At 61.4% G+C, this 67,401-nt stretch overlaps 3 protein-coding genes across 13 annotated transcripts; 2 read left to right on the plus strand and 1 right to left on the minus strand.

The window, feature by feature from the left end:
- The first annotated feature begins 14,368 nt into the window (after positions 1-14,368).
- CACNA1H (calcium voltage-gated channel subunit alpha1 H) lies at positions 14,369-39,987 on the plus strand. Of its 10 annotated transcripts, XM_057749231.1 has the most exons (34): positions 14,369-14,462; positions 14,572-14,705; positions 15,197-15,294; positions 17,438-17,597; positions 17,942-18,260; positions 18,363-18,455; positions 19,470-20,247; positions 21,466-21,908; positions 23,325-23,476; positions 24,210-24,395; positions 25,144-25,261; positions 25,554-25,709; positions 25,899-25,989; positions 26,144-26,352; positions 27,615-28,025; positions 28,508-28,608; positions 28,770-28,893; positions 28,971-29,039; positions 29,149-29,333; positions 29,595-29,721; positions 29,920-30,045; positions 30,259-30,348; positions 30,579-30,771; positions 31,392-31,409; positions 32,627-32,778; positions 33,583-33,692; positions 33,892-34,025; positions 34,283-34,353; positions 35,035-35,121; positions 35,823-35,901; positions 36,637-36,758; positions 36,861-37,284; positions 37,448-37,602; positions 38,178-39,987. In XM_057749231.1, the coding sequence occupies exons 1-34, from the start codon at positions 14,370-14,372 to the stop codon at positions 39,180-39,182; spliced, it is 6,813 nt and encodes a 2,270-aa protein (XP_057605214.1). In that variant the 5' UTR covers position 14,369; the 3' UTR covers positions 39,183-39,987. The 10 variants fall into 10 exon arrangements, 8 of the variants coding, with proteins under 8 accessions (XP_057605214.1, XP_057605211.1, XP_057605216.1 ...); XM_057749228.1 differs by having other exon boundaries at positions 17,942-18,455; XM_057749233.1 differs by lacking the exon at positions 35,035-35,121.
- Positions 39,988-41,264: 1,277 nt separating this feature from the next.
- Positions 41,265-43,367, minus strand: LOC130861649 (tryptase-like). Of its 2 annotated transcripts, none has more exons than XM_057750709.1 (5): positions 43,271-43,367; positions 42,951-43,122; positions 42,574-42,839; positions 42,258-42,421; positions 41,265-41,384 (listed from the first exon to the last, which is right to left on the minus strand). In XM_057750709.1, the coding sequence occupies exons 1-5, from the start codon at positions 43,329-43,331 to the stop codon at positions 41,304-41,306; spliced, it is 744 nt and encodes a 247-aa protein (XP_057606692.1). In that variant the 5' UTR covers positions 43,332-43,367; the 3' UTR covers positions 41,265-41,303. The 2 variants fall into 2 exon arrangements, with proteins under 2 accessions (XP_057606692.1, XP_057606691.1); XM_057750708.1 differs by lacking the exon at positions 41,265-41,384 and adding an exon at positions 41,777-42,184.
- Positions 43,368-57,325: 13,958 nt separating this feature from the next.
- LOC130861651 (tryptase-like) lies at positions 57,326-58,951 on the plus strand. The gene is made up of 5 exons (XM_057750710.1): positions 57,326-57,457; positions 57,606-57,777; positions 57,889-58,154; positions 58,307-58,470; positions 58,544-58,951. The coding sequence occupies exons 1-5, from the start codon at positions 57,397-57,399 to the stop codon at positions 58,706-58,708; spliced, it is 828 nt and encodes a 275-aa protein (XP_057606693.1). The 5' UTR covers positions 57,326-57,396; the 3' UTR covers positions 58,709-58,951.
- The last annotated feature ends 8,450 nt before the right edge of the window (positions 58,952-67,401 follow it).

Consider the following 67,401-nt stretch of genomic DNA (forward strand, 5'->3'; position numbering starts at 1 on the left):
TCTTGTGCCCGGCTCAACAGCTTGGTTAGGGGGTCTGCTTGGGCACAGAGGTCCCATCCCCAAGGGCTGGGAAGAGGTGCCTTGGGGAGACAAGAGACCCCAATGGCCTTGAACTTACTGCACGACCAAGAGCTTTCTTCTCCAGGGCCTCTGTTTGTAAAAGGGGAACGTCAGAATCCGCGGCCTTCAGCCCTTGACCCCCAGATGGGCCGAGTCCTTCCAGAGGCTCCTCGGCAGCCCTGTGGGCAGGTCCTGGGCTTTCCGCGCCCCAGGGGAAGGAAGAAACATGGTCAGGCCGGCAAAGCCAGCTGTTTGAGAGGTAGGATCTGCACCAGGGTGGGGACGCAGGGCAGTTCCCTGCCCCTGCCCCCAGGGCCGCTGGGGCTTCTAAGGTTCTGCCTTAGTCACTGATGCCCAGAGAGGCGAGGCCTCTCCCAGGGTGGCCTGGAGGGTCCCTGGGGAGCCTGGACCAGAACAGATGTCCAAGGAGCGGGCAGTTGGGTAGTTGCCTTTGGATCCAGGGCACAGAAGGGAGTACGAGAGGGTGGGCCTGGATTCTGTTCCCTGGGGAGAGGGCCCTGCCCCGCTTGAGTGGTTTTATTACTGTGGGAAGTCGCTGCCCTGACGGGGCTCTCGGCAGCTGCAGCCCCCAGGTCCAGCATCTGTCCTCAGTAGCCTGTCTGGGCCTGAGGCTGCTCTGCTGTGGAGGGAGGGGGTCACCTTAACTCCCGGTGCTTGGGACTCTTCTGGAAGGTCCTGGACACTGCCCATAGGGGAGGGGCCTCTGTGTTTTCCTCAGGACGCCTCCCGGGGCCCCTAGTAAGTGGCTCCCAGCCTTCAGGAGGGCCTGCCCTGTCTAGCAGGGTTGCTGCTGCATCTTGAGGCCTGGCGGCAAACGAATGCCAGAGTGGAGGCCGGGCTGTGGAGGGCGCTCAACCCCCAAGGCTGGCACTCGGCCCTCCAGCACACCACTCCCTAAATCTGCCTAGGGCGTAAAACCACGTCTGGGCCCCCAGCCCCTGTCCCCACCCTGGGAGAGGGGGCTCTATGTTTACCCAAGGCCCCGAGGGGAATTTTGACCACCAGAAAGTTTGGAAAGGTCCCCCGGGGGCTGGTGGCGAAGGTGTCTGGTCCTGTCTGGTGGGGGGCGGTGGGGGAGAGCTGGACTCTGGGGTCCCTGACCTCAGCTTTGAGGGACTGCTCTCCTGTTGACCCCACCCCAGAAGGAGGCCCTGGCTGACCCAGCTCTCGGGGCGGGGAGCCTGGGTGGGCCCACGGTGCACTGGGTGCCGTGGGAGAGCAGGCAGGCCCTGGGCGGGCCAGGCCTGGCCTTCCTCCTTACTAATAAATGCCCCGTTGCCGGGCAACACTTGTGGGGAAGCTCAGTTTGCAGGGAGCCGCCAGTGTGGGGTGAGGGCACAGGGACAGTGCCCGTGCAGAGCTGCCGGCCCATGTGCCTGTTGTCGGGGTGACCAGGTCCCGCGTGTGCCGAGATGTATGTCCACACGTGAGTGCATTCCCACCACGGTCACCGGTTGTCCCGGGTGTGAGCTGGATCTTGACACAAAGGGTCAGACTGTGGCGTCATCATCCAAAGGCAGGAGGGCCTCGGCTGCCGGGAGTTCTGCGCTTGGGGGCAGAGCGGGGGAGGCCAGGGGGAGGCGGGCTGCGGAGGCCCAGCAGGGGGGCCCCAGGTGTGCTCACCCCGGTTCTCCTGTGGGAAGGAGCTCCTGCAGCCCGCTTTCTGCAGACCCTGGGCCCCCTCTCTGGGGACAGCCTGCCGGCTGGTGGGGCGGGGGCGGGGGCGGGGCACTCCAGGCGGTGTTCCCATGGAAGGAGCGAGCAGTCCCCCGGGGTCGCTAATTCAGGCCTCGGGCAGCTGTGCAGTGGCGCTGAGGCAGTTATTTCTGGCCCGGAGAATTCCTGCCCAGAGCAGGCCCCACAAGCCTGTCCCCATGGCCGAGCGGTCGTCTTCCCGAGGGGCCCCTCCTGGCTCTGTGCCCCCTGCCCACGCCTTTCCCTTCCAAGGTCTGGGGGCTGCGCAGAGCCCACCACGGAGGGACCGAGATGGGCAGAGGTGTGGCTGGAAGGAGCCCTCACCTGGCAAGGCTGGTCCCTCCAGCCTTCGGTCCCAGGACAAAGCCAGCCTGGAGGGACAGTTCCCCAGCCCTCAGCTGCTCCCAGCAGCAACCTTGCCAGAGCCATGACCTAGAGCTCTGTCAGGAAAGCTGGAAACGAGGCAGAGAATCAGCACCGGGGGGGCTGGGGGACTTCACTTTCAGGCAGGAACGTTCCTGGGGGACGCTGGGTCCCCAGGGCACTTGTGCATGCTGCCACCAAGTGGCCGGCAGGGTCTCCACTGGCTCCATGGCCTATACAGGCGGGCTTCTTGCAGGCATGGTGATTGGAGGTGGAGACAGCATTTTCCACCCAATTATGCCTTGAAAAAAATCCCCAATCAAGCTCTTTATTAAGAGCTGAGCAGAGACATTAGCACTCTTCCTAATTAGCATGGTGTTTAGAATCGGGCGGTGAGAGGGAGCTGTGGGCCTGTGCTTGGGCTCCGCGTGTCCCGTCGTCCTGGGGGTGGGGATCTTCCTCCCTGAGAAATATGACCGCTAGGCCCTCATCTCCAGGCCGCCACCTGGAAGATGCGCACGTGTGCGAGTGTGTAAGAATGTGTACGTGTGCACGCTGGCTTGTGTGTGCACGGTTATGTGTTTGGTGTACAGATGTGTGAGCGTGTACATGCACAGTCCTGCGCAGATGCGCGCCTGGGCCGTGTACGGCATGCAGAAACAAGCAGAGCACAGATGCGCGCACGCCCGGCATATGCGTGCGGGGGGCACAGGCTCGCTCTTGCCAGGTGCTGGCTATCATGAGCTGTGCCAGCCCCTGGCCCTACCTGGCTGGAGTCGAGGGGCTGCCTGCCGTCCCGGCCCCCTCCCTCCCCGTGGGCGCAACCATCAGGGTGAGGACAGTGCTCTGCCCAGATTAGCTCAGAAATCTCACAGGCAGGGAGGGGACATCTGTGCCCAGGCTGCTCAGGACGATGTGGCAATTTAGACTCATCGTCCCAGGGCTGGGCTCCGCTGTGGCAGGAGACCCCGGTAACGTCCTGTGGACCCAAGTACCCAAGGGGCTGGGGGAGGGGTTTGGTGCAAACTGGGGTCAGAGCTGGCTTCTGGGGGAGCCTCTGGGCACAGCTCCGGAAGCCTCTCAGGGCCGCTGGCACAGGGAGACGCTCTCAGGACACACAGTTGGGTCCAGGAGGAGAAAGAATGTCCCGGCAGCCTCGGCCAGCCACGCGTGGGGAGGCGACCTCCCATCACCAGGGTGGCGGTGGGCTCCCGTGAGGAGTGGGCTTGCAGTCCCCAGCTTCCCAGGGGAGGTGCTCTTCCAGGGACAGCGCAGCCCCGAGTTCCCCGCCCCCCCCACGTGACCTCGAGCCTCGGCCGAGAACAAACAGCTCCATGTTTGGCCGGTTCTCCTCGCTCCCCACCGGGAGAGCAGAACAAGTGAGTCACGCAGGCCCAGGCCGAGGTGGGGGGATGGGGGCGGGGGGAGGCCCGCTCCCTGCAGCAGGGGTCAGAGCAGGGGGACCGTCAGGGAGAGGCCAGCGGGTGCCGCCTGGGCACAGGGGCTGGGGGAGGTTGGCTCGTCCTCGCCCACCTTGGTCCTCACGGTCTTCTGCTGACCCAGACCACGCCCCGTGTGACCACGGCAGGCTCCCCGGGACAGAGCAGGACAGGAGGGCGGTACTGCTGTGCCCCACAATGGCCGGGACAGATCCTGCTCCTGTGATGCTGAGGGAGCCACATCCAGGGAGTTACAGGACAGGCGAGCAGATCTGTGGTTTCAAGGGGCACGAGTGGCCCGTGGGGATTGTGGGGATTGGTGGTCATCTGTCCCCACAGAGTGGACGAAGGGGCCTCTTGGAGCTGCCCACGGAACATCAGGGCCCTTCTACGTGCAGAGCTGCTGTGGGGAGGGCAGGGGCCGATGGGACCCTTTTATTTCTAACTTCAAATTAACCTGCCTGCAGCTGCCCTGAGGCCACACACCCTGCTCCTCACTGGTCTCTTGGGTCCCCCTCCTGCCTGCCCCCCTTCTCAGACACTAACAGATCCTCTAGACCCCACCCCCTCCCCCAATTAAAACCCTGTGGTGGCTTCCTGTGGGGCAGGTAGGGGAGACTAGGGGTTGAGCGGAGGGAGTTCCTGGGCTGGAGGAGGCCCCTCAGCCCTAAGCTGGCCCAGGTCCACCTCACCTGTCAGCAGTTGTTATAGCAACGGTCTCAGGGGAAAGAGAAACTTCCTTCAATCAGGGTCCCTAGTGGCCCCCTCCCTCTCCCCTCAGAGGCTCCTCGGGAGACCCTTCTTGCTCTTTCCTGGCACTGGGATGGCCGTGCCCAGGCCCTCATCTGGGAGCCCCGTGGGCACCGTTAACTTCCAAACCCTGTTGGATTTCTGTCACCTCCCCCACGACACAGGTCCTGGATGGCCCAGTGGGCTTGAGTCCTGGGCAGCTGGCTTTGTCCTGAGCCCTTGGGGGCGGATGCGTGCTCCCCGCCAGGCCCCAGGGTCAAGACGCTTCCGAGTTAGGGAGGTCAGCACACCCTCAGGGGCAGGGACCCTGCTCCCATGTCCCTGTGGGTAGTGGCCTAGGCTCCCCCCAGGGAAAGAAGGCAGCTGGCCTGGCTCAGCTGTCAGCCTGCAGCTAAGGGGTGTAGCTGCAGAGATGTCTGTGTCCACTTGGGGGGGTTCATGGTGGACCTGGCACAGTGGCAGTGGGTCCCCCTCGCCACCCAGATCCCCTTGTTTCTCGGCCGTGCTGGCCTGACTCACCTGTCTGCAGTCCAGTGTGTGTGAGCATGTGCACACGTGTATACACACATGTTCAAAGTGACCCGAATGCCTGTTCTGTCCCACTGCCTGGAGGCCCCCAAACCTGCAGGAGAACATCCTGCCCCTGGCTGGGCCCCATCACCGCAGTAGGAGCCTTAATTAATGAATTACCTCACTAATTAATTAATTAGCCAAGAGTGCTTGTGGAAGAACCATCTCCAGCCTCTGGGGAAGGTACATTTGCCCTGGGGGCCTGCACTGGTGCTGCAGGTGAGGCCAGACCTCCAGGCTGGGGCACAAGCATTCAGCTTTCAGGGGTCTGTCTCTGCCTAGATTCTCTGGCCACACGTGGACACTGGCAGCAGGGAAATTGGCCGAAGCCTACCCCACAGGGTGTAGGTGGGTGTACACGGGCCTTTGTCCACATCCACCGCCCTCTCAGTGCCGAGGGGGTTCAGTCCCAGGCTCCCAGGAAGCCCACAGGCTGCCGCACTGGCAGGGTCCCTACCAGGGCCCTGAGTCCAGGGAGCAGACCCCTACCTGAGGGTCCAGCCCGAGTCCCTGGAAGTTTGGGCATCACTTGCAGAGAGAGGGATGGAGACCTGCAGAGGTGGGGACCTGCTGAGGCCTTGGAGTGCAGGCCTGGAGCCCTGGGCCCTGCCACGACCTGGGGGTACACAGGGGGCCTGGCCTGGCTCCGGGGGTACCCGTGCTGACAACCAGAGTGGATGTCAAGCGGTGTTGGCCTCAGCACCACATGTGTAGCTGCTGCCCTGCCTTTGAAGGCGGCAGAGGCCCCCCCATGTCCAGAGGCCCGGCTCTTGTTTGGTCAGGCTCAGCCCCTGCCTGGTGGGCGTCAGCTGCAGCCCCAGCCCCGTCTCATCCACACCCCTGAGCTGCTGCCCCTGGGCCAGCCCGAGCTCTGGGAAGCATCGCTAGATGCCCCGCCCAGCCCCTTCCATCCTCCCACAGGCCGCACTGCCCTTGTGCCCACCCGTGGGAGGCAGCTTTCAAACAGCATCACCCAAGGTGAAGTTCACATACTGTAAAATGAGTCATTTTGAAGCGAACTGTTCAACGGCATTGAGTACATTGACAACGTGGCTGACCACCACATCTACCTAATTCTGGAACATTTCCTCACCCCAAAGGGACCCTCATCCCCCTTCTGCCAGCCCCCGGCACCCACTGATTCACTGCTTCTGGATTTGCCAGTTCTGGGCGTTTCATACAAATGGAATCATACAAAACGTGGCCTTTGTGTCTGGCCTCTCTGTCACCACGTTTTTAAGGCAGATTGTGTTACCGCAGGTGTCGGTGCTTCACTCTTCATGGCTGAGTAACGCTCCAGCTCACAGATGGACCACACGCTGTCCATTTGCCTGTTGGACATTGGGGTCCTCCCCATCTTTTGGCTGCTGTGAATGCGTGTGTACATGTATTTATTAAGCACTGGTTTTGGGGTCTTTTGGGTGTGAACCTGGGTTGTATGGGGACTTTGCGTTGAAGTGGCTGAGAAACTTCCAGATGGTGACTCCTCATCTCCTAGTCTCACGGGTGTTCAGAGTGGGAGCTGCACTCGGACAGTGTCCATGGGTCCTGCCAGGAGCGTTCTGAGGTCCGTGTGAGCTGGCGGTCCACAGAGGGCCTGCTGGCCCGCTCAGCCATCACCATCCTGCCTGTTTCTCTGGGGAGTGCTCAGAAGAGCTTGGGTGGGGGCCATCGCAAGGCCACAGTCCTGGGACTGGGGTGTATGCCACCAGTCCTTCTGTAGGATCTCTGCCAGTGTGAGGCTGATGAAGGAGATCCCCTCCGGTTCGTGGCGTGTGTCTTGGATAAAAAACCCCGCAGCTCCCTGCCCAGATATTGGCAGGGGGAGGCTGTTGGGAGTCTGTTGCTGTGGCAACCTTGGGAGATGCAGGTCACCGGCTGGGGGTGCAGAGCAGGAGGCCTGTGGACTCCTGCTTCCCGGGCGGGCGTGGGGCTAAGTGTGTCTGCTCTGGGTGGGTGGGGAGCCCAGGAGGTGGGGACCCTTCCCTGGCTTCACGTGTGCCGACAGCCAGCGGGGACCGCGGTGCCTGGGCTTCCTGACACCCCATCTTTGTCGCATCACCAACGCATGACAGCAGTGTCCCCTGGCCCTGTCTCCCCCCACCAGCAGTGGGCCACATTCTTCCTGGAGCGATTCTTCTGGACCTCTGTGGGGCGTGGTGGGCATGTCGCAAAGCAGGCTCCTGTGCCGCGTGTTCTCCCTAACTGGTGCCCTGTTCCCCACCGAGGGCTTTTCCCGCTCTCTCACGGAGGACGTGTTTGTGCCGATAGGATAGCGCCACTGCCTCCCTCACACTGAGACATTCACCGTGTTGGTCTCAGGACTGCAGACGCTGCCGCCTGGCGTGAGGTGTGCCCCCGACACCTGGGCTGCAGACCTCAGAGTACCTGGGCCTACAGCCTCGGCGGGTCCTAGAACCACCCGGTGCTTGGTGGACGTGTGGACAGAGGGGTCCGTTCCAGGGGCTGTGCTGTGCTGAGAGGCGTCTGGTACTGGGGTCTCCCATGCCACCCGCTGAGCCCCTTTTGCAGGTGGCTCAGCCCCCGTGGGGGTGTCGGGGCCTCGGGGCTGTCATTCTGCCCCAGCCAAGCCCTCAGGGCGTGGGGCGCATTTGGGCCCCCGCCTCAGTGGCCCTGGTGGTTCTTCCGCAGGACAGGCGGGGCTTCCTCCCCCATGAATAAACATGTGCTTCTCTCCTCCAGCAAATTGGAAGAGCAAGGTTGCGTGCTCCTGGAGATGAAGGCCGCGTGGGTGTGCAGGCTGAGGGCATCGCGGGTCCCCAGGGGCGCAGAGCCGCAGGGAAGTGGTTGGTCCAGGGCAGAGAGGGTTTTGCTCACCAGGAGCCCCCACCTCAGGCTATGGGTCTGTGGGCAGGTCCGGCGCAGGTCCCGCCCGAAGCCCTGGGACCAACCTCGTGTCCACCCTTCAAGCTGGTCCTCACATCTCTCTGCCAGTCAGGGCGGCTGCCCACACCACACAGGAAGGCCCGACGCCAGATGTCACGGTGGGTTTGGAGGCCCGGCTGCCTCCGGCTCCCCACCCCCGCACGGCAGCCCCGAGGGCCTCCCATGTGGGCTGTCCAGCTTGGCCCTGCCTGTCTGCTAGGTGTCGAGGTCACCCAGAGCCGCCTTTTTTTGTCTGTGTGTCCTGGGCCGTGGCAGTAGGGGGAGGATGGGGCTTGGGGGGTTGCAGTGGGAACAGGGCAGACAGCAGGGAGGAGGGGGCTGCCACAGTGGTCCCAGCTTGAGCCAGCGTGGCCTGGCTGGGACTGTGGCTGTGGCCCCTGTGAAGAGAGCACAGATGTTGACCCGGATGTCCGGCATGGGGGGCTCTGGTCCACCCCACCCTGGGTTCCCTTTTTCCTGCTGCTGGGATCCCTCCTCCCCACCACGCACCTGGGCATGTGGACACTCATGGACTGTTGCAGGGTGGGCCTAAGGGAGCTGAACTGGCCCAGCAGATTGCTCTGGGGGGCTACCAGCTCGGGCCTTCTCATACTCCCGAGAGCTTTGCCTCTCTTAGTGATCTCACGACGGCCCCAGAGGGAGCCCGGCCTGTGGGGTCAGGGCCTTGTCCCCACACAACGCTGCGTGGGGGCCCCTGCAACTTCAGGGACCCGACTGCAGGCACACCTGGGGACCCCTGCCCCACAGCCCTCAAGCCGCCGTGTTCCCTGTTGGTTTGTGGTTCTGGGGCCTGGAGCTGTGTCTCCTGGTGAGGGACGCCCAGCTGTGCTGTCTGTCCCGTGGTGACAGCATCCCTCCCAACTTCACCATCCTCCCACAGATCCCATCCAGCATCCTCAGTGTGGGGAAAATATGACATCCCTTCCCTCTGCATGTCTGGGGCCAGCAGGGGGAGGGGCCGAGGCAGCATTCATCAGGATGAGGGACGGGATGGAGGATTTAGGGCCTACGGGATACTTTATAGAAGGGGATCTGGGTGGATCTCCACATCTGAGACGTAGCTGTGGTCACCCCCATTGTACAGGTGAAGAAACAGGCTAAGAAGGGATGAGGGGGCGGCTAGTGGTAGAATTGGAGGTCAGGTTCTCTTTCTTGGACTCACGGAGTGACAGACGGCCCACCTGTGGGCCCCAGAGACCCCAAGGCAGAAGGTCTGGATGGGCTGCGTGCAGCTGTGTAATAATGAGGATTTGGTTCCGGGGTCCAGGACCACCCTTTGGGCCACATCATGTTGCACCACGTAGGCCTTGGGGACCCCCACCCTGTTGCAGGGCCCTGGAGGCCACCGTCATTGGTGAGAGACAGTCGGGGGCTGGCAGTGGGGAGCTGGTAGCCCCTGACATGCACTGATCGGCCGCAAGCCCCTTCTGGCCTCCACGCACACTCCCCTCACCCCAGCTCCCCACCTTGCAGCGTCACAGTGCAGAGATAACCACAGCTGCCCCGCTGCTCGCCAGGGTCACCCCACTTTCGAGCTGTCTTCCAAGTGGGCCAGTGCCATCTTCTGAGCCACACTTGGTGTGCTTTTCTTAACCAGCTGGGAATCCGAGGATAAGAAAGGACGTGGAACTAGGAACTCTGGAGTGGTTTGCAGCAAAGCACGGGCCCTGGGTGAGCTGGCCCTCTGCTGCTGGGCAGGCACCCTTCCCCAGCCCTGAGTTCTCCAGGATGTGGCTGCTTCAGCACCACGGACAGCGGGCATCATCCCCCACCTTGGCCTCCTGGCCCTCAGGGCCTGGCATCTGGTTTGTTTGGGGTGCATTGCAGTCATGGTCTAGTAGACCATGGAGCCAGCACCAAGAGCCTTCAAGGCAGGACTGGGTCCCTGCTCTGCACTGGCTGGGGGAGACTGGGCCCACAGGCATGGCTGCTGGGGTGGGAAGGTGGTCCAGTCCTTCCTTACCACTCCCCCCGCCCCTCTCTCCCGCGAGGCCGCAGAGATGAGAAGGCAGGGAGGAGACGGGAAAGAGGCTGGTGCTGGGCCAGGTCGGCTGAAAGCTGGGAGAGCTTTGGGGTGGAGTGTGGGACCTAAGGGGTGAGTGTGGACTTGAGGGGTCCCTGGACAGAGCAGACCTCTGCCCTCACCGCTGATCAGGTCTCCAGCGCTGGCTCTGGGCTCCTCTCCACACCTCTCTGGGGGCCCTTTTCTTATTACAGTCCCTGGCGTGGATGTAGGACTGGCTGCGCCGGGGAGAGTCACTCCAGGCCCCACCCTGCCCAGGCTGGACACCAGGGGCCTGTTAGGCCAGGGGATGTCCTCGGGGCCTGATGGGCCAAGGCCCAGGGTGGTCTAGGAACATAGGCAGGGGGCTCACTGCCCTTCTTTCAGCCTCCGGGCCTGGAAGGAGCCTTCCTGGCTATGGGGTCCCGTGGGAGAGACCCATGCCCACAGCCTAGGCTTCAGGCAGCACCAGAGTCCCCCTTCCCTGCTGGCATGGCCACCTCTTCCCAGCCTCATGTCAGCCTGCCTTCTTTGGACCCACAGTGGAAATTGACTCTAATTTGTAGAATTTGGGTCAAACTCTAAAGGATTTTTAATTAAAACCCAGAAAATCCATGTGTGTAATTAAGCCTCCGGAAGTCAGTGGCTCGGTAATGAGAGTCCGGTTGGCACCGCCTCTGCTCAGCTGCCCACCAAGGTGTGACCAAGGGACAACTGTGACGTGTGGGGCTAATGGAGCCCTCCCCCTCCTGGTGGGTCCCTTCTCCGGGCAGGGCCAGTGGGACTGTATGTGTGGGAAGCCCCTCCCCGGGCAGAATGGTTCTAAGTGCTCCTCCTGTGTGCACTTCGCACAGACAAGATGTGCTAGGGCCCGAGGACCTCGTCCCTCCCAGGGTGTTTGGGGTGGGGGGGCGGGGGCCAGGGTGTGTCATAGGATAGTAACCCCAAAGGGGGCGTGCTCGTGAGGATAGATGGGGCCCTGCTTCCCAGGTGGGTCACCCCAGCCACATGGATGGCATCACCATCTCTCACATGAGCCTGTGCTCATCCTGCCTCATGGGGTCAATGTGGCCGTGGAGGTTGTCCTGAGCCCCTAGGACTTGCTTTCAGGGTGAGGGAGGCAGGTGGGGCTGGTGGCCTCAGAAAGAAGCTGAGGTTCTTGGGTGGTCTTTGCTTGTCAGTGGTTTGGGAAGGTATCGTGGTAGGACCCCGGCCCAGGACTTCAAGCTGGGCTGTCTTTGCAAGTTGCTGGGGGCCTGGTTTGTGGCTCCTGCTGGGGACGAGCCCCCCGATCCCCTGATCAAGCAGTGTCTCGTGGGTCCTGGCCCAAACCAACCCGGGGCTCCAGACATGCACTGCACCGTTGAGGACCAAGGTCCTCAGCTCTTCCTGACACCCGCTCCAGGGTTTGGGGTGATCTCAGAGTGAGTACGGGCACAGGCCTGGGAGAAATTGGGCAGCGGGCTGGCGACATCAGTCCAAGATGAGGGGTGTGATGATGGTGGGAGAAGGGAAGGGCTGAGGCTCAGGGGAAGGCTGGGCTGGGCTGGAAACCCTGCTGCTCCTGGAGCAGGATGTTCACCATGTGGGAGGTGGGGGCTGGCCTGGCGGAAGCACTCGGCGTCCAGGGAGAGCTCAGAGAAGTGGGATAAGGAAGGAGGGTCCCAGGACTCAGGAGCAGACAGTCCCACACCCCCACTGCCTGGATGGACAAACGGAGGGCCCAGGCTGCTCTGTGCTGCCTCCCTGCAGGGGGGTGGGGGCTGCGCACCTGCAAGACCAAGCGTCCAGCCAGGTCTGGGGAGCATCTGACCATCGCCTGCCCGGGTCCAGAGCCGCCTGCTCCCTGCTGTGTGGCGCCGTCCTCACCGGTGGAACTGGGGGTGCTTGTCCTTCAGGCAGGTCGTTCACAGCAGTAGTGTTGAGAACCCACCCCCGCCCCCAGAGATGCACATCCACACCCTGGCAGCCCCTCCTCCAGAGGTGCTGTTTGCAGCCGTGCAGGACAGAGGGGCTGCAGGCAGCGGGTCAGGAGGCTGGGAGAGCTGCAGTGCCCGAGGACTGGTTTCCGTGTGCGGCCTCAGCAACCCGTGACACAGCCTGGGGCCCCCGCCCAGCCCCTTAGGGTGAGCCGCCAGAGCCCCTAGTCTGTGCAGGGGGCCTGGACGGCGGCTGCCTCTCGGGCTGGCGTACAGTAGGTGCGCTGTGGGTGTTTGGTGCAGCGTCCAGCCTCCGCTCTCTCCTCCGCCCCCCACCCCACCCACGGGGACGCTGAAGTGCCCATAGGCCCTGACTGTGCACCGAGCCACCCTGCCAGCCCTTCTCAGCCAGCTCCTGGTGAGCACGTGTGCCTGGCCTGCCCGTCACGGGCCTGGGGGGTCGGACCCTCGGAGCTGTCTTAGCAGGATGCTGATTTCTGTTTTTCTGCAGCCAAATCACAGCAAAGGCACTTGTTACTGTTGAACCCATTAAGTGTAATTATGGTACTCTCGGCGGGAACGGGTAATTACATCGGTGGCCCGGTGCCACACTGCGCGGTGTGCTGAGGGCCAGGGGCTTCCGAGCGGCAACTGTTGGCCCTGCCCCCGCAAGGGAGGCAGGGGGAGAGGGGTCTGAGGGAGGCAGGCTGCCAGGCCCCACGAAGGAGGGACGTATACAGCCCGGCTTTCCTCCTGTCCTTGTCCCAGGGCACGTCCACCGAAATAAACGTGGAGGCCCGCAACCTCCCCAGGCCTTGTCCCTCTCTGACCCCGGTCACCGCATAGCTTCTGCCAGTTTGTCAGGTGTCCTTGGGGTCAGAGCCCCTCACAGGCGGGGCCACGTGGGCCCCCAGCGCAGCGTCCACATGTGACAGAGCACAGAACCCGCACTCAGGACCCTGGGGACTAACTTCCACCCTGGGGAGCAGGGTCCTGCTGCTTTGGTCACCTTGCTGAACCATGAAATGTGTCCTCCCCCCCATCGGGGAACACCGTGACGGGGAAGCAGCGGGGCACCAATTCTGAAGGTCACACAGCCGGCACGTGCTGCAGCTGAGGAGTCTGAGGGTGGACGCCCCTTGCCTGTCATCCTGCCTCAGCCCCCTCGGCGCCAGGCAGGGTGGAGGCTGCAGGGCGGGCTGGGCCCCAAGCAGATAGGTGCAGGGTCTCAGCACCAGACTTCTTAGGCTGGCTGCCGAGAAGCGGTGTTTTCCAAGTGCTGACTTCTCTCTCTTTAAAAGAAAGTCCCCAGTCCACCCGGCACCCGCTGCCTGGGGAAGGCCTGTGGGGGCCTCCCGCTCTCCCGTCCTCCATCTCTCCAGCCCAGGGCGGGACAGGCAGGCAGCCCCGCGGAAAGCCCGCCCTGGGGGGGTGGGGGCAGGTCCTGGTGGGAGGGGGTTCTTGATGTAGGGGTGGTGTGTGGGGTACAAGCAATGCCCCCAGGGCCCTCCCATCTGAGGGGCACCTGTCTGCACCCACGGCTTTGGGTAAGCTCCAGTTCCCCAGCCAGGGAGCGCCGCCCCCCCCCCCCCCCCAACACACCCATCTAGGCAGCCCCTAGGGCACAGGCCTGGCCTGGCCTGGGGTCTGGGCCCCTGTCTCAGATGTGACACAGCTGGCCCACCACAGAGCTCCCTGATCTCCTGATAAGCCAAGAGGGGCGAACATGGGGTGCACCCCTGCCTGGAGACAAGCCACTGAGGGGTCACAGCCAGAGCCACGCCATGGTCTCTATGGGGCCATGTCACCACCTGGTGGCCACTCCCAGAATGGCTGGGCGTTCTCCCTGAGGTCCTGGGTCACCTTTCGTCCTGAGGGCCAGTGACCCAGCAGGGTGGCTGGGTTCACACAACACGTGAGGATGCAACACTGGCTGCTGGCCCAGCGTCCTAAGGTCCTGGCTGGTTGCCCTCCTGCCAAAGGGAAGACTCTTCCTGGACAGGACCTTTCACAGGCGGGCAGCTTCCATTCCCAGGACTAACTTGGGCGGGGGTGGGGATGGAGGTGTCCTCACCCATCCTTTGTCCATGCCCCAGCCCCCTTCACCTGGGCACACGGTAGGGCTGCAGGTCCTCTGGGTCCAGGCGCTGAGCTGGGCTCAAGTCCACATCCCTTATCACCCGTCGCCATGGTCAGGGCATCCTCCATCTGCTGGGGTCACAGGGGGTTTGCGCAGGGCTGCAGGGAGGGGCCCCCAGGACCGACCTCATGAGACTCTTCAAAGTTGGTGGGCATCTGCGGTGCTTGGGGTCCTCGCTGGGCAGTGCTGGTGAGACTGCTCATTTGAGAGCCTGACCTCAGTTTAGGGCACCAGAGTTGGAGGAGCCTGGCAGAGGGGCAGTGACTGGCCTCGCACCTCCATCCAGGGTCCTGCTGTACACGAGGGGTTGGCAGTGGTGTCCAGAGGCCAGTGTAAGGGGTCTGTCCCTCACCGCCCAGCTGATGGGACAGGCGCGGGGCGGATTTTGAGGGCCTGGCCCTATGGCAGCTGTGGGGGGCGCTTGCGGCGGGTCGTGGGGCTCCCCTGCCTGCCACGTGGACCCTTAACTCTGCATCTGCCCCACGTGGTTTGAGCACGTCAGCATGCTGGTCATCATGCTCAACTGTGTGACCCTGGGCATGTTCCGGCCCTGCGAGGACGTCGAGTGCCGCTCGGAGCGCTGCAGCATCCTGGAGGTGGGCGGGGCCAGTGGGGTGGGGCGGAGCTGGCGGGCGGGACTGGCCACGGGTGACCCGGGCCGGGTATGAGGGGCGCAGGCCCGGCTCTCAGGCCCCCCTCCTGCAGGCCTTTGACGACTTCATCTTCGCCTTCTTCGCGGTGGAGATGGTCATCAAGATGATCGCCCTGGGGCTGTTTGGGCAGAAGTGCTACCTGGGCGACACATGGAACAGGCTGGACTTCTTCATCGTCATGGCAGGGTATGGCCCCACCCCCCGAGGACCAGCCCTAAGTGGCCCCTGTGCCTGGCCAGGCCTGGCTGGGAGCCCTGCCCTCCCTCAGACCCCACGGTGGCTCTTGGGTCCCCCAGGAAGAGGGGTGGGGAGGTGCACTCAGGCGGAGCTGGGGCTGGAGGGTAGCTTGGGGTGGGGTGCCAGGGGCAGAACACTTGTCCAGGGCTCCCTGTGCCAGCATCAGGGACAGCAGGACAAACCCAGTGTGCACAGGGTGGCCTGTGAGTGGTCAGGAGCCCCCAGTGTTGACCTAAGGTTGTGCTTCTCCTGCCCTGGGGCCCAGCCAGGCTGGGCACACAGTGTGGGGACCAGGCCTCTGGCATATGCTCACCTTCCCTGGGTCTTCTGGCCTCAACTGGTGGGGTGCCCTGGAGACAGCCATGTGCCCCCTGGCCTGGCTCTGACCCCAGAGCACCTGCCACCCTCCTGAGCCCCTCTTCCCTCTGCCCCGCCCCTAGCATGATGGAGTACTCTCTGGATGGACACAACGTGAGCCTCTCGGCCATCCGGACGGTGCGCGTGCTGCGGCCCCTGCGTGCCATCAACCGTGTGCCCAGTAAGTGATGCCCAACCAGGGCCTGGGACAGGCATGTCCTGCCAGCCCTGCTGAGAGCTCTTGACGACCCACTGGGGCACAGGATCAGGAGGCCACAGTGCCTCTATGGCTTCTGGGTGCTCTGGCCCCAGCCCAGACCCCAATGCTGGGGGAGGAGAGGCTGGCTTCCTGCCACTTACCACAGGCACCTGAGGGCTTGCCGCTGCTTTTCTGAGGACAGAGCAACCTTGGACCGAGTTGGGGTGTGAAGGGCAGGCAGGCCGTGGGGGGTCCTGACTTCCCAGAGTGCTGCTGAGTGACAGGGGCCATTCTGAACCTCAGACTCTTCATCTGCACAGCATCTGGGGTCATGCCCGGGAGCTGTGCAGGACTTGGTGGCTCTCTTGTCTGGCCCACCTCCAGTGATTCTCACATCTGAACTTTGCCGAGGGGTCTGGTGCCCAGGGAAGCGTGGAGAAGCTTCCAGGAGGCCGTGTGGCTGCTTGTGTGGAAAGCAGTCTGTCCTGACCCTGGTCATCTGCCCACACGGGGCTGTTTGGGAGCTTCCGTGGCTTCAAAGTCTTCAGCACTGTGACTGAACTCAGCTGTAAATTTTCTTGGGGGTGTGGGAGGGCCATGCCCATGTGACTTGACTCTAAGGTGTGTATACACACACGTGCACGTGGGTCTGCTTGTACCGTGTAGGTGCACACAGCTTTTCTGGCTGCCTGGCCTGGGTCCTGGTGGCCTAGGCACCGAGGCCTGGGTGGTTGTGCCCTGTGGCCTCTCTGAAAAGTCACATACTCCCAGGGTGGTCACTCCCCCCCCCCCCCCGGGGGGCTATTAGCTCCACCAAAGAGCAAATGGGTGAGAGTTATGCTGTGGGCCCCCTGGGCCTTCCTTCTCCTTGCCACGTGGCTCTACCCTCAGGGATCAGATAGGGCTCAGATTCTGTGTGCCCCCGGGCAAGTTACTGTGCCTCTCTGAGCCTTGGTCTAACTGAATATGGTTCCCCTCAAGGATGGCTGTGGGGTGAGGTGAGGCATCACACAGGGTTCTTGGCTCTGTGCCCAGCAGCATCAGGCGCTTGGTCCACTCACCTGGGCCCCCTTTCAGTGTGTGAAGTGACAACACAGCCCCTTTCACAACACAGATATTCATTTTTCAGACCAAATTCCTGCAGAGGCCAGAATTGCTGCCAACAGCCTGATCTCGCTCTGGGGACATGTCCTGGTCCCAGACAGAGTACCTCCCCCAGACAGGACCGTGTGCCCCTCACAATGAGCCCCCAGTGGTCATGTTCAGGGCTGCGTCTGGCTGCCTGGGGTCCACTCTGAACCCTGGGTCATCAGTGGCCTTTGAGCCAGTTGCTCTCTGGCCAGGGTGGTGCTCACTTTGTCCCTGATGAATTTTCCTCCCAGCCATTTCTGCCTTCCCAGCTGTGACCCTCTCCCGTGACCCCAAGGCCCCCTCTTCCATCCAGCAGCTCCAGGGTGTTCTCTGTGAGGCACCCCCGGCTCAGCCCCCTGGCCCAGGGCTCTACCTGCACCCTTAGCCTGGCCCTTGCTTATTTCCGGAAACAAGTCCTATCTTTGCTGAGGTCTGGGAGGGGGGCAGGCCCAGGACCAAGCGAGGGTCCGTGGGGCTCAGCTGACCACTCCCTGGATTCACCCGCATTCATACGTCCCATCACACCCAGGAGCAAGAGCTTCAAAACTGCCTCTCAAAAGCCACTTCCTGCCTGGGGTGCACACAGCCCCCACCTCCCCTCCAAGGCAGGGCTCTGCTCAACTTGTTTCACACAGAGAATGGAAAGAAACGCAGGTCCCCGAACCCAGTACCTGCGGCTCCTATGAAGGAGCCTGGGGCCGTGGGACTCCTGGGCTGGCACCCTGGGGGCCTGCCTAGATGTGGTGTGGTCCCAGCCAGCATTCACAGGGAACAGGGACCGCCCGCCCTGAGCCTCTCCAGGCCATGGCCTTGCTCCCCTCTGTGGGATCTGACCCACAGGTGTTTGTCCTTCAGGGCCTGGCTCATGTTCCCTGCAGAGGCACCGCTGTCTGTCTGTGAACGGCAGAGGCCTCTGGGCTCCCAGGAGGGGCTGGGGCCTCAGGGATGACCGGGAGGGCTCTGCTGCGCTGACCGGCTGCCCTGCTACCCGCAGGCATGCGGATCCTGGTCACGCTGCTGCTGGACACGCTGCCCATGCTCGGGAACGTTCTCCTGCTCTGCTTCTTTGTCTTCTTCATCTTCGGCATCGTGGGCGTCCAGCTTTGGGCCGGCCTGCTGCGCAACCGCTGCTTCCTGGATAGCACCTTCGCCAGGTGCACAGACCCTGCCCACCCTGCAGGCCGTGCTCCTAACCTGCTCTTCCCAGAGGCTCCTCCCCTCTAGGATCCTCCCCTGACAGGTTCTTCCCCACCCAAAGGCTCCTCCCCTGACAAGCTCCTTCCCGCCCCACCCAGAGGCTCCTCCCTCTCCGGGCTCTTCCCCTAACAGGTCCCTCCCCTCCAGGTCCTCCTCCCAGGGACACATCCTTCCTGGAGCATGGCTGGCACTAGTGGGCCTGGGTCTGTCCGTTTCTTATCATCTCTGTTGACTGTGTTTGTCTGCCTCTCTCTGTCTCTCCTCTCTGTGTCTTTCTGTCTCTCCGTCTCTGTGCCTCCAGGAACAGCAACCTCAGCTTTCTGCGGCCTTACTACCAGCCGGAGGAGAGCGAGGAAAACCCCTTCATCTGCTCGTCCCGCCGGGACAACGGCATGCAGAGGTGCTCGCACATCCCCCGCCGTCGAGAGCTGCGTGTGGAGTGCACGCTGGGCTGGGAGGCCTACGGGCAGCCACAGGCCGAGGGCGCAGGTGGCACCAGCCACCACGCCTGCATCAACTGGAACCAGTACTACAACGTGTGCCGCTCGGGTGACTCCAACCCGCACAACGGGGCCATCAGCTTCGACAACATCGGCTACGCCTGGATCGCCATCTTCCAGGTGGGCTCTGGGTCTCCCCCGCACTGGGCGCCCAGTGTGCAGGGCCTGTGGGCTGGTGCCCTCCTAGGGCCGTCCGTGTGTCCAGCCGCCTCCCCCCCTCAGGTGATCACGCTGGAGGGCTGGGTGGACATCATGTATTACGTCATGGACGCCCACTCCTTCTACAACTTCATCTACTTCATCCTGCTCATCATCGTAAGTGTGGAGGTGGGGTCCCTCCCCCAGGGTCCAGCAAGATCCTTCCTGGGGCACTTGACTGAGCTACAGGGCAGGGTGGGGCAGCAGAGACCCAGGGCTGTCCTGTCCAGGGCAGGTGGGTGGGGGCCCTTGGCAGGGGGAGTTCTGCCCAGTCCCCGGGGGAGGAGGTGGGCAGGGCTGGGAGGACAGAGGCTTGGGGGGGGAGGGGAGGGGAGAGAGGCCTCAGACAGCCCCTCAGGCCCTCCCACGGCCAGGATTTGTCAGGAGGCTGCAGGAGAGTCAGAACCACCTGTTGGAGTCCCAGTCCCTCACAGTGTACGTGGGCCCCCAGCACAGTGCTCCACAGTATAGGTGTTACCCCAGGCGTGGCCCTCCACAGGGATTGTGGCCCCCACGGGTGGCTCTCACTTGGTCCTCTCGTGGCCCCTGGTGTCTGCGGTAGGGTCTGCAAAGACCAGCAGTGACTTGAACCAAGCACCTGTCCCTCCTTATCTCAGACCATGAACACAAGCAGAGCAGAGTGTCACCTGGTGACCCTGCCACAGAGGACAGTGAAGCCATGGGGGTTGGGGAAGGCCTGACCTGGCGGGAGGGTGTGGCTGGGGACAGATCTGAAGGAGGAGGGGGCGAACCACACAGATGACAGGAAGGAGGGTCTCCCCACGTGTCCTTCAACTGTCCGCAAATAGGTAAGGAGCACTTACTGCGCGCCACCCATCCCAAATACTGAGGCTCAGCATCGAATCAGGAGGGACCCCGCCCATCACAGGGCGCCCCGCCAGCCACGCTGGGGCCATATCCCCGGCCCCTAGAACCGGCAGTGGCGCACAGTAGGGCTCAACATTTCTCTCATCAGGGGCTTGGTTGTTGTGCAGAAACCACAGCACAGCTACTGTCCTGGCCTCCGGCCCTGCCCGATCCTGATGCCCGGGGCAGTGGGCCCCATGTGCCCACTTCCCTGCCTCCCCGAGGCATGTGGCCGGTGAACTCACCACCTCCCGCCCGCCACAGGTGGGCTCCTTCTTCATGATCAACCTGTGCCTGGTGGTGATCGCCACACAGTTCTCGGAGACGAAGCAGCGGGAGAACCAGCTGATGCGGGAACAACGGGCCCGCTACCTGTCCAATGACAGCACGCTGGCCAGCTTCTCGGAGCCAGGCAGCTGCTACGAGGAACTCCTCCGGTACGTGGGTCACGTGTGCCGCAAGCTGAAGCGCCGTTGCCTCCGCCTCTACACCCGCTGGCAGAGCCGCTGGCGCAAGAAGGTGGACCCCAGTGGCGCGCCACACGGCCAGGGCCCTGGGCGGCGGCCACGACGGGCAGGTGGGCACGCCACCTCCATCCACCACCTTGTGTACCACCACCACCACCACCACCACCACCACTACCACTTCAGCCACAGCAGCCCACGCCGGCCGGGCCCCGAGCCAGGCTCCAGCGACACTAGGCTGGTGCGAGCCGGAGCGCCACCCTCACCTGGGCGTGGGCCCCCTGACGCCGAGTCAGTGCACAGCGTGTACCACGCAGACTGCCACGTGGAGGGGCCGCAGGAGAGGGCCCGGGCGGCGCACGCCACAGCCGCCGCTACTGCCAGCCTCAAGCTGGCCACCGGGTTGGGCGCCATGAACTACCCCACCATCCTGCCCTCGGCCACGGGAGGCAGCAGAAGCGGCCCCGGGCCCAAGGGGAAGCGGCCCAGCGGACCCCCAGGAGCCGGAGGGCGTAGCCCCCTGAGCCTAAGCAGCCCCGACCCCTGTGAGAAGATCCAGCACCTGGTCGGGGAGCACGGTGAGGACCTCACCCTGTGGGCAGCGGTGGGGAGTGGGGGACAGGGCTCCTGGGACGTCCCTGCCTGTGCGCGCACCCTCGGGAGCCCAGCCTCCTCCCTTGGAGGCCTGGATTGGGGGGGGGGGCCTGTGTGCCTCAGACGGGAGGCGCCTCCCCCACCGCCATCCATCCCGTAGCCCTGAGCAGCTGACGGCTGTGGGGTACAAGCATTTGTGACGTGGAAATGAGAATTCTGAAGCTGGCAAAGGAAAAAAAAAAGCAAAAAACCGGGGCTGTGTCCCAGTGGTCACACCTGCCCCTGAGAGGGACCTCCTGTCCACAGTCTGGTCATTCCTCAGAGGGTGAGGAATGGCCTCCTTTCTAGGTGGAGAGCCTGACTGGGGCCGAGGAGAGGGAAAGCTGAGGTCACAGAGCTCCCAAAGGCTGAGGAGAGAGGGGCCGGGGTACTCCCCGGTATACTCAGTCCTCCCACCTGGGGGCCCAGCCTCACCCACCTGGGACAGTCAGGACACTGCGACCCCCAGACACCATGCAGACTGAGGCCCTCTCAGGTGGCGTACACGGGCAGTAGCCCTCGGGGCAGCTGGAGCAGGCAGAGGTGTGTGTGTCCTCACACGGTGACGGGCGTGTGTCACAGAGCACGTGCCTGGAGCCCTGCACTTGTCCACTGAGGCAGCTGGGCCCCGTGGGACTCCTGGCTGTGGGGAGTCTGAGCCGCTGCGGGTGCAGAGTCACCCGGGCCCCAGAGTCTCGGCGGTGGGGAGACAGCGTGGAGCAGTGAGATGGTTCAGGCATATCAGGACCTAGAACGTTCACGGACACATCATCCATTTAAAGTGACTGCTGGAAAGTGGCTCATGTCGTATTTCTGTGGATGGCGTGGCACCCAGGCAGATGAGCCTCTCTGCCGCTTTTTATCCCTGAGGGGACAGAGAGCACCTGTGCAGGGTGTGTGTGTGCCCAGGTGTGCAGGTGTGTGCAGCTGTGCCTGTGAGAGTGCTCAGATATGTGCCTAGGTGTGTATGAATGTCCCCAGGTGTGTACGTGTACCCAGATGTGAGTGTCCAGGTATGTGCTTGTGTGCTTAGGTGTGTACGATGTGCCCAGGTGTGTACACGGCACCGTTCACCCCACGGCAGCCTGCGTGTGCACGTGGGTCCCGGGCGCCTGCTGTTGTGGCTGAACGGCCTGAGGCTGCCCGCGTCCTTCTCCCCGCAGGACTGGGCCAGGCCCCCAGCCGCCTGTCGGGCCTGAGCGTGCCCTGCCCCCTGCCCAGCCCCCAGGCGGGCACGCTGACCTGTGAGCTGAGCAGCTGCCCGTACTGCACCAGTGCCCTGGAGGACCCCGAGCTGGAGTTCAGCGACTCGGACAGCAGAGACTCGGACAGCAATGGGGTCTACGAGTTTACACAGGATGTGCGGCACGGGGACCGCCGCGACCCCATGCAGCCGCCCCCAGCAGGGGACACGCCAGGCTCGGGAGGAGCGCGGCGGAGGGCGCAGCGGCGGGCGGCGGCGGGTGAGCAGGGCGGACTGGGCCGCGTCTGGGCCTCCTTCAACAGCAAGCTGCGCCGCATCGTGGACAGCAAGTACTTCAACCGCGGCATCATGGTGGCCATCCTCACCAACACGCTGAGCATGGGTGTCGAGTACCACGAGCAGGTGGGCGGCGGAGTGCACCCTCTGGGGGTGAAGTGGTGAAGCGAGCCTGCATGGACAGCCCTCGGAGTGACTTCTGGGGAGCACGTCCCTCGTGTGTCTCCTCGAGACTTCAGTCTCTTAGGGGGCCCCACAGAGGGGTTTCTGGGGGTTGGGGAACAGGGATGGCGTTGGAGCCAAATGTTGGCTGTCACAGGAATTTTTATCAGTCACTCAGCAAACGCTCATACTTCTTGGCTGGGCCTTTGCTGAGTGAACAGAGAAACTGTGAGTCCCGCCCAGAGGTCCTCTTCTCTGGGGTGGGGGTTTGAGATCACAGGCCCAGAGGCAGCAGGAGGCCCAGAGGCAGCAGGGGGCCCAGGGCACTCACCAGGCCATCCAGTGCTCTTTGGGGCCTCGCCGGGGAGGAGCAGCAGCCGGGTCCGGCAGGGAGAGGGTGTCCAGTCTGGGGACCGAGGCCAGTTCACTTTTAATGACCAAGTTGCCATCCTCGTTTTCCACCCTCTGGCTTTTCAAGTCACTTAAGCTGTGTCCTTTCATCCTGGAGCAAGTCAGGGTAAACGCGAGCCGTGTTAGCCTCCAGCGGCCCCAGCAGGAAGTTCTCTTTGTGAGGGTGAGACTGAGGCAGGGCCAGCAGCAGGCTTGAGGGAATCCCCAGCAAGGAAGAGCCTCTGCACACACACGTGTACACGCACGCACGCACGCACAGGCACACATGCGTACACGTGCATGCACATACGCAAGGTTTTCCTCTGCAAACATGGACACATGTATAGACACGCACACGTGGGCAGCCCTGTGTGCACACAGCACATGCAGGTCTATGCAAACTCACATGTGCGCACAAGCAGGCCACACATTGGTGCACACACACCATCACTGACACTAGCACAGGTGTGCCCACACGCAGGTGCGCCAGCACATCCCCAGTAAGAGAGGGGCCTCTGGGGCCTTCTGCTGACAAGGAAGGGTATGCGAGGGCCCCAGGGATCAGGGCAGCTGTTGAGAGGCACCATCCGTGCAGCCTGCACCCTGTGCACCCACACGCCCACCCTGGAACCCTGGGGCAGATGCTCCAGGCCCTGTTCCCGTGGCCTGTGCTTGTGGGGTCTTGGAAGTCTCTGGAGCCCTGTTTCTCAGACATGCTGGTGGGAAGGTCAGGCACAGCCTGGGGATGGCCAGGGACAGTCAGGGTGGGAGGGCCAGGCAGGCTGGTGTCCAGCTGGAAGGGCCATCCCTGGGGTCCCTGTTTCTTCCTCTAGATGGCAGCCAACGGGGCTCCTTCTGAGTTGCTGCCACGGCCCCTTAGCCCCTGGATGCAGCCTTACCTGCTCCCAGTGCAGTGGAGTGGTGCCCCACTCCTGCAGAGGGGCGCTGGGAGCCGTGGGTGGGCCCTGACAACGTCTTTTCTGCCCGCAGCCTGATGAGCTGACCAACGCCCTGGAGATCAGCAACATTGTGTTCACCAGCATGTTTGCCCTGGAGATGCTGCTGAAGCTGCTGGCCTGTGGCCCGCTGGGCTACATCCGGAACCCTTACAACATCTTCGACGGCGTCATCGTGGTCATCAGGTGGGTCCCCACCTCCTGGGATCCCACAGGGGCCGGGAAGGCTCCACTGTCAGGCGACAGCCCCCCACAGACGGCAGAGCCCCAGCCAGAAAGGCCCTGCTGGCAGCATTTCGTGGCAGGCTGCGGAGATGGGATGTCTTGGGGCAGGATCCCTGCCCCTCCCCACAGTCACTGCCAGGTACACACAGGTAGGTCAGCTGCAACTCAGCTGGAAGTTTCTAGAATCTAGTGGAGCTGTTCTCTGCAGGAACACAGTGGCCCTTCGGCCTCGTGGCTGGACTCCACTTAGGGCTCAGCCTCTGCAAGGGGGTGTCTGCTGCAGCAAAGTCAATCCAGAAAGGGACAGGAGAATCTGAGGGAATTCCCTCCCCCAGGGGGAAGCAGAGCCCTAGGGGTCAAGGGATCCCCCACCCTAACAAGAACAGACAAGCCAGGCACAGCTTGAAAGGCACAGGATCGTGAAGGGCCCTCAATGGAGACGCTTCTGATCGGGCAGCTTCTGGGGGTTGGGGAGCCAGCAGGACAGCAGCTGATTAGGGGACTTCGGGGATGTCGCCACCATCCCTCAGCCCTGTCGACGACTTGATACAGCTGAACCTGCTCCCAGCATGGGGTTGAGCGGGTGGCTACCCGGCTGGTGTTCCTGCTTCTGGGAAGAGGGTGTCCCATGGTCAGGGTGGGCGCAGGGACGCGCGCCCAAAGAAGGCCCTCCTGAGCCTCGGCCCGCCCCCAGCGTGTGGGAGATCATCGGGCAGGCGGACGGCGGGCTGTCGGTGCTGCGGACCTTCCGGCTGCTGCGGGTTCTCAAGCTGGTGCGCTTCCTGCCGGCGCTGCGGCGCCAGCTGGTGGTGCTCATGAAGACCATGGACAACGTGGCCACCTTCTGCATGCTGCTCATGCTTTTCATCTTCATCTTCAGGTGGGCACGCCCGGCGGGGGTCATCCTGCCCCGTGTGGCTGCGAGGGAAAGGCCTGGGGCACTGAGCACGTGCCTGCCCCAGTGGGGAGGCCCCTCCCGTCACGCTGGCCCCGTGCTCTGGCTTTGGGGCCTGGGGTGCCAGGAGCCTCAAAGCGGTGGCAGAAACTCAGTCACTGGTTCCTTCCGACAGCACTGACTGGGCACCTTCTGTGCCAGGTGCCAGCACACTGGGCTCTGCTCCCGCGGCTCGCAGCTGAGTCGGGGGATGGGACAGGCCCCCAGATGGATGCATCTGGGATTCTGCCCCCCTACAAAAAAAGCCAGGAACGAGGTGGGGGGAGGCAGAGAAGGGGTGGGGCAGCCAGGCTGGAGTTCCTTGCTTCAGCTGCTGTTTGCTGAGCCCTTGCCATGGCCAGCCTGGCCTGGGGCCTCAGGCCTCGGGGAGGGGGCTCGGGTGGAGGGCAGCGCAGGTAGGCTGGGCGAGACAGGCGCCTCGGGTCCTGGCCACTGCCTGAAGCTGGAGTGGCCTCCGGCAGTTCCTCCCGTTCCTGGCCTTGGTCTTCCCATCTATACAATGGAAACAGCTTGGCCGTGGGCACTGGGAGGTCCCTGCAAACCAGAAAGCTGGGGGTCCAGGAGGAAGTGTAGAGGAGCAGCTGATGGGTGTGGAGGTGACCAGGCAGCGCCCCCCCACCCACCTGCCTGCCCCCCACCCCACGTTCACCACACTCCTGCCTGCCGCCCCCAGCATCCTCGGCATGCACCTCTTCGGCTGCAAATTCAGCCTGAAAACAGACACTGGAGACACAGTCCCCGACAGGAAGAACTTTGACTCCCTGCTGTGGGCCATCGTCACCGTGTTCCAGGTAAAGGTGGGCGGGGCTGTCCCATGAGGTACACGGTGGTCCCTGGAGAGCCACAGCCCTGCTCACCGCAGCCCCAGAGCTGGCTGAGGCCTGTCCAAGGCCACAGCAGGTGAAGAACTGTGAACAGTGGCAGAGACATTGATTCCGGCCCCGGGGGCAGTGGACCTGGTCTCACTGGTCCAGAGCTCCTTCTGCTCCTGAGGACCTGTCAGCATTTCCACAGCCAGGGCCCCCGTCCTGGCGCCACGCGACCCCCACGTTGGGCCCGCTCTGCCCCGCCCCCTCTCCCCAGATCCTCACCCAGGAGGACTGGAACGTCGTCCTCTACAATGGTATGGCCTCCACCACCTCCTGGGCTGCCCTCTACTTCGTGGCCCTCATGACCTTTGGCAACTACGTGCTCTTCAACCTGCTGGTGGCCATCCTGGTGGAGGGCTTCCAGGCGGAGGTGAGGAGAGCTTCCAGGGGTGGCGGTGGGAGCCAGGCACATTGGGCACACCAACATGGAGAGACCTCCATCCTCCACCTGCCGGGCCCTTCCGTCCACGCTCGCCCCCATGCTGGCCTGGCCTTCCTGTGGAGGGGGTGGTCCCACCTGAGGGGAGCCTCACGCGTGCTATGTGCTCCTCGGGCACAGGGTGATGCCACGAGGTCTGACACAGATGAAGACAAGACGTCTACCCACTTGGAGGAGGACGTGCACAAGTTTAGAGACCTCAGGGCCACAGGTGCACATGTGGGCAAGAGGGCAGGGCTGGAGCGGGACGGAGGGGGCACTGCCTGCCAGGTCGGGCACAGCTGGGGCACCCGTGGGTGGGTCCTGGGGGGCAGATTCTCCTTCCTGGGAGCCCTGCAGGCTTGAGCGGCTTCCTCCCCGCCCAGAGATGAAGATGTACTCGCTGGCAGTGACCCCCAATGGGCACCTGGAGGGCCGGGGCAGCCTGCCCCCTCCCCTTATCATGCGCACAGCGGCCACACCCATGCCCACCCCCAAGAGCTCCCCACACCTGGATGCAGCCCCTGGCCTCCTGGACTCGAGGCGTGGCAGCAGCAGCTCCGTGGACCCCCAGCTGGGGGACCAGAAGTCTCTGGTAGGCACAGTCCTCTCTCCTGGCCTCAGGGCACCTTTAGGCTCCATCCGCCCAGTTCCTTAGGCCTTTCCCAGAGATTAGTGAGAATCCCGCCCACCCCCCTAGTCATACCACAGGAATCCCTTGGTCCTAAGTGCTTGGTTTTCTATAAATGGAGCCAGAAGCTGCCGTTCTTACAGGAGGAGTATGAACTAGCGAGTAGAATGTCAGGCCGGAAGTTTGTCTTCCAATTTGCAATCAGAGATAAAAGCTGGCAGAGTGCAGAGCGTACAGGAAGGGAAAACAAAGAACGATGGCAAAAAGGTGTTAAAAACTGGTACATTAAACGGGGGACGGAAGCCAGGTGGAGGGTTCCCTGTGTCACAACCAACAGCGCCCTGCAGAGCTGGAGCCCACAGGGTCTTTCCAGACAAATCCAGGAAACACTGCCCCCAGCAGACACAGCCAAGCTGGCTTCTGGGCTTCTCAGAAGGGCCGGGGAGGGGTGGGCGGATCAGGACAAGCTAACCGTGGAGGGAAAGCTAAATGTGAACCTGCAGGAAAGTCCAGGCAAACCATTGAGACAGGACGGTCATATTGTGTCGGTAATAGAAAAGCTGCAGGGCCAAGCCTTGGGTGGGCTGAGTGGTCTAGCAACAAGATGCATCACAGCCAAGCTGCTAGGAGTTCCCAGGAGGAGGACAGAGGCTGTTGAGCAATCAGTCCAGCTCAGCTCCTGCTGGACAGGAGGTGAAGATGCTGAAGGGCAGAGAGGGTAGGCGCAGCAAAGGTGAAGTCCCCGAACCATAGTCCAGTTTATCTTATGAGGCAGCGCTTGGCTTCTCTTTGTAAGTCTAGAGTCTGCCAGTTAGAAACTGATGTGGGCCCTTCCCCAGAGATCTGGGTCAGCTGCTCGGTGGCATCTGAGGATGCCTGGCCCATGGCTGGTCCCAGACCCGCTGATAACCTTTGCCTACCCTCTGGTCCTCGAGCAGGCCTGCGAGGCCCACTCAGTGCTCTGACGCTTGCTGGCTGTGTCTCCAGCTCACTGTCGACCCACTGTGCACCACAGGCATCCCACTGAAGGTTCAGTGCCACGGCATCTCCCTAGCAGGGCTGTCCCCTTGCTGAAGGAGATGATCTGTGTACAGATGTCACCCATGGGTGTCAGTGGTGACACCACCAGATGGGAAAGGCCCCTGTGCCGCGTGCCCCTGAGGCCAGGATGTTTGGGGGTAACTTGAGGGGGATCTGGCCTATTCACTCCTGCCCAATCCCCACAGTCCAGCCTCCGCAGCTCACCCTGTGCCCACTGGGGCCCCAACAGCGCCTGGAGCAGCCGGCGCTCCAGCCGGAACAGCCTGGGCCGCGCACCCAGCCTCAAGCGCCGGAGCCAGTGCGGGGAACGTGAGTCACTGCTGTCCGGTGAGGGCAAGGGCAGCACCGACGAGGAGGCCGAGGACGGCAGGCCCGGGGCCCGGGCCCCAGCAGGCGCACGGGCCACACCACTGCGGCGCGCTGAGTCGCTGGACCACCGCAGCACACTGGACCTACGGCCGCCACGGCCGGCCACCCTGCTGCCCACCAAGCTCCACGACTGCAACGGGCAGGTGCTGGCCCTGCCCGGTGAGTTCTTCCTGCGCATCGACAGCCACAAGGAGGATCCAGCCGAGTTTGATGACGATGTGGAGGATGTGAGTCGGGGTGGGCCCCACGTCGGCCTCTTGCCTTCCTGTCATGGGCTGGTACCCCGAGGCAGGCCCTCAGGATGGGGGAGGGAAGCGGGACAAGCTGGGCAGGAGCTGATCTGCTGGTGTGGCCTCAGCTGACCCACAGGGAGCTCTGGATCGTGATTCACCCCAGGGTCACCCCCACCTCCAGCTGAGGGCTGGTTCTGAACTAGAGTCAGTCAGCCAATGAGTGCTCTGTAGGAGGAGAGAGGAAGAGGGCAGGACCACCTTCTCAGCTAGACACCCCTGCTGCCCTGGGCAGTTCCGCTGGGGGGCCCACCTGGGCAGGGATCTGAGGATGGCCACCCACCCAGCCCCCCAGACTCCCAGTGTAGGTCCCTCACCCAGTGCCTGGGTGGGTGGACAGGGCTGGACCTGAAGGTTGGAGAGGCTGGGGGCTGGCCAGGCTGGGAGGGGCTCTGAGGACCCGCCCCCTCCCTCCTCAGAGCTGCTGCTCCCGGCTGCAGAAAGTGTTGGAGCCCTACAAGCCCGAGTGCTGTCGGAGCCGTGAGCCATGGGCCCTGTACCTCTTCTCCCCACAGAACAGGTGAAGGGCGCACCTGGGAGGAACCTGGGATAGCTGACCCTCCCTCTGGGCCCCTGTATCCCTACCATGTGGTGAGCTCTGTGCTCCTCCTCTGGGACCTCGCAGAGGGGAAACAAGGGCTTGGCCAGGGCTGTCCCCAACCCCCCATCCCGGGCCCCCAGGTTCCGAGCCTCCTGCCAGAAGATCATCACTCACAAGATGTTCGATCACGTGGTCCTGGTCTTCATCTTCCTCAACTGCATCACGATCGCCCTGGAGAGGCCCGACATCGAGCCCGGCAGCACCGTGAGGCGCCCTCCTCGCCCGGGAGGGGTGGGGTCCCTTGGCTGCGGCCGACCCCCCCATTGTCTTCTCCCCTGCAGGAGCGCGCTTTCCTCAGCGTCTCCAACTACATCTTCACGGCGATCTTCGTGGTGGAGATGATGGTGAAGGTACAGCGTGTCTAGGGGAGCCCAGGGGTCTGTCTCTCCAGCCCCGAGGCCCCGCCCCGGCCCTGTGTGCAGTGCATGCGTCCATCAGCCCCTCCTCTGCACCCACCAGGTGGTGGCCCTGGGCCTGGTCTCTGGTGAGCACGCCTACCTGCAGAGCAGCTGGAACGTACTGGACGGACTGCTGGTCCTGGTGTCCCTGGTTGACATCGTCGTGGCCATGGCCTCGGCCGGTGGTGCCAAGATCCTGGGCATCCTGCGAGTGCTGCGCCTGCTGCGGACACTGCGGCCCCTGAGGTGAGCTGGGCCCTGGCACGGGGCCTGGACTGAGGCGTGGCCTGGACTGAGGCGTGGCCTGGGGGGCGGAAGGGAAGGCTATGGATGGGCGGGGCTGTGGCAGGATGGGGCGGGGCTAGAGGGGCGGGGGGGGGGGGGGGGGGGGGGGGCAATGGGGCCTTGGTCCAGCCCGGGGCAGGGTCTTTGAAGCGCTGGGCCCTCTGTCTGGTGGCAGGTCCCTTGGGCGGGCCCAATGCTGCGTTCCTTCTGCCCCTTGTCCAGGGTCATCAGCCGCGCCCCAGGCCTCAAACTGGTGGTGGAGACCCTGATATCATCACTCAGGCCCATCGGAAACATTGTCCTCATCTGCTGTGCCTTCTTCATCATCTTTGGCATCCTCGGGGTGCAGGTGCGTGGCCCCACTTGTCCGTGGGATGGTGGTTTGTGGTCAGCAGCAGCACAGCAGCCCTGGGAGGGCCAAGGCCCGAGCAGGCAGGGAGAGGCACCCTGGTCTCTGCCTGGCCTCTCCAGGAGGCCCCCCGTGGGCGGGTCTGGAGGGTGGGGGTGCAGGGCCTGGCCCTCTGGGTGACTGCCCTGCCCTGGTCAGCTCTTCAAGGGGAAGTTTTACTACTGCGAGGGCGCCGACACCAGGAACATCTCTACTAAGGCCGAGTGCCGGGCCGCGCACTATCGCTGGGTGCGCCGCAAGTACAACTTCGACAACCTGGGCCAGGTGGGCGGGGCTGGGGGGTGGTGAGGGGTCAGGATAGGGGGCAGGCCTGGCGGGAGTGACCCCACCTAGCCTCGCCCTTATCCGAAAGGTGGGAGCTGCGTGGCCGGTCTGCGAGTTGTGGGGCGGGTCTGTTGCGTGCCCACCGTGGTAGGGGGTGTGGTTCTTTGGCAGGAGGCCACGCACAGAAGTAACCACCTTGCTGTGGCCTCGCAGGCACTGATGTCCCTGTTCGTGCTCTCATCCAAGGATGGCTGGGTGAACATCATGTACGACGGGCTGGACGCCGTGGGCATAGACCAGCAGGTGCGGTGGGCGGAGGGCAGTGGGCAGCCCTGGTCCTCCAAGCAGACCGTTCTTCCCGTGTCCTCTGGTCATCTCAGGGAACATCCCCCAAGAGGCCGCTTTTGGCCTCTGAGAACTTGCGGAGAGTTCCACATGGGGGAGAGGGGCCACAGCTCCCCCCGCAGGCAGGGGCTGTGCCTGGCAGGGGTGCCCCGGTGGACAGGTACCCACGTGCCACTCCTGTGCTGCAGCCGGTGCCCAACCACAACCCCTGGATGCTGCTCTACTTCATCTCCTTCCTGCTCATCGTCAGCTTCTTTGTGCTCAACATGTTCGTGGGCGTCGTGGTGGAGAACTTCCACAAGTGCCGGCAGCACCAGGAGGCCGAGGAGGCGCGACGGCGGGAGGAGAAGAGGCAGCGGCGCCTGGAGAGGAAACGCAGGAGTAAGGCGCTCCCGGTGGCGGGGGCGGGTCGGTACCTGCGCGTCGCCCCAGCCCCCTCCATCCGCCCGAGCCCCCCTTTGGCCTTTGGGAGGGTGGCTGGGGACTGGGAGACCAGCCGAGGGGCGGCTCCAAGACCTGGCTGCTGCCGGCCGAGCCGGGTCCCCCTGGCATTCGGCCCAGGGCTGTGCAGGCAGCACGCAGGCAGCAGCTCGGCAGCCTGGCCCCGGAGCCCCCTGCCTGGCCCCGCTCCCCTTGCCCCCACCCCCAACCCCAGCCTTGCTGAATGGCTCTGCACGCGTGCCCTTCTTGCTCTCAAAGAAGGACGGCTGCAGCAGGAGGCAGGGTCCCTTCCCAGGAGGCACAGGGAACAGAGGAGACCCCATTTCCCACTCCCTACCACCACAGCAGCAGCCTCACCCCCCAATGAGTTCTCATGCCACGGTGGGGGGAGCAAGCAAAGCCACCCAAGACAGAGAGGGTCTTAGGAAACCCCACCCAGCTGGGGAACAAAGGGGGCCTCTTGCAGGAGGGGCTGCCGAGCAGCTGCCCCGCCCACCCCGGGTGGAGTCTCTTGGCCCCGCCCACCGCGGCCAGCTCAGACCATCTCCTTGTCTTTCCAGGCACTTTCCCCAACCCAGGTACCTGCCCCTGCCCCGCATGCCTTAGCCCCTGCTTCTGCTGGCCACTGCACGGGGCTGCGGACTGGCCTGACCTCCGCTCCTCTGCCCCTGCCACAGGGAAGGGTGGATATCGCAGGCGGGTGCCAAGCCCGTGGGGGTCCGCCACAGGGTGGGCACGGGATAGCTGGGGCGGGCGCCAGGCGCCCGTGGGAGGGAGGATGGGCTGCTGGCTCGCCTGCCTGGTGTCCACGCTGCTACCTTCGAGTACGTGTGTGTCCCTCTGCCTGGCTGCATGCCTGATTGCTTCTCTGCCGCACTCTGTGATGTCTGCCGGCTGGCTGGTAGCCACTCCGCATCCTCAGTGCTGGCGTGGCCCAACGGGCCACTGGCCCCTCTGGCTGAGCCGCGCTCTCTAGCGACCGCATGCCAGACTGAGGAGCATGCGGGCCCTAGGGAGGGGTCGGTTCCCGTCGGCCCCTGCTCTCCCTGGTCCCTGCCCACGGAGTTCTATGGCCGAGGTGGGTCCCCTATGCCGTGGTGGCAGCTATGCCCTCATCCAGTGGGAGCTCAGTGGGCACCCGTCTGTTCTGAAGAGTTACTGCAGGCGGAGCATTTAGTGCAGACAGACCTGCTGGGAGATGCACAACCCCCCCCCCACCACACACACACACACACACACACACACACACACACACACCATGTCGTGGCCATCACCCTCAGATGGACCAGAGAGCAGGCAGATGCAGACAGCAGGCAGTTGCCCACTGGTCTCCTGGAGGACAGGGAGTGGCGCGACTCTGGGCCTGGGGGCCTGAAGGCAGCACATGCCCAGCCTGGGAGGTGGGGGTGTGGTGGGCCGCCCTGCCCTGCCCTGCCCTGCCTGGGATTGGCCCTGCCCCCCAAGAAAGCTCCCATCTGCCCACCCTTCATCACTGAGGTGTCTCTGAACCCTGATGCCAGCCCAGGAGAGTAGACCACACAGGCCCTGGCTTGGGAGCTCCTGGCAGGGCAGGGTCTGGGCAGGGACCTGGGTGGGGTCTCAGCTTCCAGGCCGACTCCTTGGGCCTGCCCTGGGGCTGGGGCCCCTTTGGTGGAGGAGGTCAGTGGGTGACCTGCCCCTGAGGCCCGCATCTGAGCCTGGGCCCTCCCCCAGCACCCCTGCCCTCCAGGCCCCCCGGGAGGCGGCCCTCCCGCCCCACCCTACCTGCCCCCTCACCGTGGCGCTCTCCCCACAGAGGCCCAGCGCCGGCCCTACTACGCGGACTACTCACCCACACGCCGCTCCATCCACTCTCTGTGCACCAGCCACTACCTGGACCTGTTCATCACCTTCGTCATCGGCATCAACGTCATCACCATGTCCATGGAGCACTACAACCAGCCCAAGGTGGGGCTCCCTGCCCGGGCGCCCTGCCCACCCTGCCTCCAGGCCTGCGGCGGGCAGGGCCGGGGGCGGGGTCCGTTGCTCAGCAGGGTGGTGCTGCCCTGGGAACTGGGGGCCCTAGGTCTGTGGCTGTGCCTGAGCCCTCACCAGGGCTTGTGGGGTATGTGGAGGTGTGGCGTGAACGAAGGGGCCTCCTTCTTCTAAAACCGATGGAAACTCCCAGGGCCATCTGCCCCAAGGGCCGCTCCGACCCCATGGGAGGTTCCAACCAAAACGCTGGCTGAGGGAGTGTCCCCGAGGCCAGCTTCCCAGACTGTGGATTTCACATCCAGCAAAGGCCAGACTGAGAGAGGGAGCTGTCCTCTGATGGCATCGCCACCATTTCCTTAAAGACGGAACGCCCCCTCCTCCCAGAACAGCAGAGAGCCTCTGACTCTGGCTGAAGCTGAGCCCAGCCGGTGGGCCAGCCCCTGCTCTGGGCTGTGGGTGGGGCCGGTCCAGGCAGGGCCAGCAGTCTGTGCTCCAAGGGGCAGGTTCCCCCACCTGAGGGTTGTCCTCAGAATGCCGAAGGGTGAATCCAAGCAGCCCTCTCCAACCCGGCACAGACATCCAGTAATAGCTGAGACCTGTCCCGTGCCCGGGGAGGTACCCAGGTCAGCAGAGGAGAGAGATGGGGCAGGGTGGGCGGGGCACGGGTGCAGGGAGTGTCCAGTGCCTCAGGGGCGTGCGGGGAGGGGAAGGGACAGCTGGGTAGGGAGCCTGACGCCTAGGAGCCTCACGCTCAGGAGCCTGACACTCCATCCCCAGTCTCTGGACGAGGCCCTCAAGTACTGCAATTACGTGTTCACCATCGTCTTCGTCTTCGAGGCCGTGCTGAAGCTGGTGGCGTTTGGGTTCCGGAGGTTCTTCAAGGACAGGTGTGTGGGGCAGGGGCAGGAGAGAGCCGTGTCCTGAGGCCTACAGAGGTGACGGTGCTGAGCAGAGGTGCAGGATGCCCCGTGGTGACACCAGGATGTTCCCAAGGGACAGGGAGGGGCCTCCGGTTGCCCTGAAGGGCTGGGGGTGCCGGGGAGGGGGTGGTGGCCAGCACTGAGCCGCGCCTGCCCGCCGGCCCAGGTGGAACCAGCTGGACCTGGCCATCGTGCTGCTGTCCATCATGGGCATCACGCTGGAGGAGATTGAGATGAGCGCGGCGCTGCCCATCAACCCCACCATCATCCGCATCATGCGCGTGCTGCGCATCGCCCGCGGTAGGCCCCGCCCCGCCCCTCCCCCCCGCCGGGCTCCCCCCCGCCCCTCCCCCCCCCCCCAGCCGGGCTCCCCCGCTGCCAGGGGGGCTGACACCCAGGGCCCAGGTGTCCATCCGCCCCCTGCATCCTCCCTTGCCCCACCCCGCTGGACTGTGCTGGTGACAGCAGTGGAGAGACGGGTGGTCGTGGTCTGGCCTGCTGGGGGAGGGTCAGACCAGCCCCCCCACCCCCTGCTGACGCTTGGCTCCCGGCCTTAGTGCTGAAGCTGCTCAAGATGGCCACAGGCATGCGGGCCCTGCTGGACACGGTGGTGCAGGCGCTGCCCCAGGTAGGTCGGCAACTCAGGGGCCTGGCCTGGGTCTGGCTTCCCTGCTCCCAGAGTGGGCATCACAGATGCCCCCAAAAGGGCAAGGCCACAGGGAGGGCCTGGCTCGCTGTCAGTCAGCACTGGTTCATGTGGTCCTCCGGTCTGGGTCTCACCGCAGCCAGTTACCAATCCCCCTCCCTGCCGTGTGCAGGGAGTGAGTAACTGAGCTGCTGGGCTGGGCTGTGAGAGGGATGGGCCTCCTGCCTTCCGGGCCTCAGTCTAGCCTCTCTGGGGAAGACCAATGACCAGTGCCCATCTCCCCTGGTACAATTCTGGATGCAGTGGGATTTGGGCAGAGGGTAGAGCCTGTGGCTAAGCTGGGCTTGTCGGGTTTGGAGGACCACACCCAGGGCTCAGGTGTCGGCCAAAGGCCTCTCTCCTGTGGAGCCAAATCAGGCCCTGCATCCTCACGTCCTGTGCCCACAGCCACCACCCTGATCCTTTGTGGCCTTTTGAGCTGAAAGTCTCATTGCCCTCTCTGTGCAGTATTCAGTCCCTCTGCCAGTCCATCCGACCAGCCATCCATCCACGTGTCCATCTGACCATAGACCTAGCCCTCTCAACTAGCCGTCTAGCCACCCAACCACCCACGCATCCATCCATCCGTCCGTTCAGACAGCTGCCTGTCCACCCATCTACCAGGTGTCCAGCCATCCATCATCCAGCCCTCCTGGCCAGCTGTCTGTACACCAGCCCAGCATGTTTCTATGCACCCAGCTGCCTCCCCAGGTGCCCACTAGCCCCCCAGCCCTCCACACCGTCCGCCTTCAGCCGGTCCCCACTGGTCCCCTCAGCAGCATTCCTCAGCCAAATTGCATTCAGAGCTCTTTCATGCCTGCCCGGTGTCTCTGGGGATGATGGGGGGTAGGGGGTAAGGATGGGAGACCCAGGCCTGGCCACACTCCAGTGTGGTGCCTCTGGGCCAGAGCAGGTGCTGGAGAAGAGGGGGAGCAGCCACATCAGGGTCAGGGAGGCGTGTGAGGACGGGGTTCCCCCCACCCCCAGAGTAAGCCAGTGCTGGGAGGAGGAGGAGCAAGTTCATGGAAGAGCCTCAGGCTGAGGTCAGGCGAGACCTCACCGCAGAGCTTCAGCCTTCACCTCGCTGTGGGGATTCTGAAGCTGGAGGGAGGCCCTGCAGAGTCCACCAGAGCTCCCAAGAGGCCTCCCAGGCACTGGGGAGCAGAGGAGCACCCTGGGTGCAGAGTGGGCGTGAGGAGCCATGGAGGCGCAGAGGCCAGCACAGGGACCTCGGGCACCAGGCGGGACAGGGAGCCCTGGGGCCGCAGGAGCTCAGCAGCCAAGAGGGACAGATTAAGAACAAGGCTCAAGGCACTTCCTAGGAACCTGACCCCCTGCCGTCGGGTCATGGGTGAGGGGGGTGGGGTGGACTGAGGCCCCCCCTGACCTTGTTCTGCTTCTCTCCTGTGTAGGTAGGGAACCTCGGCCTGCTTTTCATGCTCCTGTTTTTTATCTATGCTGCCCTGGGAGTGGAGCTGTTCGGGAGGCTTGGTGAGTATGGCCGTGCCGTGCCCCACACCCCAGACACAGGGTCCTGGAAGGCACAGCTTCACACATGCGTGCGGCCTGCGGATGGCTCAAGGCGCTGGCCAGGCTGAGGCCCTGGCCCTTGCTCCACAGCACGTGCAAAAGCGCTGTGCCAGACCCATAATGTGCACATAGACATGCACACGTGTTCATACCCAGGCCAGGAAGACAGAGCCACACAGGAGCGTGAGTGCCTGTGCACACACGCAGGTGTGACCTGAACTCCACCTGGTCTCCAGGGGACATACGGCAGCAAGTCCTTCTTAATTGTCACCAAGGATTTCCTCAGACCCGCAGGCGTGGGGCTCTGGCCAGTTTGGGCAGGGCCCATGGGGACCTTTTGTGGCAGCCCAGGCCCTGTGGGAGGCCCCTCCCCTTTGGGTATCACTGAATGCTCAGTGGGCTCCAGGAGCCGCCAGTGGGCCTGGTTGTGAGGTGGCTGAGGTGGCTGTCACCGTTTAGGGTCTGCCCAGAGCGGGGTCCTTGGACCCAGCAGCTGGTGCCCCAGTACCCTGGGCCTTACGGCCCCTGGGCAGCCCAATCACAGAGCCGGGCCTGTGCTGAAGGCGCCCGCCTGCAGGGCCTCCGAGCTGGACCACCGCCTGTGCCCCGAAGGAGTGGGACTTTCTTCCTGGGTGAGGGCAGGGCCTGTGTGTGCCGCGGTCCCAGTGGGTGGGCTGACCGGGTCCCTCCCGGCAGAGTGCAGTGAGGACAACCCCTGCGAGGGCCTGAGCAGACACGCCACCTTCTCCAACTTCGGCATGGCCTTCCTCACGCTGTTCCGCGTGTCCACGGGGGACAACTGGAATGGGATCATGAAGGTACCCGCCGGCGCGGTGGGCAGGGTGCTGGGCGGGACAGTGGGAGTCCACGGGCGGCCCTGCAGCGGAGGTGGGAGCCTGCCCGCCGCCCTCCGCCCGCAGGATACGCTGCGGGAGTGCGCCCGTGAGGACAAGCACTGCCTCAGCTACCTGCCGGCCATCTCGCCCATCTACTTCGTCACCTTCGTGCTGGTGGCCCAGTTCGTGCTGGTCAACGTGGTGGTGGCCGTGCTTATGAAGCACCTGGAGGAGAGCAACAAGGAGGCCCGCGAGGACGCCGAGCTCGACGCGGAGCTCGAGCTGGAGATGGCGCACGGGCCCTCCAGCCGCCCCAGGCCCGCAGCCCCGCAGAGCCCGGGCGCCTCGCCGGACGCCCCCAACCTGCTGGTCGTTCGCAAGGTGTCTGTGTCCAGGATGCTCTCGCTACCCAACGACAGCTACATGTTCCGGCCCGTGGCGCCTGCTGGGGCCGCTCACCCCCACCCGCTGCAGGAGGTGGAGATGGAGACCTACCGGCGCGCCTCAGGTACAGCCCGGCGCAGAGGCAGCCGGGACCTGGGTGGGCGGGGCCGGCTGGGGGCGGGGCTGGCCGGGGACGCCTGTCGGCTGGGGGTGGGGCCTGAGGGGGCGGGGCCGGCCGGAGACGCAGGCGGGCGGCAGATGCGCATTTCAGTCCCTTCCTGTCCCAGGTCGGGTCAGCTCCGCCCACTCACCACCCGTGGAGTCCTGCCCCTCTCTCCAGGTCCCGTCGGCCTCCCCTTCCAGGGGTGGTGACACCCTCCGTGCCCTGACCCCACGGGGTGCAGCCCGATCCCCTAGTCTCAGCCGGCTGCTCTGCAGACAGGTAGGAGAAGCCTTCCGGTCCTCAGCGGAGGCCTGGCGGCTCCGTCGGGGTTCCCTCTCCATTTGAAGGGTGAGCGATAGGGACGCTGGGGAAGTGGGCGCTGTGGCCTTGGAGCCTGTGATAACGGCACCCGGCCATGGGCACCCCCATCCCCTAGGGCAGCAGCCTCGCCCCCTGCCCCGGCACCCCCCAGCAACCGTTCCTGGCTGTACCCACAGACCAGTCCCACCTGAGGCTTGGCCCCTCTCCCTTTCTCCTTCCTCGGGGTGCCAAGCTGGGCGGATCGTGCCAGAGTCTCTGAGCCCCATGGGGTCTCCAGGGGCCCATGGCAGGTTCTGCCCACAGGAGCTCCGGCTCCAGCTCTCTCTCCTCACGGTCCCTCTCCAGCATGACCACCATTGGTGGGGCTCCTACACGCTGGCTGGGGGACAGTGCGTCCACACCAGTGCCTCTCAGCCCCATCACACCCTGGTCCACAGCCTTAGGGGTCACAAGGTCACCCTGGCCCGGGGGAGGGGGAGGGGTCCCTGCTGCCTGAGCTCTGCCTGGTCTCACCTGACTCCGTGTATTTGCAGGAGGCTGTCCTCACGGAGTCTCTCGAAGGGCAGGTCGATGGCCCCAGGGAGAGCAGCCCAGGCTGGGGAGAGCCTGGCAGGAAGACACCTATGAGACAGGCGTCCCTAGGGCCCTCCTTGAGGTCCCCACCCCGCTCCCCGCGGCCCAGCAGCATCCGCGTCCGCAAGCACACTTTTGGACAGCATTGCGTCTCCAACCAGCAGCCGACTCTGGGCGGGGAGGAGCCTGAGGCCCCAGACCCAGCCGATGAGGAGGTCAGCCACATCACCAGCTCTGCCCGCAGCCCCTCGGCCTCTCCCACTGCCCGCAGGGTAGTGGGCGGTGAGCCAGACCTGCACAGGCTCTACAGTGTCGATGCCCAGGGCTTCCTGGACCAGCCAGGCCAAGTGGACGAGCAGAGAAGGCCCTTGGTGGAGCAGGGCTGCGGGGACAGCCGCCCAGAGGCCGGGGAGGTGAAGACCCGGGCCCTGGAGGCCGAGCTGGCCCTGGGGGCACGCAGGAAGAAGAAGATGAGCCCCCCCTGCATCTCCATAGAGCCCCCCGCGGAGGACGAGGGTGCAGCCCGGGCCCCTGCAACGGAGGGCAGTAGCACCACCCTGCGGCGGCGAACCCCATCCTGCGAGGCTGTGCCCCACAGGGACCCCCTGGAGCCCGCGGACAGCACAGGGTTGGATGCTGCCGCCAAGGGGGAGCGGCGGGGCCAGGCCCCTTGCCGCACAGAACACCTGACCGTCCCAAACTTTGCCTTTGAGCCGCTGGACGTGGGGGACCCCAGGGGGGACCTGTTCTTGGGTGGTGGCCACGGTGTCACCCCAGAACCTAGACCTTCCTCCTCAGGCACCACAGCACCTCCCGAACCCCAGCAGATGGAGCTTCCGGTGCCCTCGGGAGACCCCCCAGAGGAGGGGCAGGGGCTGCACCTCACAGTCCCTGAGAGCCCACCGAAGAAAGAGCCTCCCCCAGCCACCCCAGTCCCGGGTGACAGCGTGGATGAGCCCGTGTAGCTTGGGGTGCAGTGCCCACAGGCTTTGGCACTGGGGTTGGGGTGTGCCCGGCAGGGTGGTGGCCCGGGCGGGGCTGTGCGTGGACCCCGGCTCTGGCCCCACGGAGGGCAGAGGAGCTGGAAGGATGTCAGCCCGGGGAGAGGGAGGCAGATGCTATTCTGGGCAAAGCGGAGTGGGTGTGGGAGGTGGGGGGCCACGGCCCAAAGCCTCCATCCCGTCAGTTCAGGTTTGGGATTTCCAAGTTTGCCGCCGTGGTCCCAGGCTGTGCCGGTGGCCTGGTCGGCAGTCCCATAACGAGAGCTGCGTCCAAGGGACAAGGATCGGAAAACGACCAAAAGGAGGAAGGCAGAGGCCACCCAGCAGAGTCCCATCCTCACGTTCACTTGGTTTTTATAGGGAACACGCTTGGGGCCGCTTGTGCCCTCTGGTGGCAGCTTCTTCCCCGAGGCCGCCGTGGCCACGCTTCACATCACTCACAGTCTGAGTTCTCATCCTTGTGTCTCTGCCACTCATCGCCGTCTCATCCCCCCTCCATAGCCACTCCCCACCATTCTGGCCCCCTCATGATTCCGGAGGACACCCTTGACTCTGGTCTCTGGGAAACGGCTGGTCACCAGGGAGTGGGGACCGTGCAATAAGACCCCCACTGCCCATGGGCCTCAGGCCGAGAGTCTCGGCTGTTGCCCCCTTGTTTCATTTCGTTTCTTTTATAAATTCAGGTTAAACGTTTGCAATAATCTGATGCAGAAAACTCGGCTTTTCAAGTCAAGGGGAGGGGAGGGGGGCAAAGCAGAGCGGAATAAACATTAACTTATTTAAGAAATGCGTTGGATTTCCACCATCAGCATCGGTCCCCCAAGTGGAAGGGTGGCGAGGGCAGATCTGGGTGATGCTGCCACCAGCAGCAGCACCATGGGGCTCCAAAAAGCCCCCCTGCCTCCTGCAGCCTCCCCACTTGGGTAGACTGCAGATAGAAAGCCCTCCTTCTGCTGGAAAAGTCACGGTCACCTTGGCAGCCAGAACCCTGTGGCATTGTTCACAGTGCAAAAACGGAGACCGTCTACCTAGGAAGAGGTTTCTGCCATGGCTCCCAGCAGGGGTGGGTGCTTTGGGAGCAGGGGCGGGCCCCGTTGGAGAGCTTCCCAGCTGGGCAGTCACCTGGGGCTGCAGGGGGTGCCCCCCTCTCCGCTGTCTCCCTACCTGTCTTCCTACCTGAAGGCTCTGACCCTAGACCTGCCCCACGTCCTGTCGGCCTCTCGGCCCAGCACTCGGCCAAAGCCCCAGCACACAGACTCCACCTCACCCATTCCCCGCGAGAGCAGGTACAGAAGGAAGCTGGGTCAGGATAGAACTTGTGATCCTTCACCATGAACGGAGGCTGTGACCCTGGTGGGGGGCTGCACCCAACGCAGAGCTGGCTCCAGGATAGGGTCCCTGCCTTTCCCTCCACGCAGCAAAGCAGGAGCGCACCAAGGCCGGGACAGCAGGTCTCCTGACCCACTGCAGCCGCTCTGGGCTGGTCTAGGCGGTGGGAGGTGCCATCCGGGGCTCTACCTGGCTGAGGCCAGGGCCTATTTGCTCTGACCCAGGTGGGCAGCGAGTTCTCGGCATAGGGCCTGAGACTGCAGCCAGCCCTTCCCTACTCCCCACGTACCCAGCGCCTCCCCCACTCCCCACATGCCCAGCCCCTCCCAGGAGGTGCCAGGACAGCCTCTTGTGGAGACTCAGGGAACTGCAGAGCCCCAGAGAACGCGGGTGGCCCTACGAGGTGGGTGCGGGGGGACACAGCTGGACCTGGAGTACTGGGGTCTGCAGACTCTCCTGTGTGTGACCTTGACCTCTGTTCCCTTGGGGAGAAGATGCTGAGCTGGGCCAGACCCAGGGCTGCTGCAGTGGTTCTTCCCCCAGGGCCCAGCCTGTGGACCGCACCATCTGTGCCATGGAGAGTTTATGGGTCAAGGGTTAGAGGGCAGGAGGGGGGGACAGCTAACCAGGCTCTGTAGAAGCAGGCACATGGGCCACAGCCCTCACCCAGCTCACCGCCACGCCGCCTGCAGTCAGGTAACGGTCCCTGGCTGACTGAAGGCCCTCTGGGTCGTCCCGGGGCAGAGAGGTTGAGGTCTAGGATGCCAGGGAGTCCCCATTCTCCATCTCACATGCCTGGGCTTGCCTGGCAGTCCTCCGCAGGGGCCGCCTCCTGGGCTGGGGAGTCCTGGTTGTTAGTCTCGTGGGGGGGGTCCTGGGGGAGGGGCCGGGCTGCAGCAGCAAAATGGGGGTCCTGGCTGTGGGGGACGATGCTCTAGCTCTTGACCCCATTGCTGGGTACCTGGTGCCCTGAGAATCATCTCAATGGCCCATGTTGCTTTACCTGTCCTTAAAGCACCATGCCACTCACCAAAAAGAGACACAAGCCAGTGTGCAGAGAAGCGGCCCCCAAGCACAAGCGGCAGGGCGGGGCCATCCCCCCAGCCAGGCGGGTGCTCAGGGGCTGGGGACCTACTGAGACGGTGGCTGCGCCTGGCTGGGCCCTGGACCTTCCCTCTCCCTCAGCGACACCCCCAGCCAGAAACACTGCAACAGCCACGTCTGCTTTCCACGCTCTTTAATGAGCATTAGTGCCCACTGCCCGCTCCCTGGGCTGGGTGGGGAGGGGGCTCGGGGCAGGGGGGTCAGGGTGGGGGGTGGTCAGCAGGGGGTGGGGCTCAGAGCAGGGGATGCTCAGGGCAGGGGCCCAGGGAAGGTGGGGGAAAGACACCACCTCGGCAGGAAGCAGCGGCGTGGGGCTGGGAGGGGGCTCGCTTCTCCGCCGACCCAGGTGGCAGCTCTGGGGACCCGGCTCAGGGCTCCTCGGGGACATACTGGTGGATCCAGTCCAGGTAGTAGGTGACTCGGGTGTAGATGCCCGGCCGGTTGGGCTGAGCACAGCCGTCGCCCCAGCTGACCACGCCCGCCTGCAGCCAGATGCCATTCACCTTGCAGACCAGGGGCCCTCCAGAGTCGCCCTGGGGAGGGGAGGGGTGAGCGGGGGCTGCGAAGCCGGGGCACGTGGGGGCTGCAGGGGGACGCGTGGCCCACCTGGCAGGAGTCCCTCTTGCTATTCCCGGCACACAGCATGTCGTCCCGGACGATCGGGATGTTGTCTCCTGTGTACAGGCCACTGTGGTATTTCATGTCACACACGCTGTTTTCCACGATGGGGACCTTCACCTGCTTCAGGGGAAATGGCGGTGGCAGGGGTTCTGGGGGCGAGAGGAGAGGAAGGATACAGCCTCCGGAGGGTGTGAGATCACCGCCCTGAGCTGGCGGCTCGGGGCCCTGTGCCCCAGAGGAAACCCCGGGGGGCGGGGCCGTGACGTGCCCAGGTCGCCCTCCAGCGGTGCCCGACCCTCACCTCCCCTGTTCACGTTGCCCCAGCCCGTCACCCAGCACCGAGTCCCCGTGGGGAAGGTTTCGGAGGCAGGGGGCAGGGTGACCGGGTGGACGTGGCTGGAGATGTTCACGGGGTCCTCGAGCTCCAGCAGGGCGATGTCGGCCCCGTCCTGGGCTGCGTAGTAGTTGGGGTGGGCGATAACCCTGCTGACGGGCAGCAGCTTGTCCTGGTAATAGAGGTGCTGCTCCCGCGGCTGCACCCTGAGGTCTGCGGGGTCTTGGACTTCCCTGGGGAGACAGAGGGCCGCCGACTCGGGGGCTGCGCTGCCTCCGGGACACCCGGCGGCGTGGGCGGAGCCCCAGGCCCACCGCCCCGCCCCACGCCCCGTGGAGACTCACGGTCCGACGCAGTGGGCTGCGGTCAGCACCCACTGGGGGTGGATGAGGGAGCCCCCGCAGATGTGCTGCCAGTACTGGGCGCTGTGTCTCAGGCTCACCTGCCAGGGCCACTTGTGCTCTGGGGCCTCCTGTCCCCCCACGATGCCTGCTCGCTGCAGGGCCCGGCCTGGGGCTGGGGCGGGAAGTGCCTTCAGACACGGCACAGCCCCTCCCTGTGCCAGCACCACCCTGGGCTTCTCTGGCCCCACTCACCCGTCTCTGGGCTTGTGGCGGGTGGGGTGAGGGGGCAGGGACAGTGCGGGCCCAGGGTCAGGACTCACCAGGGGTCGCGTGGACCAGGCGCACGAGGAGGGGCAGTGCCAGCACCAGCAGATTCGGCATCTGGAAGGAGCAGGGAGGGGCAGCAGGAGCTTGGCCGGGGGCGTTGCAGGGTGCGGGGCCTGTGGGGCGTAGGGTCTCTGGGGTGTGGGGTCTGCAGGGTGCGGGGTGCAGGCAGAGTGGGGGCCCGCAGGGATCAGGGGTCGGTCCAGGCCAGGGGGTCGGGGCCTCTGTGCTCCAGGTCTGAGACTCGGCTCCCCTGCTCCACGGTGACACCCAGATGTTGGGGTCCTGCTGGGGGGGCCTCACCTTGGCGGGTCTGGCTGGTTTTGCCCAGCCCGCTCTCCCTGCCCCTTTATCCTCACAGACCAGGACAGGGTCAGGGGAGGGGTGCTGGTCCTCCAATCCAGGGGGAGGAAATGGGTGACTCAGACCCTGGGCCCGAGTCCCTGTGGCCAGGAAGGGGCCCTGCCGCCCCCACCCGGGGTGGCAGACCCGATTCCTCGTTGAGGTCCTTCTCTGGGTGTTATCTGAGCAGTTAACTCTGCCACCAGCAGAACAGAACCTTGTTATCTGGGGATCTGAGCCCATCAGCAGAGGGCCAGACAGCAGGAAGTGCACGGAGATAACAGGAGAGGCCAGTGCCAGTCTTTGCTGGACACTCCCTCACCGGGCCCAGCCCTGTCTCTGGTCCTGCAGGGCCAGGGTGACCACTGTCCCTATCTGTCCAGCCCAGGCCTAGGGTCTAAATCCCCCCGCCCCCGTCCCCCCCCACACACACACACACTGGCCACGTCTCCTGCAGCATCCTCTGTCCGCGTCAGAATGTGCCCGCTGACAGCCATGGCCACACAGTCTGGTGGGAGAACATAAGGGCCCCAGGGTGGCTGGGTGAGTGGGGGTGCTGCCCCTGCTGCTGGGAGGCCATTGAGGGTGACCACGGGGCAGGAGGAGGGGTGCCTGGCTGTCTCCAGCCCCCTCCTGCCCCCCTGCTCGGCCCTGTGCCCTCACAGACCCCAGCCACACTCAGGCCCTAGGGCTCCGCTGTCTCAGGATTCGCCTCTGTGCACGTAGCCCTCAATGGATCTGACCACCAGGACCCCCGCCCAGCCAGACGAAGGGGGATCGGTCACTGGGGGACAGGCAGGAGAAAGAGCCTGGGGTGCTGAGGGCCGGAGACAAACGTCCCTGCACATGGGCTCCCAGGACACTGGGACAGAGAGCAGGAAGGGCCAGAGTCCATCAGGCAAGCTGGGTGCAGAGGGCCCCCGGGGTCCCCACCCTGAGTGAGCACTTACAGCTGTTCTACGGCTGGGAGAGGCTGCTGGCATTGTTGCCCTGGAGGACCCCGGGTCACTTAAGAGAGACTGAGTCACAGTGGGATGCAGCCTAGGGGAGGGAGAAGGGGAGGGTCGTGGTCAGACATCCCCAGCCCCTCTCCCGGTGCCCAAGCCACTTCCCCCCAGGATGCGCAGACAGTGGCCTCCGGGACGAAGCTCCTAACTAGAGCAAGATCTGGGGCAAGCAAAGCACCCCCCCCCCTTTGTGGGTTCTCTATGTCGGGGGCATCCTGGGCCTTGGGAAAGGGCAGCAGGGCTGGGCGGGGGCTCCTACCCCAGGGAGGGGCCAGGCTGAACCAGTGTCGTCCCTAGCGGACAGTCCCCAGGTGCTTAGGGCCCTGCACGCCAGGGCCCCAGGCCAGGAGAGCATTGCCAGGGCCAGGACGCCCCTCCCTCTGCCTCCACCTGCTCGCCTTCAAATGGGGACAGAGACAGCACCGTGTCACAGAGACCACGTCCAGGGGTCCACATGATGGTGCCACGATGGCTTCAGTGGCCCATGGGCTATGCCCTCACGCAGGGCCCCACCCACTCATTGCTCTGCTGTCACCGTTTTGGGATCTGTCATCATTTTTTTAACAAGGGGCCCTGCATTTTCCGTTTGCACTGCGGCGCTTCCTATCCGCCCCCCCGCCCCACCCCCGGGATTACACAGTGGATCCTGCATGCGTGGCGTTTCTTCCAGGCAGCAGGCCTGGGACCCTGTGGGAAAGAAGCGCTGCAGGACCATGGTGTGTTCCTTCCCCACGCACGGCCTCTGGAAGGAGTTGGCAAACTCCGTGGTATAATGACATGTTTATCACGCCCCCCACCCCGCCCCGGTTCTGGAGGGCAGGTGTCTGACATGGGTCTGCAGAGCTAAAGTCAAGTGTCGGCAGGCTGTGTTCCTCCTGGAGGCTCCAGGGTAGAATCTGTTCCTGACTTCTCCAGCCTCTGGAAAAGAGGCTCCGGGGCTCCCGGCCCCTCCACCATCTTCAAAGCCACGCAGTGCATCTCTCTGACCTCGTAGCCTTCTTCCCGGCTCCTCTGATCACAGCTGGGGAAGAGCCTGTGATTTTTAAGGACTCATGTGACGACTTTGGGCCCATCGGGAAACCCAGGGTAACCTCCCATCTCGTCACCTGAAGCACATCTACAAAACCCTGTGAACTGGTAGGATCACAGTTTCCAGGCGTTAGGATGAGGACATCTTGGAGGGGATGTCCTTTTGCCCCCTACATGTGTGATGGGGTGCACTTGGGGAGTGGGGTCCCCAGTGCTGGAGTGAATCGAGCTGGAACAGGTGAGGGCCCTGAAGTGGGACCCAGAGTCAGAGGACTTGGGTCTTTCCAGATCTGCCTCTACCCACCCCACAGGGTGGCACCAGGCCTCCTGGGTCCTGGGAGGGGCAGCCTGAGCTCTGATCCCCCCTCACCCTGTGCCTAGCTGACGGGGACAGAGCCCCTCCCCCGAGGCCGCCCTCCCAAGTATGTGGTCCTCACGGGCTCAGCGCAGGCCCCACACACAGAGGCGGTACTGCTGTCATCCTTATTTGTCACCAGGTCAAACGTGGAGCACGCACTTTTGAGCTGCGGCTCCAGGCCCAGTGCTGGAGGGATGGAGACAAGTCTGTGCCCCCCTCCCCCACCCTGTGGATGATCAGGCAGTTCCCCACCCGCTCCCGTGGCTCAGTTTCCCCACACTTAACACGGGGTCGCTGACCTAGAGGGTCTCAGAGGGACCCACAAGCCTGTGCTTAGGAGCTGGGCTGGAAGCTGGGGTGGGGAGTGGGAGACAGGAAAGCCCCGGCCCCTCCCAGGGGCCCTGATCAGCTCAGTCATCAGGCCCTGGCCGGACAGAGGATGGTGAGGAAGGGCAGCTGGGCAGCTGTTGCTGTGCCCATCTGATCTGTGGTGGAGACCACGGGACCCGGGGACAGATAGGGTGACAGGCACACTGCGGTGGGGGTGAGCCGCCGCAGAGACTCCAGTCACGGGGCCTGAGCTGTTGCCACTGGGATCAGTCTGGGCCTCGAACTGTATTCTGTATTTCTCTTTTTTAATATAATTTTTTAGAACAGGTTTAGATTTATAGAAAAATTTCAAAGGCAGTGTAGATGCACCCATATACGCAGCACCCAAGCTCCTCTCTTGTTAATATCTGCCAGTGTTGTGAGTTATTTGTTTTAATTATGAACCAATATGATGCATTATATTAACTAAAATCCCTAGTTTATTCACATTATCTCACTTTTCCCCTAGTGTCCTCTGTCTGTCCCAGGCCCCCATCTAGGCCCCACGTGACTTTTAATTGTCTCGTCTCTCTGGGCCCCTCTGGGCTGGGACAGAGTCTCCAGGCTCATCTTGTGTATTTCCTGCCTCCGTCCCAGAATCAGGCCCAGCATCATTTCTCCTAGGAGCCCAGTTCCCTTTACAGCAGGAGGACTCAGAGACCCAGATCTGGGCACAGGGTGTGCCTGTTGTTCTTGGGGTGTCTTTCCCCAGGCCCCCTCGGCTGTCAGAGCCAGGCCGTGTGTGTACTGACTGGTGTGTAGTCTCGTAGCCGTGATGTCTTTATACACATCCACCTGCGTCCACATGAAACTACACTCAGCTTCAGACTCACGTCTCCACCTTGGATGCATCAGTGCAGGGGTCACTCCAGCCTCCACCCCTGCTGACCTGGAACCTCCCACCCAGGTGAGAGGCCAGCCTCCTCTGACTCCCATCCCATCCCTCAGCTGCTCACGTCCAGCCTGGACGCAGTGTGGGGACCGACTTCGTTAACAGAGTGAGTGCTGTGTGTGGCCCCTTAGTCTCGAGTCTCATGGTCCCGCTCGGTCCCAGGGAGACCCAGGCAGCCCCTGGTGCCCAGGGAGGCGGCTCCACAGGATCGTACACGGGGTGGGGGGAGGGAGGGGTTGTCCTGTCTCGTCTGCACTTGGGTCTGGTTACAGGACTGCACTTCAGGGTGTTCAACTCTCACCTGCAGGGGGCACTTCCGGCTGTTTCCTGTTGGCGTCATGAGTGTGGAGCTGCTGTGAACTGTGCTGTTCAAGTCTTCTTGTGGAGATCTCATCTCTCTTTGAATGTTTCCCTGCACAAGAGGATTCCAGGCCCCTCTTGTCACTTCTCCAGGACCCCAGGCCCTTGGGGGCAGATGGTGTTCAGAAACCAAACCTGGTGACAGGTGATGCTGAGCGTCTTGGGGTTTCCCGGGGACACAGCTAGGGAATGTGTACACAGGCTGACACATGAGCACACACGTGAGCACACAGGCTCACACACCCAACATCTACAGTTCAATATCTATATTGAAACCACCAGCTCTCCCCAATCCCAGTTCCACACCACAGGGTTTACTGCAATCCCCTCTCCTATTGGCCACCCTCTCTAGCAGGTAAAACCCAGTCCTGGTCCCTAATCCATCAACTTGTTCACTTGTTTGGTCAATCCCCGCTTGTCACCATCTCCCATCTCATCACTCTCCCTGCAGCACAAGCCCTTTCGCTCAGGCCAGCACCCTCATCTCTTCTCTGCAACTTTGGCCCCGTCTCGGGCAAGCAACCTCGCCCCACCCCCACGACCTGCCCAGCTCAGGCTTTGGACCTCAAGGCTCAGAGGAGGGGGAAAGGCTGTGGGTGGAGCCCGTGAGATTCCAGCGTTTCAGAGGGTGCCTGGCAGCTTCTCCTTCAGTCTGCACTTTCCCGATGAGTAAGCAGGTGCTTCTTGGTTGTGGTTCATCTTTGAGGACGTGTCTACACAAGCTGTTACCCTTTTAAATCAGGTTAGGTGTCGTTTGAGGGGGTTGCAAATTCTCCCCTCCCTCCTTTCTTTCTAAATCTGGATACAAGTCCTTTACCAGATGTGTGCATTGCAGATATTTTTCTCCAGTTGGGGGATCGTACTTTCATTCTCTTAACAGTGTCACTCAAAGTGTAAGTCTTAAATTTTGGCAAAGTCCCATTTACCAGTTTTTTTCTGTTTCTGTTAGTGGTTTTTAAGTCCCCTCTGCCTTCCTCCAGGTCATAAGGATTTTCTGCTATGGTTTCTCCAGGGTGTTTTACAGTTTTAACGTTTACATTTAAGTGTAGGATCCATTTTGAATGAATTTCTGTCATTTACGAGGCAAACATCAAGGCTCCTGTCTTTTCCCACAGATGACACAGTTGTTCCAGAAACATTTGTTAAGAAGGCCACGCTTTCCCTTTCGAAAACAAGTTATCATGTACGTGTGGGTCTTTCTGGGCTATCGTTCTATCCATCTGGACTTTACCCTCCCCTAATACCACACTCCCATGGTTACTGCAGCTTTATACTAAGTATAAAGGGCTCGGCATGAGATCCACACCATGAGTCAGTGCCTGAGGTCCCATGTGTGGGCTCGTATCTGGGCGACTCCACAGCACAGGGCTGCTGCCCCGCCTTCCCCCTACATCCTGCCCCTCCCCCAGAGCCTCCCCCACTGCCCCGCAGAGACCAGCAGCCAGGACTACCCCACCCAGGAGACAGCCCCTCCTGGGGAGGCCTGCCAGGCGAGCCCAGGCATGTGAGGCAGAGGATGGGGACGCCCTGACTCCCTGGCATCCTGGTCCTCACCCTACTCAGCCCCCAGGACGACCTGGAAGGCCTCTAGTAGGCCAGGGACCGTTACCTGACTGCAGGTGGTGTGGTGAGCTAGGTGAGGGCTGTGGCTGCCCTGACTGGCCCACATCCCAGGCTCTCCCACCCACCCGCCCTCTGACCCTCGACCCATGACCCTCCCTGGCAGGAAGGGTGCAGACCACCGGCTAGGCCTTGAAGAAGAACCCACTGCAGCAGCCCCGGGTCTGGCCCAGCTCAGCGTCTTCTCCCCGTGGGAACTGAGGCCAGGTTCACAGGCAGGAGGGTCTGCGGACCCCAGAACTCCAGGTTCAGCTGTGCCCCCCATGCCCATCTCGCAGGGCTGCCCACTCCTCGGAGGTCCCAGCCCAGGGCCGCAGCTGCAGTCAGATCTCCACTCTGTGACCGACCGTGACCCAGTGGGCAGTTAAGAGGTGACCGGGCAGCGGGTCCTTCCGCCTCCCCTCATCTGTCCAGCCACGGCCGGCAGGTGCTACAGAGCCTCTGCTTTGCAAGCCAGGCTCTCCCTCTGGTGGACATGCGGGGAACTGCAGGATTCCGGAGGGAGCTGGTCTCATTGTAGAAATAAAACTGATTTGTGATAGATCACATACATAGAAAAGTGAAAATCTTCTACAAACACCGGAATAAGTGAATTCAGCGAGGCTGTGAGGCATAAAATTAATATGCAAAATTACTGTATTTCTAAATATCATCCCCCAATAATTGGAAAATAAAAAACATAAAACTATTTGCCATAGGATTTAAAAAAACAAATACTAATGATACATGTAAAGAAAGGTGTGCAGTGTCCCTACAACAAAAAGTACAAAACATCACTGAAAGACATTTTTTTTTCCACTTTTTTTTTTTTTTAATTTTATTGGCTGTGTTGGGTCTTTTTTGCTGTGCGCAGGGCTTTCTTTTTAGTTGCGGTGAGTGGGGGCTACTCTTCGTTGTGGTGTGCAGGCTCCTTATTGCCGTGGCTTCTCTTGCTGCGGAGCACGGGCTCTAGGTGCGTGGGCTTCAGTAGTTGCAGCACATGGGCTCAGTAGTTGTGGCTCACAGGCTCTAAAGCTCAGGCTCAACAGCTGTGGCGCACGGGCTTAGTTGCTCCGCAGCATGTGGGATCTTCCTGGAACAGGGATGGAACCCGTGTCTCCTGCATTGGCAGGCGGATTCTCAACCACTGCGCCACCTAGGAAGGCCCTGAAAGACATTTTTAAGAGCCCTAAAGAGGTAGAGATAGTCATGTTTCTGGATTAAGATATCAATTCTACCCATTCTGATTTGTAGCCTCAAGCAATCCAAATCAACATGCCAGTGGCCTTACTTCTTGCAGAGATTGACAGTCTGAGTCTAAAGTTAATATGAACATGGAAAGGACCTGGGACAGCCAAGAAAATTTAGAGGAAAAGGACAAAGATGGCCCCTTCATCCTCTGCAATGTCAAGACTTACTCTAGAGCTGTAATAACCAAGACCGTGCATCAGGGAAGGATGCACACAGAGATAAAAGCAACAGAACAGAGTAGATATAGATCCAAAAACTGCAGGGACACTTGATTCGTGACCACAATGTCACTGATCTTGAATGGGGTAACTGATGGCCTTTTCAATCAATGGTGCTGGGCTGATAAGATAAGCATATAGGGAGAAGTGAAACTGAGGCCCCACTTAATTTTTCTAGTATTTATTTATTTGGTTGTGCTGGGTCTTAGTTGTGGCATGCGAGCTCTTAGTTGTGGCATGCATGTGAGATCTAGTTCCCTGACCAGGGATCGAACCCAGGGCCCCTGCATTGGGAGCGCAGAGTCTTATCCACTGCACCACCAGGGAAGTCCCCTGGGGCCCCACTTTATATCAGACACAAAATTTAATTCGAGACAGATTTATGTGAAATGTGAGTGTTGGCACAATGAAGCTTTTATACAAAACAGGAGAGTGTCTTCAGTACCATGGAGCTCTTCTTACCCATGGAAGGGAGTGGGCTCCACACGCACACAACCACCTGGGTGGACCTCAGCATCGTTCTGCTCAGCAGAGGACTTCCACATGGCACGTATGCCCCCTCCATGTGCAGCATTAGAACCAGCAAAACTAACCTATGGTGACAAAAATCATGATGGCGGCTGCTTCTGTAGGGGTGGACTTGACTAGAAGGAGATGTGAGGAAACCTTCCAGGTGCTATGTCTTCTTTCAGGTGGCAGTCACACAGGTGTTACAATCGTCACACGTCATTGAACTGGAGTCTCACAGTCTGTGAATTCTATTGTATGTCAGCGTTATCTCAGTAAAATATACATCTCTAGACTCCCAGTTTCTGTTCTGACACGTATAGACCTTGGAAGTCGTTACTTCCATCCTTACAAGAAAGTGCAGAACAAACTGAAGGTCAAGTAAAGTCCCATTGGAGAATTGAGGTCACAGGGAAAACCACTGTTTCTAAACTGGCCAGACAGACAATTACAGAGAAGCTCACACTGAGCAGAAGCGGCAGAGCCTGAGAACACGTGCAGAGTGACTGCTGCACACTGAGCCTGGGAGCTTAGTTGTTAAAACCTCCCAGGGCGCCAGTCTGGGGCATGCTTGCACTTTGATGAGCGTTTCCTCCAGGAGCTGCACCAGGCTCTCAGGGAGAAGATCCAAGAAAAAAAACTCTTCAGGCTTCAAGCAGGGGGAGGAAATAACCAACTAGAAATGCACCCAGAGCTCTCTGTTGTCTGTGACAGAAGCCTGCCCTCAAGGAAAACCATTTCACCGGACCATGGAAGGACGGGTAGGCCACTCAGCTTCCTCCAGCCTTCCTGTTAGCCCACTAAACAAACTGAGACTTACTCATGGGATTATAGAACCTTTCCCCCACCCCATCAACAGGGCTCCAGCATAATAACCCTGGATCACAACTGAGAGGGCTGTGAACACAGACTCTATTTAACGAGGAGTTTCTAGGGAAACCAAAGGCAACAGGAGAGAAAGGATCGGGACGCCGTGAAAAGACATATAGAAGAACCTTAAATGTATACTGCTTAGTGAACAGAACCCATCTGAAAAGCTGCACACAGTATGATTCCAACTCTCGGACGTTCATCCTGATCAAGGTAAAACTATGGAGATAATAAAAAGATCAGGGGTTGGGGGAAGGGAAGGATGAATAGGTGAAGCGCAGAGGATTTTTAGAGCCTCAAAACCCCTCTGTATGATACTGTAATGGTAGATACATGTCATTAGGCATTTGTCAAAACCCATAGAATATACAACACCAAGAGTGACCCCTAATGTCAACTATGGATATTGATAAATAATAGTGTCAATATGACTCATCGATGATAACAACAGACCACACTAACACAAGGTGTTCACAGTGGGGAAATTGGGGGGGAAGGGTTTGTCAATGTCGGAAACCTGTACTCTCTGCTCAATAGTCTGCTCAAACCTGAAACTGGCTTAAAAAATAAATTTTTATTTTATTTATTTATTTTTGGTGGTGCCATGTGGCATGCCAGATCTTCATTCCCCGACCAGGAATCGAACCCATACCCTCTGCAGTGGAAGCACAGAGTCTTAACCACTGGCCCACCAGGGAATTCCCTTAGTTAATTTTTAAATAATCATACAGCTTTGCATTCAACTTCACTTCATACCAATAGGCTTTAAATGTCCTGCAGACTCTTTGTGTTACTGTGGTCACATACTTTATCTCCACGTAGGCTATGAACACCTGGTACACTGTTTTCATTGTTGCTTTAAACCAGTAACTTTTATCCTTTAAATGAGAAAAAAAAATGTCTTCTTATTCAGGCATTTCCATTTTCAGAGCTTGTCTTACTTTGTCCAGCCGTAGATTTTTCCTCTGCTATCACCTCCTTCTGTCTCCAGAACAACCTTTTACGTTTCTCGAAGTGCAAATACGCTGGCAATAGATTCTCTCGGCAATTGTTTGACTGAAAAACCTCCGTTTCACCTTCCTTTTTTGAATGACATTTACTCTGGGTAAAAACTCCATGTCGATAGTCTTTTTTTCTCTTTTCTTCCTTTTACTTACTTAATGATGACTTTTCATCGCCTGCTGGCTTGCTAGTTTCTGATGAGATTTCCCGTCACTCCTGTCTTTGTTTTTCCTCCCCCAGGTGTTTTTAATATTTTCTCTCCCTCACTGGCTTTCAGCAATACACGATGTGCTTTGGCGTGTTTTTCTTTAGGTTTATTCCATTTGGAATTCATTGAGATGATTAGATCTCTGGTTATAATTTCATCAAATATGGGGAGTTCGAGGCCATTAATTCCCCAAATATCCTTTTAGTTTATTCTTCCTCCTCTGCTTATGGGGCCCCGGATGATTTATGAGGGACTGTTTGATACTCTCAGGTGATTCTGTTTATTTTTTCCTGCCTATTTCTCTCTGTGCTTCATTTTGGACGGTTTCTATTACTATGTCTTCAATTTGACTGTTCTCTTCCTCTGTGTCTAATCCATCAGTAACTCCATCCAGGTTGTATTGTTTTCAACGTAGAGATTTTATTGTGTCGGGATGTTCCACCTGGGTCTTTTTTACAGCTTCTTTCTGATCACACTCATGTTTCCTCTACCTGAACATACGTGTGACAGCTCTTTCAGCATCCCCCCCTGCGAACTCCATCATTGGCATCATTTCTGGATCTGTTTAGAGTGACTGACTTTTTTTCAGGTTATGGGTCATCTTTTTTAAAGCTTCTTGTCATGCCTGGTAATTTTTTTTAACTTATTTTTTTAAGTTGTCACCAAATACGTATAACAGAAACTTGACCATCTTAACCATTTTTCAGTGTACAGTTCAGTAAAGTACATTCACATTGTTGTAATCCAGTCTCCAGAACTTTCCATCTTGTAAAACTGAAACTCTGTCCCCACTAAACAACCCCCTTCCCCTCCCCCAGTCCCCAGCCCCGGCACCCACCTTCCTATTTCCCGTCTCTATGAATTTGACATCTCTAGGGAACTCATCCAAGGAGAGTCACACAGAATTCATCTTTTTCTGACCAAGCCTAGTAGCATTTGATTGGACACCAGGTCTCGCGAACACTCTATGGTTTGTAGCTGGATTTTTGCTGTTACTTCAAACGTTTGGGGCTGTGTTCCTGAATGCTGTTAGGTCGCTTGGAATCCACCAGATCCTTCTGAGGCTTTCTCGCCACCTTTGTCAGGGTGGGTCTGGAGAAGCGGCCACTCTCATGCTAACTTCACTCCACTGCTACGTTGATGGGACCTGGCCAGAGCCAGGTATCATGAGGTTTCTCCAATTGGCTGGGGGACCATAAGACAGTCCCATGCCTGTGTGAGCACCCAGAATCTTCTGCCTGCTCCCCTCAGATGTTCTTGTCCCTGACCTCGTTCCTGGTGTTGACCCTTTCCTCTCAGGCACTGGCAGGACCCCAGGGGACCCCTCTGCGGGTCTCTGGAACTCTCTGCGTGGAGGTGCCTATTCCCTGGCTCGCAACCTCACAAGTTCTGGCTGCCTGGCATTCCCCACCCCCACAGCTGCCTCCAGGTGTGCTGTGGTCACTGGAGGTCTCACAGCGCCCTTCACCCTTCTCTCAGGGACGGCCCCATGCTGCCTCTCGCCCAATGTCTGAAATTGCTCCTCCGTGTGCTTTCCCCAGCGTCTGGTTGTCTACAGCGAGGGGTTGCACTTGGCCCCTGCTACCCCATCTTGGAAGCAGCTGTCCCAGGTGGGATATCTGTACCGATCTCACTGGGCTGGATTTGGAAAGGCAGAGACAGCCTGGAACACATGTTACCCTCACACAGGAAGAACGCCTCTCCCAACACAGCAGAGCCTCTTCATCTCGTTCACGAGAACGGTGCTTGGAGAGTCTCTGGTGGAGACTCTGAGGGTCCTGCACTGGCCATGTCCTCTGTTCTTCTGTTCGTGCTGTCCCAGATGTCACAAGGGCCCTGAACTCCAGGTAGTTTGGAGAATACGGGCCAGGAGTCCAGGGACAGGAGCATCTCTCTCTCTAAGAGATGGCTGGCAGGGCAATCAGTCCTGTCCTGGGAGATGAGTGCCGTGGGACACAGGCCACGTCCTCAGTGGACAGGTCTTCACATCACTCAGCTGTCACCAGAGCTGCAGAAGTCAGTCCCCCCCCATACACACACATACACGTCCTCAACTCTGATCTCCTCCATGCTCCCCCTGTCACCCCCAGAGCCCATCCCTAGGGAGGCACACCCCTGGGTCTCTCCTCCCCAGGGCAGCAGCCCACCCACCAGGGGTGGCTCAGCCCCACTTTCCTCTGGGTCCCCCGTCCCTGGCAATCTGAGGCTCTCTGGGCATCCCCCAGGCTCCTCCCTGGGAGTCCTCCTCCGGACCCTTCTCACTTCAGATCCCACCTCAGGCCAGGGGATTGCAGTGCCTGAGGAGGCAGGACCCCCACATCTGGCCCCAAAGACCACAGCCTCAGCCAGAGACCTCCCCAAGGGTTACCCCAGGGGCTGAATGCACCCACCAGCCTTCACTCATCAACTCATTCATTCATTCCACAGTTAGGAATCCACAGGACACCACCTGTGGACAGCATCTCTTCCCAAGCCCATGGGACACGTAGAGCACATCCTTGCAACACAGGGAACTGCGTCTCAGAAACCTACAAACTTGACCCCCAAGATGATGGCCCAGTTTACATTGCTTTTTCGTTATTATCTAGGTGGAATCTTTTTAGGCACACATGGTCAATGAAATTTCTTCAATGAATTTCTTATTTATTTGGTTATTACTGATTTTATATGAGGGACAAACTTTTTATCGTTACTGACTTGCGAGAGTGAGGAGGCGGTCCTTATGAACTAAGGATACTCACCTGAGACATTGTCTTCGGGAGGACCCACGTGGGGTCTGTTAACTCCTTCCCAGCACCTAGCCTCCCCCCACCCCACCCACTGCGGCATGGCCAGGTATTGGTCAAATGTTAGCCACTCAAAGCTATCACATCCTCAAACTGCTGATTGGTCCACTTCCCAGAGCTGAGCCAATCAGAGCCTTCCTTGGAGGTGCACCCCTCTGCGCTCCCTAAGTCCCGCTTAGTCCCTTGGTGGGCCCTGGGCACCAGCATGTCACCCGTTGTTCCTGACCCCCTACCATGGGTTCCTAGTGTCTCATCTTCCATTGACCAGGTGCATGGGACTGGATGCAGAACCTGGAGGCGCTGGGATGAGTTTGTTGAGAGAATAAGTGAGCAGGGTCTGCTAGAGGGAGGCCTGAGATGGGGCCGGTGCAGTCCCTTCCTGTCTCCAGGGATGCTGTCCCCTGAGAAATCCAGCTGAATACACCCCTAGGGTGTGCAAGAAAGCCAGCCAGGGACAGGTGGGCCCCAAGGCCAGGCTGGTGTCTGGGTGGAGGGGAGGGGGGCGAGATTCCCCCAGGGCATAGTTAGGAAGCCCCCTACCCCCCATGGCTGTGGGTGGGGGAGGGGGGACGCAGGGGTCCGAAAGGCCGTGAGGCGGGGAGTTGGGCTGGAGGCCCCGGTGACCAGCAGGCTCAGGGGAGAGTAAGGAGGTGGGCTGGCTGGATGGACACAGTGGTCACCCTGGCCCTGCAGGACCAGAGACAGGGCTGGGCCCGGTGAGGGAGTGTCCAGTGAAGGCTAGCACTGGCCTCTCCTGTTATCTCCGTGCACTTCCTGCTGTCTGGCCCTCTGCTGATGGGCTCAGATCCCCAGATAACAAGGTTCTGTTCTGCTGGTGACAGAGTTAACTGCTCAGATAACACCCAGAGAAGGACCTCAACGAGGAATCGGGTCTGCCACCCCGGGTGGGGGCAGCAGGGCCCCTTCCTGGCCAGAGGGACTCGGGCCCGGGGTCTGAGTCACCTACTTCCTCCCCTCTGGATTGGAGGACCAGCACCCCTCCCCTGACCCTGTCCTGGTCTGTGAGGATAAAGGGGCAGGGAGAGCGGGCTGGGCAAAACCAGCCAGACCCGCCAAGGTGAGGCCCCCCCAGCAGGACCCCAACATCTGGGTGTCACCGTGGAGCAGGGGAGCCGAGTCTCAGACCTGGAGCACAGAGGCCCCGACCCCCTGGCCTGGACCGACCCCTGATCCCTGCGGGCCCCCACTCTGCCTGCACCCCGCACCCTGCAGACCCCACACCCCAGAGACCCTACGCCCCACAGGCCCCGCACCCTGCAACGCCCCCGGCCAAGCTCCTGCTGCCCCTCCCTGCTCCTTCCAGATGCCGAATCTGCTGGTGCTGGCACTGCCCCTCCTGGTGCGCCTGGTCCACGCGACCCCTGGTGAGTCCTGACCCTGGGCCCGCACTGTCCCTGCCCCCTCACCCCACCCGCCACAAGCCCAGAGACGGGTGAGTGGGGCCAGAGAAGCCCAGGGTGGTGCTGGCACAGGGAGGGGCTGTGCCGTGTCTGAAGGCACTTCCCACCCCAGCCCCAGGCCGGGCCCTGCAGCGAGCAGGCATCGTGGGGGGACGGGAGGCCCCAGGGCACAAGTGGCCCTGGCAGGTGAGCCTGCGATACAGCGCCCAGTACTGGCAGCACATCTGCGGGGGCTCCCTCATCCACCCCCAGTGGGTGCTGACCGCAGCCCACTGCGTCGGACCGTGAGTCTCCACGGGGCGTGGGGCGGGGCGGTGGGCCTGGGGCTCCGCCCACGCCGCCGGGTGTCCCGGAGGCAGCGCAGCCCCGGAGTCGGCGGCCCTCTGTCTCCCCAGGGAAGTCCAAGACCCCGCAGACCTCAGGGTGCAGCCGCGGGAGCAGCACCTCTATTACCAGGACAAGCTGCTGCCCGTCAGCAGGGTTATCGCCCACCCCAACTACTACGCAGCCCAGGACGGGGCCGACATCGCCCTGCTGGAGCTCGAGGACCCCGTGAACATCTCCAGCCACGTCCACCCGGTCACCCTGCCCCCTGCCTCCGAAACCTTCCCCACGGGGACTCGGTGCTGGGTGACGGGCTGGGGCAACGTGAACAGGGGAGGTGAGGGTCGGGCACCGCTGGAGGGCGACCTGGGCACGTCACAGCCCCGCCCCCCGGGGTTTCCTCTGGGGCACAGGGCCCCGAGCCGCCAGCTCAGGGCGGTGATCTCACACCCTCCGGAGGCTGTATCCTTCCTCTCCTCTCGCCCCCAGAACCCCTGCCACCGCCATTTCCCCTGAAGCAGGTGAAGGTCCCCATCGTGGAAAACAGCGTGTGTGACATGAAATACCACAGTGGCCTGTACACAGGAGACAACATCCCGATCGTCCGGGATGACATGCTGTGTGCCGGGAATAGCAAGAGGGACTCCTGCCAGGTGGGCCACGCGTCCCCCTGCAGCCCCCACGTGCCCCGGCTTCGCAGCCCCCGCTCACCCCTCCCCTCCCCAGGGCGACTCTGGAGGGCCCCTGGTCTGCAAGGTGAATGGCATCTGGCTGCAGGCGGGCGTGGTCAGCTGGGGCGACGGCTGTGCTCAGCCCAACCGGCCGGGCATCTACACCCGAGTCACCTACTACCTGGACTGGATCCACCAGTATGTCCCCGAGGAGCCCTGAGCCGGGTCCCCAGAGCTGCCACCTGGGTCGGCGGAGAAGCGAGCCCCCTCCCAGCCCCACGCCGCTGCTTCCTGCCGAGGTGGTGTCTTTCCCCCACCTTCCCTGGCCCCCTGCCCTGAGCATCCCCTGCTCTGAGCCCCACCCCCTGCTGACCACCCCCCGCCCTGACCCCCCTGCCCCGAGCCCCCTCCCCACCCAGCCCAGGGAGCGGGCAGTGGGCACTAATGCTCATTAAAGAGCGTGGAAAGCAGACGTGGCTGTTGCAGTGTTTCTGGCTGGGGGTGTCGCTGAGGGAGAGGGAAGGTCCAGGGCCCGGCCAGGCGCAGCCATCGTCTCAGTAGGTCCCCAGCCCCTGAGCACCCGCCTTGCCGGGGGGGATGGCCCCACCCTGCCCCTTGTGCCCAGAGCCGACTTCTCTGCACACTGGCTTGTGTCGTATAAAGAACACATCTCCTGAAGGGGAGAGCCGTCCCCTGCTGTTGTCAGATCTCAGTCCAGAGGATTGCACCCCCCACAATTTCCCTGCCCTTCTCCTCTTACAGACTTGCTTGTGTCTCCTATTTGCCAACTGGCTTTTATTGGGAATGTGTTCTTACTTATGCACAAGGCGGCTCTCGCGATCTGCATTCTAGCACCGTCTCCTTACTGGCGATTGTTTTCTGGGGCAGATTCCCAGAGAACCCCCGTGGCAGTGCTACATCGTTTCCAGAAGGCTGTTCCCGTCTCCTTCCACGATGCTCGTTACACACCCCCTCATCACTGCCAGTGACAGAGATTCTTTGCTTGACCAAACTTTAGTCAGGCTCTCGAACCGTCTCCTGGGCCCAGCTGTACCCTTGCTGGTTAGACCCTGTTTTACCAAGAACCTTGCTAGGTTAGTTTAGTAAGAATCCCTGCCCCTGGTACCCTCGCTATCTGATCTAAACTCCCCACTCCCCACCCTAGGGTTCATCTCTCTGGGCTTTGTCAGTAGGAGCCTCTTTAGATTGGTTTAACCAGAATTCCCCCAGACCTGCTGTCCCTTCTTAGAAATTCTCCACCCACCAACCCTTGCTCCTTGGCTGTCAGTCCCCACCTGTCCCTGCTTTCTTCAGATTGGAGCCAAGTTCTGTACAGGGGTCTTTTTTTCCCCTGTTGCTCTGGTTTCCTTTGAATCCAACACCGTGACACAATGTGAGACACACCTGGACACAAATGTGAGACATGATATATCACATTGAAGTGTAATAATGAAAACAATACACAAGAAATATAGTATCATATATGTGATCCAGACATAAAATAAATGTATCACATGCTGCACTGTGGGGGAAAAGGCATAATCCGTGTTCAATATTTGAAATTCTTGTAATGAATAGCATCCTTTTGCTGTTTCATTCTGCAGATTGCATTTATCTCATTCTTGGGGCGGGAGGGAGGGGAGCAGTGAACACTCTCTGCGTTTTTCTTTTTTAAAAAAAAAGATTTTATTCATTTATTTTTGGCTGTATTGGGTCTTTGTTGCTGTGTGCAGGCTTTCTGTATTTGCAGTGAGCATGGGCTACACTTCATTGTGGTGCGCGGGCTCCTCATTGCAGTGGCTTCTCTTGTTGCGGACCACAGGCTCTAGGCGCACGGGTTTCAGTAGTTGTGGCTCACGGGCTTAGCTGCTCCCTGGCATGTGGGATCTTCCTTGACCAGGGATCGAACTGGCGTCCCCTGCATTGGCAGGCAGATGCTTAACCACTGCACCACCAGGGAAGTCCCCCCTGTTTTTCTATCACATTGTTTCCTCTGGCAGCTCTGCTTCTCCTTGTCAGTGAGGCTCTTGGAGTCCTCAGTTTCTTTTTGTCATTTTGAGGTTTTCAATGAAATGACTGCATTAACATTTTGTCTTTCATAGTTGCTGAAAATTGTTTTGTTGGCTTTGTCAAGTTGGAGGTGTTTGTGTTTACAGATTGAAGATTTGAATTGTTGCACACTCCGGCACATGCATGCACACGTGTGCACTCACAAACACACCCCCCCCACACACACACACACTTTGATGCTAATCCTCTAGAACTGATTCTCATGTCAGGTGAGCCTCCAGAACCACTGAGGCAAGAGCCTCCTTTGTGTTTCCAAGTCCTTCCCAGAGCTCTGTCCCTGCAGCCCTGCCAAGATTGGGGGACTTAGGGGCTCTGGGGGTCCACCCAGCAAAGCCGCAGAGACCAGGGCCCTGGCTCTGCACAGGCTCTCCCCCAGCTTCTGACTCTGACTTGAAGCTGCATAATGGGGGAGGGGCCAAGGCTGCTCATTCTTCCTTAGTCTCGAATCATTTTTAATTACAAACATAGCGCATGCCCACTGTAAACCCTTGAAGGATACAAGCATGTTAAGAAGAAACCTCCTACCCCTGTCCCACCAGAGGTCATCCATGTCCCGCCAGGGGTCATCCCTGTCTGTTGTTGGGGTAATGACTTCCAGAACTTTCTTAAGCCTGTACAACGTGACCTTGGGCTGGATGGAGTGTGGAGGGAGGGGTATTTCAGGGGACCAGGTGGGTAGGAGGACAAGGATTGGGTGCTAGAGGCCTAGAGATGCAGACCTGAGATGCTGAGGGCTGGGGGTGGGGCAGGGGATCAGGGCAGAGCGTGAGCTTACACCCAGGGTGTCCCCGTATCCCTGCAAACCAGACCTGTCTCAGCTGAGACACTGACTACAGATAAGAGAGAGAAAGGCCCAACCTGGAAGAGTCAGGAGGGCTGGAGGGCAGTCTGAGCCGGTGAGCGGCTGGTGCCAGGGGTGGGAGCCAGGAGGAGGGCCCAGTCCTACATACAGGACTGGCCAGGGCTCCTTCCGCCATGCAGGCCCACAAGCCCAGGTACACTGTGAAACAGGGCCCCCACCCCATCCTGGACCACGAGGGCATCCCCAGGGCCAGGGGAGGAGGCACTCCAGGCAGGACACACCTCCCCCACCCCCTGTGCCTCAGTTTGCCCTCCTGTCAAGTAGGGACGGAAACAGCACAGGGTCACAAAGACATCAAGGGGACCACACGGATGGCACTCTGAGTTTCTCATCAGCAGGCTGGAACCCTGGGGTGTTAAGGGCTCTGAAGGCAGCCGCATGACGGGGTGTAGGTGGGGAGTGGTGTCCCCAGTGCTGGAGTAAATCAAGCCCGGACAGGTGAGGGCCCTGAAGTGGGACCCAGGGATGACACTGGCAGTCCCAGTCAGAGGACCTGGGTCTTTCCAGACCTGCCCCCACCATCCGCACACGGTGACCCCAGGCCTCCTGGGCCCTGGGGGGGGTGGCCTGGGCTCTGCTAGCTGCCCCACCTCACCCACCCTGTGCCTGGTTGATGGGGACAGGTCCTCTCCCCCGAGGCCGCCCTCCCAGGTGTGTGGTCCTCACGGGCTCAGCACAGGCCCCACACACAGAGGCGGTACTGCTGTCATCCTTATTTGTCACCAGGTCAAACGTGGAGCACGCACTTTTGAGCCGCGGCTCCAGGCCCGGTGCTGGCGGGAAGGAGACAAGTCTGTGCCCCCCTCCCCCACCCTGTGGATGATCAGGCAGTTCCCCACCCGCTCCTGTGGCTCAGTTTCCCCACACTTAACACGGGGTCGCTGACCTAGAGGGTCTCAGAGGGACCCACAAGCCTGTGCTTAGGAGCTGGGCTGGAAGCTGGGGTGGGGAGTGGGAGACAGGAAAGCCCCGGCCCCTCCCAGGGGCCCTGATCAGCTCAGTCATCAGGCCCTGGCCGGACAGAGGATGGTGAGGAAGGGCAGCTGGGCAGCTGTTGCTGTGCCCATCTGATCTTTGGTGGAGACCACGGGACCCGGGGACAAGAGGGGCGACAGGAACACTGGAGTGGGGGTGAGCTGCCGCAGAGACTCCAGTCACGGGGTCTGAGCTGTTGCCACTGGGCTCAGTCTGGGCCTCAAACTGGGACCCTCCTGAGGAACCCCAAAGACCAGGGTCCTGGAGGAGAAAGGAGAGGAGACAGTGTGCTTGGCAGGAACCAGAGAGGGCTTCCTGGAGTGGGTGGCACTGACTCCAATCCCTGCCCAGGAGGGGAGAAAAGGGGCTTTGCAGCCAGGATGTGTGGGGTCTGACCTGGCCCTGCTGTAGTCTGCACCCCCCTGAGTCGGCCACTTGCTACCAGGTGACAGTGTCCACATGGGAACGAATGGAAGCGAAAGGCCCTCCCTGCCCAGTGCACAGAAGGAACAGACGGGGCCTGCCAGTGGAGCCTGGCATTCAGCTCCTCCTCTATCCTTCCTCCCCCATCCCAGGACTTTCCTACCCCCTCCCCAGCTGGTGTGTGGGGAGGGGGCTGGTAGCAAAGGGACAGGAGGGAGCAGTTGGGATGGTGGGAATGTAGTGAACTTGACTGTGGTGGTGGTTACAGGACTGTACACTTTTGTCCACGTCATCGAACTATAGACTTAAAATTGGCAAATTTTAAATGTGAGTTTTGTTTGTTTGTTTGTTTGTTTGTTTGTTTGTTTGTTTTTGGCCATGCCTTGGCTTGTGGGATCTCAGTTACCCAACTAGGAGCTGAACTTGGGCCCCTTGCAGTGGAATCGCGGAGTCCTAACCACTGGACTGCCAGGGAAGTCCCAATAAGTGTGTTTTTAAATGATACCATAATAAAGCTGAATTTTTTTTTAAAGTTTGAATCATGGAAATCTTTTTCCAAAGATATTTGCCTTGAGATATCTGAACACAAATCCATATTTCTCCCAGAAAAACAGTAACTTAGCGTGGCCTGAGCTGTGGGCACACAGATTTCAGCTAATTAATATCTACAAAGCAGCCCCTGGCATGTGGTCATTTTCTAGCTATGAGATCTCAGGCCAGTCAGCAAATCTTCCTGACCCTCAGCTGATTTCATCTATAAAAGGGAACTGACTTTCCCCTTGGGGGCGTGGCAGATGAAGCGTGTCACATGTGGGTCTGGAGTGGTGGGCGGCCCTAGGGCTTCTGGGTCCCTCCTTCTTTGCTAATTTCTGGCCCTTGCGAACCCCGGCCCCGCTCAGGAGACATCCTCCAAGGTGTCTAACCCACATCACTGCTCCGTCTTGCTTGTTCCTCGGCCTCTTCCAGCGCCCCCCACCCACCAGCCCTTCTCACCCTCCTCCTTTCTGACCCTCGCTCAGCTCACAACGGCAATTTGCTCTCAAGGAGGATGTAGCCGAGATGCTGGGAGATGCCTCAGGTGCCCGGAAGCCTCCATGGGGTGCCTGCACGCTGATCAGAAGAGGCGTCCTGAGCCACAGGATCAGGGTGCCTCGGTCCGTGGGGAGCCTGGTCCCAGGGCTGGGGAAGGAGACCCCGGGTCCCAGGTGGTGTGCAGCCTGAACAAAGGGGAATGCCTGGCGCTAGCTCGGCCCCTCTCCCAGTGGTCCGGGGGCATTGGTGATGTGAGGAAATCTAGGTCTCCTGCCTCCAGCCAGGGCTGTGTGTACAGGTGCCTGGGAACCTGTGAGAGCATCTCTCTTTCACGCAGCCCCCCACCTCCACCACCACCGTGGGTGAATCCCAGGACTTGGAGTTGACACCAAGGACCCAGGGAGGCAGAGCTGGGGGCTCAGGTTAGATGCTCCCAGGAGCTGAGTTAGAGCATCTAGCCCAGGCCGTCCTTGCATGAATGAGGAGTCTGGGGACCCTGGGGGAGGTACTTTCCCGAGGGCAGACAGCAAAAGATGGGGTTTATCAGGATCCACGCAGCCCTTCACCCAAGGGTCCCCTAAGAGCAAGCGGCCTCTTTCTCACACCTAATCAGCAGACGTGTGCTCTGGGCCTTTCTCCGTGGGACGCCAAGGTCAGCCTAGCTGTTCAGGTATGGAAATCCAGGCTCTCCAACACAATTTTTACGTTTGGAGGGGATGGGGTCCCAGCAGGCTTTCAACAATGACCCTGGATTCTTCCAAGGAGGGGAGAGGCCTTCCCAGGCTGGGACAGGCTGCAGCAGCTGGGCCTGCCCTCCGTATAGGAGGCAGGGCATTGGGGGGGCGCGGAGGGGTGAGACACAGACAGGAGGCAGGAGGGGCCTCACGGTTCCACCAGGGACTCCAAGGCCACAAGACCCTACCGTGGGCCCCTATCAGCCTTGTCTGGACCCAGGAGCTGAGGTCCCCCCGGACTGAAGAAGATCCCCTCAGACCCTCTTCCTGGGCAGTGCCTGGTCAAGATAGGCAAGAAATGGGCGGAGACCCCCTTCCCAGCCAGGCTGCGGAATCAGGCCAAGGCCTGGGGACTGAGCGTGCACCGGAAGCCAGTGAGGGCCGCCCTGCCTCCTTCGCAGGAGGCCACCAGGAAGGCCGCAGAGGCGCTGGGCTCTCGGCTCCCTTCGAAGGCCACGGGCTCCGAGGGACCTGCGCCATCGCCGGGTCTCAGCCATGTGGGCCAAGCAGTGGGCGGAGCCTCTGACGCAGGGTCTCGGCTGGGGTGACCAGGTGGCTGCAGGTGAGGTCGGGAACTTGGGGAGGCGGGAGGCACACCACCGGGCAGGGAGCCACTCTGAGGCTGGAAGGGCTGAGAGGGTGGGTTTTGGTGGTAAAGTCCCAGGACTGTGGAGGAGACCACGGCAGGCCTGCTTCCCTACCTGCCCACCCGGGAGGCTCAGGGCTCACTCTGCAGGTGTCCCCATGCCCCGAAGAGCCAGGTTCCTGGAGAGATGCCAAAGAATGGAAAAAAAGTCATTTCCTGCCTTTTATGCAAGAGACCCTGCCAATTAATTAGGCTACCCCGCCTAGGGCGAGCACCAGGCCTCTGCTTTGAGAGCCGGTGCCATCCACAGCCTGCCCCCCTCACCCCCCATACACCCCTGGGGGTCGCTGCTTAGGACAAGTGGTCCTGCAGGCTCCCCCAACCCCATGACAGTTCAAATGAACAGGCCAGAGGAGCAGGTAACCAAGCATTTAGTGTTGGCAGGTGGGTGGCGGCTGGGGGCTGGCAGCCCCCAGGGACCCCCCAGCTGGTGCTTCTCTCCTGGCCCAGCTCTTGGCCTTAAACAGGTGCAGGTGAAACTGCTATCATGCCTTGGTCATCTTCCGTCCCTGGCCATATGGGGGTCAGAGTGGCAGGTGGCAGAGGCAGGGACAGCAAAGCAGAGCAGGGAAGAGTCGCACAGAAATGGGCAACTTGGGAGAGATGATGTGAGAATGGCAGGCTGAGCCCCAGGAGGGGTCAGCCCCTGTGCAAGTGCCCCAGCAGGAGCATGTGGTGCTGGATCCAGGGCTGGTAGGCAGACACCCTGGTGTAGACCCCTGGGAGGCGGGGCTCAGCCCAGCCCCCGCTGAAGCTCACCACTGCCACCTGCACCCAGTGCTTGTCCCAGAACTGGCAGACCAGGGGGCCTCCAGAGTCACCCTGAAAGAAGCAAGAATAGCAGATAGGTCAAGTGGGGCTCAGGTATACACTGCAGGGGGTGCAAGTTCTCAGACTGAGGCTGGAGTCAGGAAGCATGGGGACCAAGAGGGCTGGATGCTGGGGCAGGGGAGGACTCATAGGGCAAGTTCTTTGGGGCTCCAGGTAGCCAGGCAGGATCTCTATTCTTGATCTGGTCCTCCTAGCAGCCCTCCATATCAGCTCTGTCTGCCTCTTTTTTGTTTTTAAGAGTTGAGTCCTGTGAGGTTCAGAAAGGTCAAGCAACTTGTTGAAGGTCACACAGCTAGTGTACAGCATCGCTCAGATTCAATCGCTATTATTATTCAGAAGCCTGGATGCTTCCTCCCATGTGTGCTGTCTCACTTACAAGTCGGGTGGCCTCTTTGAGCCCAGACCCCAACCCTCTGTATCTTTGCAGCACCAGCTCACCTCGCTGTGACAGCTGGAGCCTGAGTTTTCTTGCTTTTTATTGTCAGGATGACTCTGGACTCATTCTTGTAACAAATATTTGTCGAGCTCCGGCTCTAAGCCAGTCACTGTTCTACCTCGGGGATGAGACGAAGCCCCTAACCTCATGGAGCAAGATCATAATATGTCACTCCTGCCCCAAATCCAGGACCCAGCATGCCTCTCGGGGTCACTTCGGGTTAGAGGGGACTTGGGGAGGCTGGCTAAGTGCGGAGGAGGCGCGTCACAGACTCCCTGTGAACTGCGCTCTGCTTTCTCAGCCCACAACAGGATCCATGGAGGATCGGGCAGCAGTGCCAGCCAGGGGGACTGACCTCACAGAAGCCCTTCTGGCCCTGGAAGTAGCCAGCACACAGCATCTCCTGGGCAATGGGCCCCAGGCGGTAGAACCTGCGGCAGCTCTGCAGGTTGATGACGCGTATGTCCACCTCCTGCAGCCTGTGGGGCTCCGGCAGGGCCTCTGCGGGCAGAATGGATGTCAGGGTGGGAGAAAAGGCCCTCGGGGACCGCGGGTAGGATGTGCAGCCACACCTGTTCTCCAGGGTCGGCTAGGAACAGCAGCCGGATGGGCCCCCTCCCCAGGCGGCCAGCTGCATGTTGTGTGGGTAGTGAGGGGGATGCCTGACCCAAGGTGAGTGGCAGTGCAGGACAAGGCCTGGGCCAGGCCTCCAGGGATGAGGTCTGGCAGAGAGGCTGTGGGGGACTCCTCGCCCCCTCACAGTGCATCCTGCTCCACCTCGGGGCAGCTCCCTCCGGCCCCAGCCCCTTGCCCCTCAGCCACCATTCTGCCTGATGTCTCCCCAGAGGGTCACCCAGCAGAGGGTGCCTGGTGGGAAGCAGGAGCCTGGCGAGGCCAGATGGAC

The sequence above is a fragment of the Hippopotamus amphibius genome, chromosome 9 (genome assembly GCF_030028045.1).
Source record: "Hippopotamus amphibius kiboko isolate mHipAmp2 chromosome 9, mHipAmp2.hap2, whole genome shotgun sequence".
Taxonomy (NCBI): domain Eukaryota; kingdom Metazoa; phylum Chordata; class Mammalia; order Artiodactyla; family Hippopotamidae; genus Hippopotamus; species Hippopotamus amphibius.

Bases quoted from the DNA above. Each gene is read 5' to 3' on its own strand.
- CACNA1H (XM_057749228.1), top strand. From the start codon at position 14,370: ATGCTGGTCATCATGCTCAACTGTGTGACCCTGGGCATGTTCCGGCCC. The intron at 15,295-17,437 runs GTAAGTGATGCC...TGCTACCCGCAG, and splicing joins TGCCATCAACCGTGTGCCCA to GCATGCGGATCCTGGTCACG. The intron at 25,710-25,898 runs GTGAGGAGAGCT...CCTCGGGCACAG, and splicing joins TGGAGGGCTTCCAGGCGGAG to GGTGATGCCACGAGGTCTGA.
- LOC130861649 (XM_057750708.1), bottom strand. From the start codon at position 43,331: ATGCCGAATCTGCTGGTGCTGGCACTGCCCCTCCTCGTGCGCCTGGTC. The intron at 42,840-42,950 runs GTGAGTCTCCAC...CTGTCTCCCCAG, and splicing joins GCAGCCCACTGCGTCGGACC to GGAAGTCCAAGACCCCGCAG. The intron at 42,185-42,257 runs GTGGGCCACGCG...TCCCCTCCCCAG, and splicing joins GCAAGAGGGACTCCTGCCAG to GGCGACTCTGGAGGGCCCCT.
- LOC130861651 (XM_057750710.1), top strand. From the start codon at position 57,397: ATGCCGAATCTGCTGGTGCTGGCACTGCCCCTCCTGGTGCGCCTGGTC. The intron at 57,458-57,605 runs GTGAGTCCTGAC...TTCCCACCCCAG, and splicing joins CCTGGTCCACGCGACCCCTG to CCCCAGGCCGGGCCCTGCAG. The intron at 58,155-58,306 runs GTGAGGGTCGGG...TCTCGCCCCCAG, and splicing joins GGGCAACGTGAACAGGGGAG to AACCCCTGCCACCGCCATTT.